Source organism: Halichoeres trimaculatus, unplaced genomic scaffold, assembly GCF_033239565.1.
Source record: "Halichoeres trimaculatus isolate MK-OKI-2021-1 unplaced genomic scaffold, fHalTri1.1 fHalTri1_scaffold_1, whole genome shotgun sequence".
Taxonomy (NCBI): Eukaryota; Metazoa; Chordata; class Actinopteri; order Labriformes; family Labridae; genus Halichoeres; species Halichoeres trimaculatus.
The window spans coordinates 22,783,336-22,841,278 of NW_027437179.1; the positions used below are offsets into that span (position 1 = coordinate 22,783,336).

A 57,943-nucleotide genomic window follows, 5' to 3' on the forward strand; every position below is an offset into this window, starting at 1 on the left:
TGCTAAAAATAAGAACAAAAGCAATTATCACTGATGAGTGAAAAAGACACCAAGTTTAAATTACAAATACATAAAATGATTTCAATTGAAAACCACAATAAATAAACAGTCAAAGGAAAGTTCAAAGTGGCACTCTTGCTGAATTGGGAATTTTCAACTATCAAAATAAAAGTGTATGAGATGAATCAAGGAGCCCATGCATATAAGGCTATTGATAAAATTTAAAGAAATTTCATATTTTTCTTTCATTTATATTCTTCAGACCAATTAGGTCAGCAGGTTTTTTAATCTCCCCTCTCTAACCATCCAAACAGTAGTCTACATTAACACCTTGAAAGCTCTGATTTCCCCAGCATGCCACTTCACTAGCTTCAGTATGCTATAGAATATGCAGAGGGTGGTCCAGAGGAGTGGTCAGATATTGCCAGATATTGTGTTACAAGCTGTTAATGCTCTGAAAACCTCCTTCAGTGGAGGGCAACCCTCTCTCACAAGGGCTGTACCAAGGAGTGCTGCAGATTGGATTACAGGGTGGGCTAAATGCCAGCTGAAATGGGAAAGGTGGTAAAGCCTGTTTGTACGTGTGCGTTTGTAAGTGTAACACACTGAAAGGGAATGTATTCACAAGTGTTACTGTTTTTTTTTTTTTTTTCATCAAATAGTAAAATACATGATACACCAGCAAAAAAACACACTGCCTGTTAAATGTAGAACACATGAATTCAAGTGGCCAAGGATGTAAACCAAAAAGTTTTGGGAGACCACTCATAATTTAGTAGGAGCAGCAACTTATACACTACAGCAGAACTCATGTAAAGTCTTTTGGTATCACTAAAGGTGCTGATTGAATTTTGTGTTTTTGATGGATATTTATTTATTTATATATATTTTTTGCTGAGTATGGTGTTTTTGCTATATCATATTGCAACATCCGGTTTTATCAGTTGGATTTCTGTAGTTTATTTTTTCGTCTCTGAAATAGATGTGAACGTATAATATACTTGGGGGGCGTCTGCATTGCTAAATTAGAATGTATTGGTTAACGGGATCAAACATCAACCAAAATTGGCACTGGGTGTAAAGTTTGACAGCTACCCTGAAATCAAGGCTTAAGCATATGCGTCTTTATAGATTTTTGACAACAGATAAACAGATGAACAAATAAAGTGAGTTCCTTGTTATAAGTGTTGACTTACAAGGGTGAAATCACGTTTTACTTTGAGCCTTAGCAAGCACCTATGATGAACAAATCTTGTACAACATTCACGTGGTACACATTATAACACAAATCAACGTATACAAACAGTTCACAATGACTTACCTGGTTCAAGTAGTTATCCAGGGTTTAAAGCTTTTCATTTAATCCAAACGAGTAAACTGGTAACTGTCACCTCTGCCAGCTGCTGTCGACACACACACTCATTCAAACATATTCACACGAGCACAGTGGGTCAGACCAACACTGGGACCTCCATACACTCTTGTTTTATTTTGGATGCGTCGACAAAAAGGCGGGTCTTTGCCCAAATATGGTGAACAGGGCGGTGGAACGTTTCAGGTCACCAACCAATCATCGTTGAGTTTGATACAGACGTTCTTCCGTATGACGCACGCACGGGATTCCATTGACGCAAGAGCTGGGGGAGCGTGCGTTCTAAATATAAACTAACAACGACAGCGGTTCTCACGTGGGGCTATTACTAGATAAAAAATGCTAAAAATAGCCATAGTTTGGAGGTGCAGACGTTTTATGTCTGGAAATTTGGGTTTTAAGAACGCTATCATTCGACAGAACAGGAAACACCTGTGTTTTTATTTGAGAGGGGATTTTGCGTTTAAAGAGCATGTCTTGTCTCTCAACTGAATAGACACAATTGCCTTTCAGCATCCAGACTGTTATTTTTTAAGTCGTTTGGTCATGGACTCACAATTTAAGATCAACCACTATTATTCAGATACATATACATACATACATGCATCCATTTATACAAAAAACAAAAGTCTCATTTATTCAGATAGCTAACACCCATAACATCACATAGTATCATCTCACAAATATCATCACATACTGTTACTGGGGAAGGTAAGGACGGTATTAAACCAGCCACCAGCGTCACAAACAACATAGCAATGGCAACAATTTACACTTCACATTCAAGGGCTGCAGAATCCCCTCTCATGCCACATTGTAATGTCACATGCATCCTTGTTGCATTGTGGATGTCAAAGCCTCAGCTGCAGGTGTCCATCTGTCAGCATCAGTTAAAGTCAATCCTAATACCCCTTATGTCATAGCTTTTCCACAACTACCAGAAAGACTTGACATGCATCAACATCTGAACCTTCTCTGGGGAAATTAAGAAATGATCAGGTTTCTTGTTTTACAGAAAGTGAGAGGGATCATCCAGGGTGAGAGGCTGCTGAGGTTTTCTTTTTTAACAGGGGATGTAAGAGCCTGTGGCTTGTGGTACTATGTAGACCTGCCAGGAGCAGATGCAGTTCATCACAAGTATTTTTGCACTATGTTGTGATGATGTCTGTACGATCAAACAAACTAGCCTGGACATCTCCTTCCTGCTACCTTTACTCAGTCACACAAGAGCAGGCTCAAGCTGCTACACACTACCCACACATACACAGGGGAAAATAGATAAGATACTATGACAGCATTGCATATCAAATTAACATATTTGCCTGTTATGATTATGAAAAAATGTTTTGTCTTTATTTTAATGTTCAAAAACCTATTATAAATGCCTTGACATAAAACTGAGGTACACAGAGTGTAAACTACATGCCTAACCCCAGTGAACTACTTCCTGTTTATGCTGATTTTAGCACCTCATGAGGACAAACTGGTTCCTCTAATCTCTCTGCTGATCTTGTCCTAAACATGTGAGCTGTTTTTTTTCTCTAAGCATAAAAATACACATTGTGTTAGTTTAACACCTACATGATTGACTTATCTGTGTCATGGACAACAAACAAAAAGGCTTGTTTCAGTAGAATGTACCAATTGGACTAACACCAGTCCACAAACAGTATTTAGCATTACAAATAATTTCACTCAAATAACCAGCCTTGTTGCTGATGATCTTGTTCGCTTTTTTCAGCTATGAAGAGGCATCCTTATTAATTTCAGTCTTTTCCAGCTGACAAAATCTCCAGACAGGAGGCAACATTTAAAAAAAACTTTATTGTAATTATTTCTTCTAACTCATATTCAAGATAACAATTTTTGGTTATTGTTTTGAGAAATGTATTGACTCTGTACTTCCTTATAGTTTAGGTCAATCTAAAATCTTACAATGCTAGAACTCCTTTCTCGGGTGCAGTGGAAAATACAACTAAGGAATACATTTTTGTTTGTTCAATTTTAACACGTGCTCCCACTTGCAATTTATTTAAGTTAGTTTAGGTCCTGCAGGCTCATGCTATACTGAAGATGTACTTTGGGATTTACACAACTTTCTCACCTGAAACATGGACACTATGCACCATAATAAGTTTACACTAATATAATATAAAATGTGTCTTTGGTAAAGTCAATTTAATATATATTTTACTAACTCGTGATTTTACTAAATCTTAGAAAAAGAGAGATACAAAATAAGATTTCAACTACTTTGCAGACAAAAAAAGACATTCAGCAGAATTAATCTAACTTTGTCGTACTGGCGTTGTATACTCCTTTTTTCATAACTGAATCTGAAGATATTTTTAGTTTTATGTATCTAGATATGTACATTTACATTTTGATTATAACTATAATTCCAATCTTTCCTGTCCTCTCTCCAGGCCTTGTGTCACTCCTCATATCTCTTGTCTCAAGTCTTTGCCGTGGCAAGTAAAAGTATGTCACATACACACACACACACACGCACACACGCACACACACACACACACACACACACACACACACACACACACACACACACACACACACACACACACACACACACACACACACACACACACACAGTGTCTGGATTAGTCCTGCTGTTTTCTCCTCCCACACACATGCAGAGCCTTAATGTGTGCTCTCATGCTTTGAGAGATTTAAACAACTTAGATTTCAAATTTCACTCAGTGGGCTGCAAGCAGACTGATACTGTACACACACAATACTCCAGCTGAACATACAATTCAGTGCTTGGAGAATCAAGCCTACGTGAATAAGTGCGGTTGCTATTCTCTATGACAGACATAAAGAGGAGTACAATATTAACTGTGTCATAAGGTTTAAATCTTTCCTGTTTGTTTCCTGTTACTGATATAAATTCACAATGATATAAAACCAGTTGAGATTTTGTTTAAGTGGTGGAGTTACAGACTAAGGCATTTAATCCACACAAAAAAGATTAAACTGTTGGAGCTGTTGAAGATGTAGAGTAACATGTACAGGCATGTTAAAAGTTGATGGGGGGCAGGATCATGTCCTGAGGTTCAAACAGATCCTGCTCTCATCATACTTCTTCCATTGTATTATTATTTATGGCAGTGAAATAGATCTTGTTCTAAATTATATGTAAATTTACATTTTCTGTCAATGACACAAACAAACTAAAATATATATAGAAATATTTGGGGCTAAAAAAATGTTGTTTGCAGGTCAAAATTGTCTTAAAATATCATGAAAATCAGTCATGATGAAATCAAGATTCTGATCCAGCCATAAAAAAATCAGATATATTTCACTTACACTGCAGAAAACTGACAACTTATCATCCCAAGAGAGAATTAAAGGACAGCTTAAGTTTTATGTCATTAGTCTGTAAGGATGGTACAAGTATGTTTGAAGCCAGTTAGTGACTGCAAAGATGAAACAGTTGTGTTTATCTGATGAGTTAGTAGACTGGGGATTATGTTCAGTAACTGTTTAGGTGTGATGGATAACTATGAACCATGTAGGTCTATGGTTTACAGTCAAGACATGCAGAGGGCAACTTATGAATGAGCATACAACACATTCAATGTATTTCCAGTAATTACAAAGGAGATGTGTGATGCACACTTCAGGTAAAATAACTTAAGAAGTTGTTCCCTAAATTTTCTCCAGTCTAAAAAGATGTATTTAATATTTAAAAGACTGAAAATAATTAATTAAATTAGATTAATGAGGTTTTTGTGTATTTACCGATCAGTTTAAGAAGCCTGACAAATAGAGGAATGATGCTATAAAGGTGATCCAAAGAAAAACAAAAAGTGATGGAACTCACATGTTATTTTTTCCAATGAATTCATTTGTTCTTAGGTTTTTATTTTGGGTTGTTTTATACTAAACTTGTCCAATACAGAGAGCAAGACTTAAGCAGTCTTTGTGGACGACAGTACATGTTCTTGTTACTGTATTCAGTCACCAATTTGGCGTTTATCATACTATTTCTTTGATGCTGAGTTTTAAATAACACTGGTATGAATATATGACCTCTTTCTTTAAGATAAGACAAAATAAGTTACCTTTTTGAATCCCACAATGGGGGAATTGAAAGAGTTACAGTAGCAAACAAGAAAGTATAAAGTGAAAAACATTACAACAAGAATATATTATAAAGAATGATAAAGTAAGCGCAACCTAGAAAAAATACGTACATATCAAGCATAACATAAAGGTAAAAAGTCCTCTGAAAGGGGTTATGTACTAAAAAGTCTGACCACTACTGGAGTAAAAGACTTGCTATAACCCTTGGTAAGACATGGTCGGTAAAGAAGCCTGTCAGTGAATAAGCTTTCCAATGATGTTAGAGTCCATCAATGATGACAGATTGGCCATTATTCTCTTATCAGGAGAGCAGGCAACCCAGGACAGATCTGGCCTCGTTCACCAAGTCTCTTCCTGTCAGCAGCAGAGATGTTTCCCCCTTTAGCCTATTTCAAAGAAGATGGCAGATGCCACCACAGAGTCAACGATGGACTTTAGAAGTGCCCCCTTCACAGTGAAAGGCCTGACTCTCCTAAGCAGAAACAGTCTGCTTTGTCCGGTCTTGTAAAGAGCTGTGTGAAAGCTGCTGTGGATTAATCAAAGCCAGGTCACCGTTCACTACATTAGGAAGTACACACTAAACTTAACAAAACACTTTTGCAAATTAGACATAACAAAAAATTATAAACTAGACACAGATGAAGTGATGGTTCTTCTTATCCTTGTTGAATAGTTTAAACATGCTTTTCTCTTTTATTTACAATTCCAAACATCATGGATTCATCACATTTACACAATAGCAGCAATCAAATTGAAAGGTAAAACTTGGACTTTTGGTTCGTTCTGTCGGTAAGGTCTCTGCCTTAGTGCAAGCTATCTGAACTTTGACATAATCTCACAGTATATTAAAGGGTTAAAATCAAGAGACGTGCACAGTAATACTTTGTAAAAGCAACACATAAAATTGGCAGTAAACTTAACTCTTACTGCTGAATCTTCACACAATACAGATCTCTCAGGAGAGAAGCCAACAAAAGGAGACATAAATATAAACCTGTTACAGGTGGAAGAAGCCAGATGGTTTTGCTGGTGGAGCCATCAGCATGTTAGCTTGATTCTTGTGAGTTATGTGGATCTAGGATTAATAACAACACAAGTTATGTAAGTCATGATTACATTTTGGTGTGTTTGAATTCTTTTAATTCAAAGCATATTTATGTGTACTTGGTAGTTCATAAGATACTCAAAAACCTTGATTATAAAAGCTTTTTTTTTGCTGTCTCCGGTGAACAGAAGGAGAAGACCACTTTTGTTCAATCTGTAACGTGGCCTTAAAATTACATCTCACTTCCACGCTAGGGTTTACGAACAAATGAATGCAGTGTGTGATGTCTTAACCTTAGTTCTTTTCTCTGAACTTGTTGTTTGCTCATACTTACAGTGCATGGAGGCTGCATCCAGGGCTCTCCATCAATTTGCATTGGCAGGGCTTTGATTGTCCTACAAAAAGTGAAACATTGTTGTAACACACTGCTGAGAGGTTGACATTAAATTTATTTTAGTACGATCCTGATTTTCAAGACTTGTGACTTGGCTTGGACTTAAATACTTGTGACATTGACTCAAACTGGAGTACAGACCCATTCTGCCTTAGAAGATGGAAAGACAGACTCTGGCTTATTTATTTTTCAAGCTCTTTGTTTCTAGCATTTTAACAATGCTGATGTGCAGCAATAGTTCCCGTCAGGATGCCTAAAAAGGAGCTAAGAACCTTGTGTTTAGAGATTTTACAGGACTACAATCAGAAGTAGTGTTCAATATGGAGAAGAATCGCTGAGAAGAAGATGGGAAAACCTAAAAGATGAGTAAAAAATCTGTCCAGTATGTGAACAGTATAGAAAGTGAGATGCTTAGGTTGCTTACTTGAACTGTTGGTTCTGTTACAGCAAACTAACAGTGATATAAACAACTTAAGTGACTCAACCACTGGGTCTGAGATGTTAAGTCAAAATTCTGTTGGATAGTTGGTGGCTTACAATAAATCTAGAGTTTATCTGCCAACTGCAGCCATCCCTCTGCAGCATTAGTCTCCAAATCCAAATCCCAATTTGGATTTTTTAAAGTGCTGTCACATCACTAATGATATAAATCTCCAGAAATGCTGACAGAATCAGACATAATCTAACGTTAATAAATAAAACGTGTTGTTTTTTTCTCTCCTTCATAAGGTCCCATACGATGTCAGTGTGTTCATAAGATGAGAAGTTTGGAGTGAAACAGCGGCTTTCCTCATAACAAATAATATTACACAGAAGACTTGACAAGGACCTAATCCAGATTTTTCTTGACTCAGACTCGAACACTGAGGACTCTAGGTTTGATGACACTCCCTGTTGCACACACCTGATGGTAATTTGTGGCGTTTGTGCCAGTCTGTGTCCGGCACTCTTCAGTCCAGTGTAGATCTGTCCCATCTCTATGACTCCTTCCAGCCCCACGACTTCCAGACGCTTATCGCTCATATCTGCAGGGTGACAACATGCTCTCTTTAAAGAGTTGTTTATACACTAAATGAGTATGACAAACACCCGGGAGTGACGGCAGCCAGACAAGATAATTGGTAACCAAATATAAGTGATGTAAGAGAGTAGAGCAATGTGAATTTATCTGTCCAAAATAGCCTCACCTTGTGGGATAGTTTTAAGAAGTTCAGGGTCAGTGATCACTTCGCTGTGCTCCACCTCTGGCATGTGATCATGTTTCTTGGACTCGCCCCACAGGTTGGAACCGCCATGCATGCTGGGTATATTGAGGACTGCTATCCCCTCAAGAGACACGCTGCCCAGATCCAGAGGTTTCCCACAGCACTGAAGGGAGCAAAACCACAAAATCCTTTGAGTGTAAAGGACTGTTTTAGTGAATATCTTTGTTAATGAGACGTCAGATAAAAATAAGGACCAGTTTTAATAAATCAGCGACACAACTGTTTAATGTTCTCACCTCAATTGTGAGACACTCTTTCAGCCTCTTGCAGGAGGAAGAGAGGGTCTCAGAAGTGGCAAATTCAAAGTACCAAAGTTTGTTTTTCATTCTGAAAATTAAGACTTCCTTGGTTAGAATTTTTTTTTTTGCTAAACTCTTTACTCGTCATTCATACAGCCAGGTTGAATCCTCACCTGCTGTTGAATCTTTGAGGATGTTTCTCTCTCATGGAGTGGAAACGATGAGCAATGGAAGCGTCCTGTTCACATTGACACAAAATCATAGTTACTCACCTTTAAAAAAAACTACAAATGTTGCTGAATTTGAAATGATATTTATGTGATTTCCACACACCACTCCAACTGAGAAGTAGTTGTTGATGATCTCGTAAGGTACAGGGTCTCCTGCCTCCTGGGGATCGTCCGGGATCACCTGGATGCTCCAACGATCCACTGCAATTAACTCACTGTTTTCAATATCCTTCAAAATCTCTCTCAAGTCTGTGCCTTCATAACCTGTCAACAAGTAGATCAATAAAGAGCTTTAAGAAGTGTAAAACACAGTTTCTCTAATCATCTGTGATGCTGCTGCTGGTTTCACCTCCTCCCCAGCGCAGACAGCGAGCCATATCATTGCCAGTGCCCAGAGGAAGGACAGCTACAGGAGGATGCACCTGCAGTTCTGCTTTGTCTGAAATCACAGAGAGAAGTTTTTAGCCTCAGAAGCTTTTCATTCAATTCTCCTACCTGAAAACAAACATGAGCACAGCACCTATAGCATCCAGAAGCCAGCCAACAGTGCCATCTCCTCCGCACGCCAGGATCCTATACTCATGCAGGTTGCGAAAAAATTGGAGTCTGATGAGAAAACAACAACATTAATGTGAGGAAACTTGAACCAAGTGTAAGGTTAAACTCTTTGTCTTCTGCTGTTTAAGTGTATTTTACCCTGGGGTAGGACCTCCATTGGACAGATTGTAGACCTGACGGGGGTTCAGAAGGTACTGAAACTTTCTCAGAACTCTGTGGAAAACAGAAAACGTGACGCCATGATCCAAACAGGGAGTGAGAATTAGAAAAGACCAAATCTATGTTCTAATAGAGTGTATCATCAACGGTAGTTATATTTCTATCATATCTAGTCTTCATGTTTCATACCGTTCCCCCTGTTTTCCTCCACTTTTTGGATTTACAAACACCAACAGAGGGTGAGTGTCTGGAATAGGAAGAATCTAAAGAAATGAAATACATCACAGATTAAGATGTGGTAGTTTTAAATATATGGATGTAACAACACAAGCTGTGAGGCAGGCACAGCCTTTGAGTAGGCATCACTCAAACATCTGCTGCTGTTATATAAAGACCAAAGAGATCACCTAAAAAACAAACATCCTCTTTCTTCCTGTAAAAATGGAGTTGGTTTCAGTAAAACATATCATTGCAAGCTTTGAACCTGAAATCAAGAGTAGTGTAAATTTCAGATTAACAACATTTTTTGCCTTATAAAAAAAGAGGGTTGTGCTGACTATTGCTTATCAAAGTCACCAGTGAATGGTTGTCTGGGCTGTTTAGTTAAGATGCATGAACTCAAATAGACACCTTCTTAAATCTGCACTTTTCATTTAGAAAAATCCTTAAAATTAATAGTATTATACATATATGTTTTAAAAAAAAAACCATAGTACAATAACAAAGACATTGGACACAGTCAAAGAACTGTGTGCTTATTCAGTCAAAAGTCGCAAAACACACCCTCTCGCTTTGTGAGCACACATATCCCTTTCCCAAACTCCATCCTTGTATCAATACAACACAAATATAATGTGTGTATAAAAAATGGCTGCAACAAGGGTACAATTTTAAAGCTACCTTCAGGTATTTAGAAAATGAGTTTTTAATAATTCATTATCCAGTACTTTCCCTGAAACAAACTGAAAAAAGAGACACTGAGGAGAAAGAATGAAAGAGTGATTTAATGGCAACAAACCTGCAGGATGTGGCCATCAGGAGTTACGTTTAACAAGCTGGTGTCCTCCTCCTGCAGAATGATTCATAAAAACACAATGAAGGTTACCTTGAAACGATTCCAATCAAAAGTGAAATTCATTTCTAAATATTTTAACAATAAGCTGTTATTCTTTACCTTTGAGACAGCGTGTATCGCCCATGGAGGCAATATATGGTCTCTTAGAGGTCCACAGTCACAGGAAGGTGAGCCAGAGGGGAGACAGTCATCGTGACGCTTTAAAAGAAACAAAAATTAGTGAGAAGCTGTTGTCCTCAGCCGAGAGTTGAAAACACAAACATTCCTCACCATTTCCTGGCACCACACACACCGTTTCCCTGCTAAAGTCTTGATCTTCTTGTGGCAGACCTGACACTTGGTGGAGTTACAGTCAGCGCGGATCCAGTCATGAGATGCCACCTGAGACATAAAGTGAACAACAAGAAGGTCAGAAGATAGATGAACACACATTTGCTGAATTTATTTCTCTATTGTTATCAACAGTTTATTTAAATGTTACTGCCCTGATGATTTTTTATCAAAGATCAAATATCTCTGCCACAGCACAATAGCACCACAAACACCAAAGGCAGTTGAGGTCATTTGGCCAGTTCTCTGTTGTGATTTATTCAAATAATGTGAATCAGTAAACAGATCTGAGAGGCTGCATTGGAAGAAGACAGCAAATGGATCACTGTCCAAGCTTGTGCAAAATTAGGATATTTAACAGATGTACAGAGCAGACTGTGTCGGATGTGATCCATAGCTGAAAGAACACTGATGAGCTGTGCTTAAAACTGACAGACTCTGTCCAATTTTCCCACTTATGCATGTGTTTACTGACAATGCCAGCTAGATTTTAGTGGGAAAGGAGAAGACTAATATATCTCATTTGACAAGTATTAGGATTCAGTTCAATCATCAGTTTGAAAATATTAGTTTAACCAATTCTTGTTCAAACAAGGACCATGTTTATTTTGACCTAATCTCTAACACTGATGGAAATATTCACTGGTGTATACTGATCCTTGGTTGTAAGCAAAAAGAAAGATAGGCTGTTGCAGAAAACTACTTATGTAGAAGGGAGACAGGAGATTGAAATACATTGTGTGGACTACTGCTTTGTTTGTTTTGGATTTTTAGTGGGATTTATAGTCTACTACAAAAACCTGGATCACTTTCAGTTAAAAGATGTGATGGAAGGGATCCTTTTAAAATCTTACAAAAAATATTGACAAAACTGTGTAAGAAGCTAGATATAATGAGTGTTGTCATCCTTACACCAGTCTCCTTCTTTGATTTGACAAAGGTTCGAGCGCAGGGTTCAGGATTCTTGTTGGCACACTGACTGTGGACAGTGTATTTACAGCCTGCAAAAGAAAATTGACTGGTCAAAATAAAGCCTGTTTCCTCTGAGCTTAACTTAATTCTGTTGCACAAATAGATCTGTTGGAAACTGCAGTAACCCTGAATATAATAAACAGCAATAAAAAGACCCATCAGCCATTATTTTTTGAGCATTTGTGTGAGAGGTGTTCAGCTGCCTCCTGCTGGTTGCATTGAGCTCTTACAGGTACAGCAGAGTCCCTGCTTTCCAAGGCCGAGCAGCATGCCCTGACACACGCTGCAGTACGTCGGCTTATTAAAATGCTTCATCCTCCAGATGTGCTGCCCGTCCCTCTCTGTCATCTGTGGGAGAAGAGACAGCAAAGGTGAAGAACTAACGAAAAAACAAATTTAAATAAAGTGAGTCAGGAGGTCAGTGTGCATTAAGTCTATGTTTGTTCATAAAATGTGTATTACAGAGGGTGTTGTAAGTAAATTCAAGTAATTCTCAGAGAAAATATTAAATGTTTCTTTCACCTTCAGTCCAAGCAGAACAAGTAAAGGCACATTGTTCATGCCTCCCTTCACCCACTCCTCCAGAGTGACAGTGCCATTGCCATCCACATCGATGGCCGTCATCATCTGGTTCAGCACCTGTCCACATCATCAGCCATAGTTCAATATCTTCATACATCACTAACATCTCTCATAGAGATTTTTATAAGAACGAAAGAAGAGCAAATGATTAAATTCAACATGAATCACTAAAGAAGACATAAAAATTAGACTCGTCATACTGGTCTGAGTTCAGTCACGTCCCAGCCCAGGTAATTAGCTGCTCGAGTCATCTGGGTAATGATTCGATCCACCTCCTACCAGGAGAGAGAGAGAACACAGATTATGTTTACTTTTCTCAATACATGGCCACAATTGGGGTCCAGTGCTTCAGTCTCAGGCTGAAGTCTTACACAGCATACAGTGTACAAGACTAAAAGTAAAGCATACTGGTACTTCAAACACACATCATCCAGTCTACAATCTTAATCAACAAAACTGTTAAGCATTTCAACAAAACTACACAGCTACAGAGCCATGTAACAACGCCGCTCTGCAAACAAATAGGACACTAGTGCTTCCCTTTTGTGCATGTGTGAGCACAGGAGCGTGCTCACACACACGCTACAAGCTTTATCACAGACGATATTCTTTTGTATTCTTATGTGTGAATACTTTCTTAGTCAAAAAAAACATGACATGCTTTCAAATGGCGTTTGTAGTGACAATAGCAAGTGAGAAATGATGTCATGAATACTTCCCAAGAGACCCCACAAAATTTTGCATTTGAGGCTTTCAGGGGTTTGTTTTTGCGTTCATTAGGACAGTGGTTCTCAAATGGGGGTACGTGTACCCCTGGGGTTACGCGAGGGCACTCCAGGGGGTACGCAAGATTCAAAAATGTATACTCAAAAAAAATATCAACCAGGAAAAATCCCTTTAACACAATTTATTTAATCGATGTTTGAATCCAAATAAGTTTAAGTTCCTAAACCGAGTACTTTATCCAATAGACACTAATTGTACAGCGCTGTTTTACATTTTTTTCCAACCAAAACTAATTTGCGCTTTTTAGGGGGTACTTGGCGGAAAAAAAACATGTCATAGGGGGTACGTCACTGAAAAAAGTTTGAGAACCACTTCATTAGGAGGACTTGGACTCCACTAGACCCTACAGATTTTACTCTGCCTTTTTGAGTTAATCAGTGTACAAAATCTGGTAAGAACTGACTATTTTATAATGGCTTCAAAACAAGCCACTCAAATCACATTGGAATATCAATAAAAGTTGAAGAAAGTTGTGAGTGATTTTACTTACGCTGCTGTCGAGGAGCTTGTTGCAGTCTTTGTCATAAAGCTTGAAAGTAACTAGATTAAAGAATGTCAGACAATTATCAAAGTTTTTACTCCTTCAGATTTAAAAGTCCTAAATACTTATCAGAATCAGCATTTCATTAAATGCAGTTAAACTGTTAAACGTATATCAAAAATATTCAAAAGGTAGATAGATGAAACCAACATTCAAGTTTTTCCCGTGGCTGTCCTTCCTCCAGCACTGAGAAGTAACAGGAAACATCCCGAAGGAAGACTCCACCTGGGGGTTAAGAAACAAGAAAGTCTCATTCGAGTGAAAATTTAGAATCACATGACTTAAGGCAAAATAAGCAGAAATTTGTTATGGGTAAAACGGCAATAAAATATATGTATATATATATATATTTATTTTATCTCACATATTTTTTTCTTTCATTGTTTTCTGTTAACTGCTGATGTGCATCAGTGTCATGGGATTTTTTATCTAAACATCTTATCCATGCTGCTACCAAAAAGAAGTCTGGACTTTTAAGATAATGCACCTCCTTGAAGCTGGGGGCTCTTGGTGGACCCATCGTGCTCTATGTGTTGAAAATAGTGAAACAGTCGCTGGCAGAAATGTGCTGGTAAATCATCCACTTCCAGGTAGGTCTTTAGAAAGAGACAGAAACCCACTGCATCCACAGACTGTGGAGAGATAGTAAGCCGTTAGAAGACTGAAAATACTCAATTCATGTGTCAGTGCAACATTTACACTCCAGGTGATGTTTTGTTATTGGAACTTAAAATTATTATTAATCAGAATCAGAACCAAGAAAACTTTATTAATCCATGCTTATTAATAATTGGCAAGTTACAGTGAACAATGGACAAAGTTCCAGTGGTTTAATCAAAATAAGTTAGTTCATAAAGCAGAGCAAAGTATGCATGCGTGTACTGTCCGTAACTGACTGTGCTGCCATCTGGGCCAGGTCACTTTTGTAAAAGGGATTTTAAGCTCAATGAGGCTTTTTAACCTGGTTAAATAAATGATTACACAAAGAAACGTTGGAATTGATCAGCAGTGAACAAGTAAACCAGAGTATATAAATGGTAAAGTGATAAAAACTGTAGAGAAACCATACCTCTCCAATGGTGTGCTTGGCCAGTTTACCTCCAGGATGAAACTCCTTCATCACATCTTTCACTCGCAAACTGCTGTCTGCACAGAGGAAGATGGAGAGGTCAAAATAACGCAATTCATCAAATCAAATCAAACAGGACACAAGAATAAGATCAAATTTAACACACTTCTAAAACTGAGACCAGACTGACTTTGTAACCTGTTGAGCTTTGTCCCTCCTGTTATTCATTTTGTGCATCCTTAGAGCTAAAACAGGACACAAACGTCTCACACTATGGACATGGGCACAGAGTGTGTGTCTGACATTTAATCTGCTTCCTGCTCTCAGTGGATGTGATGTGTTCAGGTCTCTCAGGTCCAGAGAGGTGCAGGTGTAATTATCCATCTATCTAATAACTAACAGCGCAGTCTCTCCCCCTAACACTAAAAGCTTACACACCCATTTCATTCTTTTTAAAGCTTTTGAGTGCGCTGAGGAATATTTTTAGCCCCATCCCTGTACTTTATGTGTCCGGTAAACAGGTCTCTCAAAATCTGCGCTGCCGCTTCACGGTGCAAAAACATACGTTTTCAGCTGCTGATGTCCATTACTACTGACTAAAGCTGCTCACAGTTCCAGACTAGAGGTTTGGAAGTTTAATTAAAATAAGGCGATGATCCGTCGGGCATTTGTAAGCCGGCACATTTTGGCTCCTAACATTTAACCACAGTTTGCTGTCCAGAGCAGGACATACAATTTAAACTGAAAAAAAAAATCAAAAAACTTTTCTAACTGACATTAGTGACCACATTTTCTCACCCACTTTCTCCCCCTTTTTGAGCCATTGATCCCATTTTTGTGTTGATTTTCTCTTGGCTTATTCACAATACTGCAGATGAAAAAAAAATCTTTACATCCAACTTTACAACTGGACCTTACTCAAGTGCTGAGGTGTCTAGGCCATAGTAAATACCTGGATATTCTTTTATTTATCACCATTCATGGTATTTTTTGCTCTGTGAAAGAAACCATTAAAGTGCTACAGAGCTAGAAACTGATTAGAATAGAATAGAATAGAATAGAATAGAATAGAATTGAATTGAATTGAATAGAATAGAATAGAATAGAATAGAATAGAATATACTTAGTTAATAAATCCTCCAAAGGTAATTCAGAGTCACTGCAGCAATAAAAGACAGTGGATAATGCAAAATGACAAATATTTATGCCTATATTTGTGACTGTTAGACTCAGTTAGGGAAAATTCTAGAAAATTCATTAATAATATCAATTAAAAATATTAATCAAAATCAAATTTTCCTGGCTAGAACCACTTGCAGCAACTTAGGATATCAATCAGATAAATTAACATCAGTAGAAGCACCTGACCAAAGTACAAGCTCCTCAGCGCTGAGTTTGGGAATGGCACCTTAGTTGATATTTTCTCACAGCAGATTAGATACACATGCTCACCCCAAGAGGAACAGAATGAGCTCCAGAAAACAACATGTTACTACTAGTAATATCACAATAGCTGAAATATGAAACAAAAAGGAGAAACTTGCATTCCATGTATTGCTGCAGCTGGATGAAATCCACAGGAGTCAGAGATGCTTCAGTATCATCAGACGAGGCCATCGTGATCAGCTGAGAGAGCAAACTGATAACAAAGACAGGGGAGTCACAGTGTGAGTGAGGACAGGGAGGAGTACCACTTACCTCCAGAGAAGCTGCAGAAACTAGGACACAGCCTTTGGAGAATGGCTGTTTTGTCATCTACTGTTTTGGCAGTGACTCACAACTGGTTTGCCTCCATTCTTTGGATTGCACATGCTAGTAGTAAGTGAAACACTCCTCTCTTCGTGGGCAGTGAACAAACAATGTCTGGATCATGATATTTAAACTGTCTGAGATTCTTCTTCTTCACTAGAGAAACACCCCTGTCAAATTATACCTACAGTGCCACATTCAGAAAGGAAGTTTCATATTTGTTATTGCATTAAGAACTTGTAGCTGCCCATTGTGTGCATTTAGAGCTGCACGTAATAACTCAGCAGCAAATAATAGACATTCAACTGCCCCAAGCAGATAGTTATAGTGAAATACAGTACTGGATGTTTAGGATGCAGATATAGTGAAAAAAAAAGAAGTTAAAATGCTGCTAGATGCTCTCAAGAGAGCATCTAGCAGCCAGGTTAAGAATTTGATGCTAGCCTCTCTATCTCTCTCTATTACTAGGTGCCGCACAGGTGTTCATTCACCCTGTATGGGAGGAGGGCTGTACCCTCTCTTACCTATAAGAGTTCTAAGTCTTCAGGCGAAGTGAATATAAAAACCGCCCCGACCACGGAGCTCCACAACACGGAACTTTTTGATGTTGGTTGACGGCAGCTGGTGCTTCTGGGTAAATCACTGCCGCGCGGTATTAGCGGATATAAGGGATTAAGAATGGGTGGAGGAGGAGCTTTGAGCGACATAATTACAGTTAGTGGCACCACCTCGCGCGTGCACTCCCAAATAACGTGATAAGCACGCGCACCTGTGTGATGTATGACTGCCTTATAACAGGTTAGCACATGTACTCAATACAAGGGCTTTAACCATAAAATCTCATTGACTATTAAGGTTACAGTGAGTAAAATCAATGCCTTAGACAATATAAATGCCGCACCTTTTTATTTTTTTTAATTCCTAGCATCTTTTGAAACGTTTGTTTGACTTGAGGTAGCCAAATGAAGTTTTAAAATAAGGAATGTCAAAAAAATAAATAAATAAATAAAAATGAATACAACAACAGAAGCAATACTCCTAAAACTACTACTACTATTTCTGCTTTTACTACTACTACTACTACTAAAAAAAAAATAATAATAAAATAATAATGATAGTAATAATAAAATAATAATAATAATAATAATAATAATAATAATAATAATAATAATAATAATAATAATTATTATTATTATTATTATTATTATTATTATTATTATTATTATTATTATATTTTATTTTATTATTTTATTTTATTTTTTATTAATTTAAGTAGTAGTAGTAGAAGTAGTATTAAGGAAGACCTAAGGAATTAAATGTACACACTTTTTTGCAGAAAATTTGGGGATTAAACAGCTTAAGAATTTATTATCACACCTAAAATCAAAAAACTTTGTGAGGTCACTTTGGTGAGCCTTAGAAAAGCAGAGCAAAGTTCATTTTCTGAATTTTGTATGTGCTTGTGTGTGTGTGTGTGTGTGTGTGGGTGGGGGGGGGGGGGGGGGGTGTTATTTTGTTTGTTTGTTTTGTTTTGTTTTGTTTTGTTTTGTTTTGTTCTTTGAAAGCTGCATTTCCACCAAGCAGTCCGGTATAGCTATGAGCACAAATTGGTTCAAGGCGACAGCTGTAAAGCTTAAGACCATAAATTGAAATCCAGATAAGATATGCCAGGACACTGACAGCAGTGAATACACATAATATCAAATCACTCTAACTGCAATTAGAGTACAGGTTTAGGGCAAAGGTTTCACTTAGAGCCAATGACACGGCAGGTTTCTGTTTACAGGCTCAAAAGTTCAGGGCCCAGTACACCGAAAGAAATGATATTGATTGGTTTATTCAGTGTCTCTCAAAATCTTTTTAGCAATGCATAACAACTCTGGATGTAGGTCCCTGTGCATTTGCTTTATAATTGGGTGAATTTGGGTAAAGTGGGACATAGGATTAATTTGAAGTACTTATTGTCAAGATTTTTTGTGATCTATGAAAAAGTTTTAAATATAAGCTAATTCTTCAATTCCGTTAAGCTAATTACAAACTGATTTGAATGGCCTCCGTAATATTTCAGTTTGACATGACTACTTCAATGTATTGAATTAACAAGTGTAACAATAAAGTTTTTTTCTTTTTTGCAATAATACAGGATTATGGCAAAGCCCTTCATTCCTGACCTGTGTCCCAATATATCAAACCTACAGTCTAAAATTTTTAGACAAATCATGAAATAATAAGTCAAAATCGAATCAAATTGTATGAATATGAAATATCAAAATATTTTATACTCTACACTTTCACTCTTTATGTAATGAGCTTTGTCTTTTATTGGCCGAAGAGATAAATATATTTCTTTTCTTGTTTTAGTTTGTGAACTTATAAATTCCTCTATCAAAACAGCAGAGAGCGATAAGGTGCTTTAGTCGGACTTGATAGCAGCATTAGTTGTGTCGTAGAAGAAGAATCAGAAGTCTACGCAGGTGTTTACGTTTTCGTACTTCCGTAGCTTCACTAAGCGGAGTAACGTTCATCCATCTACCGCTGAATCCAGGAATTTGAGAACAGACACTCGGTCATGTTTCACATTTGTGATATAAGCATTAGAGATGCTTGACAGATAATTGTGAATCAAGTCGTTTACCGTCCTGTGCCGGCGCGGTATCTTGAGTTTCCCTCATCATTCATCGTAGGCAAAGCTAAAGCTAAAGCTGGCGGTGTGTTAGCTGCGAGTCAGCAGCGCTGGGCACAATTTAAATATCATCGCCTGATCCGCATTTATTTCAGTATTACTGTAGATCTCAAACAAGGCAGTCATGGCCACTAGGCGACTGACCGATGCCTTCTTGTTAATGCGGAACAATGCAATCCAAAACCGGCAGATATTGGCTGAGCAAGTGAGTACATACGACCCCCGTCTGAGTACACGTAGCAATGCTGCGGTGAGTGGTCTGCATCGTTTTGACATTTTAATGTGTGTGTTTTCATTTAGTCAGAGCTAGCTAGATACAAATGTACTTAAGTAGCTGTTAGTGATTGCTCAAGAGATTTTTACGCCGGTAGTGTTTTCTGTTCGGCTTTAATACACCTCAAGAATGATAAATATGAACTAATGAGGTGATGGAGGATGATGAGAAGAGGAGTGCAAGTGTATCGTTTTTCAGCTCTTAATAGACACATGCCAGAGTTAAAACAAACGCCTGAATATAGATCTGAATGTCCTTTTCCGTTTATATATTTTTTTGCAAATTTGGTTAAACTTACTGCTGTTTAACAGAGTTAAAAGCATGATATTTACTCTCTTCTTAGTCATCCCTTCTCGTTCATTATGCTGTGTCCTAACAACAGTGAACTGATCTGTTGTAGATCAAGTTTTGTTTGTAGTTTGTACTTCAGTTGTCCTATAGTCTAGAAGATGGTTTAACCACTTTAACCCAACCTGTAAGCTATTGTTTTGTTTTAATGTTAATTATCTATATTTTTTCAGACTTTGGGTTTTTGAACTCCAGGCACTGGTTGGTAGATAAGTTAACAGTAAAGGCAGTTCAAGGGTGTAATTTCTTTTAACCTGAGTGCTCATATTTTCCAAAGGAACACAAATATTTTTTGGTTAAAATTTGATAAGTAAACATCCCCATGCCACCCAATAATGTTAATCATCATTAGAGTGAAAAAAGAAATAGGGAATAATTTTCCTCAGTTTGGCTTTCCTTTTTCAGATTTCAGCTTCTCAACTCCAGATACACAACAGTAACTTCACTGTGACGAAGGATAAAATATGGCACAACAGTGACGTACTTTAATCACACCAAAAATTAAACTGTGAGGCTGCCTGATGTGACCAAATAAAATTATCTTGCCAGTCTCTGTGAAGAGGTCAGAGTGGGGAGCAGGAACAGTTGAAGCAGATTGTATCAGTACAAAATATCACTCATAAACAAAAATTTTCAATTTCAGATATTTCCAGAGTCTTGATTCCATCCTGTCATTATTACTAATCTTGTTTAAAATCTATTTTAGTTTAAGACACTTGAAAAAAACAGAGTAGACATCACACAGATTCATTTTACTCTGAAGTCTCTCAAAAGCTTGAGCATGGGCACTGCTACTGTGTTTGTGTTAGTTTTCACTTTATGTCTCTAGCTGAGAAAGCCAGGTGTAGGTTACAGAGCACAGTGAGCAGATGGAGGGTGCGTGTGACCGTTCACACCCAGATAGGAACATGTTACAATTCAATGCAGTGATGTTCGATGTTAATCTTTCCCAGCACACTCATACATTTGCTGTGTTTGGCAAATTATCTGCTCAAACATTGTCTGCTATTTGACCTACGGAGAGCAAACATGAGACTCATATATCACTCACCTGCAGTTTAACTGAAGTGTTTTTCAGTTTCAGCTCTACATTATCTTCATCATCTGGAAAAAAAATTTAGTTTTAGTGGATTTGCCCAACAGGCCTCAGTTGTGCTACTGAGTTAAGTCCTGAGCTATGGTCTTCAATTAGTTGTTTATTCTTGTACTGAATTGTTTATTCTACCATAAAATGGTCATCTCTCAGTAAACCTGCATAGTGTGTCTTCTGTTACTAAGAATAATTCTCTCAAAAGTTAGACACTTTTATATGATGTTTAAAAAATACACAATGTACATGTATCATGGAGCTTAAACAGAGACATGAAATGTTGCATGCAAAAATGTTTATGTCTCAATGTGTTGCTTGCCTTGCACTATGTCTTCAGTGTATTTTTGTTGTTCTTATCCCAGTATCAAGCTTCTTCCATAAATGCTTGAACACCCTGCATATTTTAACAACAAACCAGTTTCATAGGGGAGAATTTGGTTCCGATTTTGTTACAAAATTATATATGACTTGGAAATTATTGAGTAATTTTATAGCTGTGTAGAGCTTTATTTTATTTTACAGCAGAGCAGTTATGATGCACCCACGGATCTGAAGTCTTGAATATTCTTTGACACAAATCAAATGGCTATGTTTGCCATTCATGTTACTGAATCAGCCACACTTAGGTTTATGATAACTGACCTGAGCTTTCACAGAAAGTCTCACATTTATCTGCAGACACAAGGAATTCACATGAAGAATAAAGTTATATAAAATTATTCTAATTAACAATTGATGCTGTTGAGAAATGAATGAAAATAAACAATAGTTTCCTTTTGAATATCTTATCAATTCAAGATCTTTTGAATCTTCTGACAACAGACCTACCACTTTGTGATTGTGTGTCTGAACTATTTCTGCTCTCTCTTCACTCACTTCAGTTGTAAGTGAATAAAAAAATCTTAATTGAGGGTTAACTGTAAATTAACTTTTTTTTTTTTCTAATTCTTTTTTTTTTTTTTTTTTTTTTTTAAACTCTGCTTCCACTTCTATACATCATCACTTTACTTCATCATGGGGCTGAATCACAGACATATTTTATTTTGGCAGTAAGTGCTGATTTTCTGGGGCTTACTCTTTGTTGCTTCTGTTTTCTGTCCTTTTCTATGTTCTCTGTCGGATGGGGCCACTCCGCTATCTGCCAATCACATTAGGAGCTTGATGAGGTACTCCTCTTTCTCTTCATTGGAGTATTCATTAAAATTCATGAAGTACTTCACCATCAGATTAGATTGTCATTTAAATATGAATGTGTTCATGGTATATTTTTTTCCAAAGCTGGCCGATGACAGAATGGCCCTGGTGTCTGGGATAAGCCTGGATCCTGAAGCTGCCATAGGAGTTACCAAGAAACTGCCTCCTAAATGGATAGAGGGAGTCGACGAGGTAAAAAATGCTTTCAGCACAGCGACCGCAAATAAAATCTACAATTATCACTCCTACATATGGGCCTGCAGACCTTGTTTAGGTTTTTTCTGTGTGCTACATTTATACACAATGTGACCTCTTACCCTCATGTATTTCCCCTTAGATCCAGTATGAAATCACACGAGTTCGACAGAAAATGAAGGAACTGGCGGTACTTCATGACAAGCACATGAATCGTCCAACGCTTGATGACAGTAGTGAAGAGGAGCATGCAATAGAAATCACTACTCAAGAGATAACACAGGTACACTTGTTTACCAGACTAGTATTCAAGATGCATAAGATGATTTACACATAGATGCATGCCAGTATTGGCAAACAAAGTACGGAGGAGTTGTTTGTCAAGCTACAAAAGGAGATAATCAATCATGTAAAATGCCACTTCAGCTACTGCTGCTACTGCTACTACTCTTTTTAACATGATCATGGTCACTCTTTAAATCAGACACTGGTTACTCCGATCTGGATTGAATTCTATAGATATTAAGTCAATAGTAAGAATAAGAATCATCCTGAAAACCAACCACCGAACAATCAGACACGTTGATGGCAACAGTTTAATTCAATGGTTAAAGTTCACTTACTTTGGTGAGTAAATGGAGCAAAGACCTGCTTCCATTGCCAGTTAGCAAGTGTCTTAATTTAATCTCTGGCTTAAGCTGTAAACGTGCTAAATAATCACCGGATGTCTAAGATGGTGGATTAGGACACATCCGACGATATTCCAAGTTGAAGAGTTTGAAATGAAACCAGAGGCTTGTTCCTGCTTGTTAGTGTCATTGTTTTTCATTCTTTCAGATGTTTCATCGATGCCAACGAGCAGTTACAGGTCTGCAGTCTCGTTGTGGCCATTGCACAGAGCAAGAGGAAAGGCTTTTAAGAAATGTGGTGTCATCGCTGGCACAGAGTCTGCAGGAGCTGTCCACCAATTTCAGACACACACAGTCCAGCTACCTAAAACGTAAGAGCTGCCAGTCCCTTTCTTGTCTCATGTCAAAGTTTTAGTTTAGACTGTGCGTCTTGTGTACTTTTTTTCTTTCCGTGATACCTGAACATCACATCATTGTTTACATTCCAGGTATGAAAAACCGTGAAGAGAGATCAAAGCACTTTTTTGACTCTGGGCCCCTTATGGAAGAGGATGAAGATTTAGCCGTATATGACAAGGTGAAAGACATAAAATTGTGATGTTATATTTTCTCTTGTATTTTTACATTTTCATTAAAAACAAAACATTTAAATGCTGATAAAACATAAAAAACCCTTTTTTTAGTTTTCCGACAGACTTAGAAAATAGTTAATTTAGAAATAAGTCCTAACCATGGTGCTTTGATGGTCTGACATTATGGAGAAACAGACTATTACACAATTATATCAGTGGAACAGAATGTAATGAGGCTTTGTCCATTCAGACTAACCATCTCAGCATGAAGCCAACAGCCTTGAATTTTCCTTTCCTTCTTTTCAGGGTTTCACAGATGACCAGCTGATGCTTGTGGAGGAGAACACAGTTATGGTTGAGGAAAGAGAGAGGGAGATCCGTCAAATAGTTCAGTCCATCTCAGATCTGAATGAGATATTCAGAGACTTGGCTGGAATGGTGGTCGAACAGGTAAATCAATATATCCTCTTCTGCTGGCACAAAGAAATAAATAACAGAGGATGTAATGATCTGTGTCATTGAGGCATCTTTATTTTTATCTTCAAATAACACCTTTTAAAACTGCATCAATCACTCCAATGCCATTAGGATGTAGAGCATCATTGCTTCTCAGTTTTATCATTTGAATCACTTCAATTCTCAGAATCCAAAACTGTTGCAGAAAACAGAATGATACCTTTGTTTAAAATCCAAAGACACATGTCTGTCCCATAGCTAACTTTATTGTCTTCTTTCAGGGCACAGTTCTCGACAGAATTGACTTCAATGTGGAGCAGGCTTGTGTTAAAACAGAAGATGGACTTAAACAGTTACAGAAGGTAAATGCATATCTCTCTTGTCTTCATGTAGAGTTTGACTTCCTGGACCAGTTTATTTTTGTCTTTTGTTTTTGATTTCTTTTAAGATACATGGTAATGTGGTCATTCCTCTTTTTTTTTACGCCAATCAAAATTAATTCAACATTTATATTGAATGTGTTTTCTTAAATTAAAATCATGTGAAATGCACTGGATGAAAATTTTTTCTCTTTTTTTTCCACAGGCTGAACAGTATCAGAAGAAAAACAGAAAGATGCTGGTCATTTTGATCTTAACTGTCATAGTCATTGTTCTAATAATTATTCTTTTTGGAACAAAGTTTTAATAATGCATTCCTCCAGCTTTTGTTGGTCTGTTTGAGTGTTTGTTGTGCAACTGTGTGGACTTGGACTTGGCCTTGGTTCTACCGAAAACAAAGCTGACTGCCTGTCATACCCACCAGGAAAGAAAGAGGAAGACACCACCCCTTTGCAGGTGCACTTTGGTCTGTGTGGAAGTCTTAAGTTTTGTTATGAAGTAATTAACAATCAGTTTGAACTGTATGCGATTTTATCAAGCGAAAAACACTCAATTTGCAAAGACCGTGGCAAATATTTGTCAAAGAAGACTATGTTGAAGTATGTGTCTTAACTAAAGAAAACTGTGTGTGGAAAAATGGATTTGCAATGTGTAAATGCAGAAGCAGAGATCTGTCTGCTTAAACTCAAAGCACGAATTGTTACAATTGTTCATTATTTCTGTCCAATGTCATCACAAATGTTTTGTTTTTGTGAGTAAGCTTTGACAAAGGCTAATGCTTGTGAAAATGACAAATATGCATCTCAACATAACGTTTGTGTCCTCGGTCAGTATTTTATCCTGAGAGACTAACATTTTACATCGGGATAGTACCAGTCATGAATAGAATAGTCATGAATTACCAAATATATTCCTTCCAATTAAGGACCACTCTTTGTTTTACTTTACTCCACAGTTTATGATTGTTGCAACTCCAATGTTCACTTGAGGAGGATGAAATCAATCATCCATCGAGTCATGACAAAATGTCACCTGCTGCACTCCCCATAAGTGCTCCTTTTTAAAACTTGATTTTGTTTTACATGGTCCTTGCATTAAGTGCTACCTTTTTGAATTCTTGCAGTTTGCACATTGAGGCCTGAGGGGAAAGGTGGTTGTGTTATAGATGTAATACTACTGTCATCTGTATGATGAAAAAATGTATTTATTTTTCAGTAAAGTCAAATAATCACAAGGCAGAATTACTGTATGATGAGCGAAGAGTGTCTTTAGTCCAAACTTAATGGCTTTTGTCCCTTCCACTGAGAAAACTGTGATGTAGTCCAACACAAGCAGACGTATGAAGACAGCATTATGATTCATTATCATCTTGGACACATTACACTTAAGTTGGCTGTGCTGGAAATTCTTTTTATGTTGTTGTGTTCTATCAAGACTGATAAGCTGAAATTATGAAGAGCTTTCTTAAACATATCCATATTCAAATCTACACTTTATACACTTGTTAAATCATATTTGTCATTGATGTGAAGTTGTGAGTGAAAATGGTTTATGTCCTAGTGGTACACTTCATAGTTTTGTTTAAAAACTAAACTGATGAGGAGACAGCTTTTTTTTTTAAATAAACCTGAAACATGAGGGTGTGTTGTGTTTTGAATTGGGCACTGGTGCATGATTATAGCTGAAATGAGACTGGCAATGATACATGAAGTATTTTGTCAATATCATCTAATTATTTCTGCTCCCCAAAGGTAAGGTAAGGCACCATTCTACAGTTCTACGGTTTCATTTAGCAGACACTTTTGCCCAAAGCGACGTACAACACAAACAAAAATTTAGACGGAAGGAAAAACCTAGTTTGTGCTACAAGTTATTTGGCTGCAGGTGCAAGGGAGGTTTTTTGTCTTTATTTTTTTGTAGAATAATCTAGCCAACTAACCACAATTAACTGCTCCAACAATATACTTCAACATTTAGTAGTAAGTGCTGAAAATTCACTAGGAGCTGGGTTTAAGACCTTCTGACTCATTCTGCCAATTAGGACAAAGAGAAGGGTCAGCTCAAGTGTTCCCTGAACAGATGGGTCCTTAGACATATGTCAAAAGTAGAAAGGGACTCTGTGGATCGTGTAGAGTTTGGTAATTCATCCCACCATTTGGGCTCAACAGCGGAGAAGAGTCTGGCTAGAGATTTAGAGCCTCGCTCGGCTGGGAGCACCAGGCATCTTTCACAAGCAGAGCGTAGTGGGCAAGAAGGAGTGTAGACCTGGAAGGGGGAGCCCATGTAGGCAGGAGCCATTCTTGTCAATGTTTTGTTTGCCAGAGGGAGAGCTTTGAATTTGATTCATGCTGCCACTGGAAGCCAGTGAAGAGGGATTAACAGCGGGGTGATGTGCTTTTTTGAGCTGATTAAAGACGACATGTGCGGCTGCATCTTGGATCATCTGCAGAGGTTAAAGCGTATACGCAGGGAGGTCTGCAAGAAGACAGTTGCAGTAGTTAATGTATAAAATCACAGGGGCCTGTACCTGAAGCTGCTTGGCCTGTTGTGTCAGGTAGGGTCTGATTCCCCTGACATTATAGAGGGCATATCCACAAGATCGAGCAATCAAGGCCACATGAACCTTAAAGGTCAGCTGGTCATCAATCATGACACACAGATTTCTGGCAGAGTTTGTGGGCACAAGTTGATTGGAATCGGGCTGGAAACTGAAATGCAGTTGAGCTGTTGCTTTTCAACCAAAGGTAATAAATGAGTAACACTCAGGTTACCTTTTGGACTTTGTCTTTTTACTAATGTTGCTTGTTTTGTTTCCTGAATTAACTGAATTTGTTAAAAGTTGGGGAGTTGCAACAAGGTTCCTGGTTTGATTCCCTAGCGGGACAAGTACTTTTCATTGGGAGGTCTGCATGTCCTCCTCATACAAGCATGGGTTGTCTCCTGGTTTTCCAGCTCCCTTTCACAGCTACAAAAAACGTGCTCTTCAGGTTGATTGCTCACTCTAGATAGCAGTAAAGGGGATGGTTGTTAGAAATTAGTTCACTGTAGCTAATCCTAAAATGCAGATCTAACAAGCTTAACCAGACGCGTTTTTAGAAGACACTTGTTTAAAGGACATGTGATTTCAATCAGCTTTGTGTGGTCATTGTAAGGCCCTGAGTTTAACATTACACTACTCTGTTTACATGTGGCAGTGGACCCGGAAGTTGTTTTTCCCGAAATAATAATCCAAAAGTTTGGTCCTGAATTTACACCTCTGTGGTATGGTTTCCTCTTACATTATCTATACTTGCAATTTCAGTCTCCAACTAATTAATTATTTTTCATAAAAATAAAATTGACTGTCTAGAAAACATGGTTAGGGAGTACGTAGGTAGAAAATATCACGTTTTATTCCATTTATCACTTTTTGTACTACGCAACCAAAGCTTTCTTTTCTATTCTTTATGCAGCGTGTTTTACTTAGTCATTACGGTAAAGCTAACGGCCGACGATGACCCGGATGGTGTCCAGGCGTACACTTACTATTTGCGTGCGTGCTTTTAGCCTTCATACTCGTTGCATGCTTGATTAAATTTTTTTCGGTATGATTTCTGATAAAGATGAAAACGACCCGTTTCCCGTGGAGGACTGTCTTTTTGCCGAAACGTTTTGTCAAGATACCGTTTACAGCTTATGCGGGCAGGACCTGAAAATAAGACAGGTGTTTGGGGGAAACCTCGGCGTGGCAGCCCCGGTGTGGGAAGCCGTAAGGAAAACCCCTGTTTACCTTTATGCAATGAAATTGTCCTTACTGTGCCATTATGATGCTTGTCTTGAACTGTTTCTATGCATAGGCGATACAGCTGTGTCGTTACTTTGAAGAGCAAGCAGTGGAGTTGAGAGGAAAGCGTGTCATCGAGCTGGGAGCAGGGACCGGTGTGGTCGGTATTTTAGCGGCACGCATCGGTAGGTTATTCTGCCCTATAGTTTAATCAGCATAGTATTCACGCCAAATAAAAATGCTAATGACAATAACAGCAGCTGTCGAAGCAGGTGATGCTCTTCTGGTGTCACTGTTGTTAATTTATCAGAATGACTCAATCAGTGATGTCAAAAATAAAAAGTACTTTGAGTTTCCTGTATGATGCATCTATCAGATATGAATGAGTTAAAACCATGGTTGAAGAGCGTTATCACCAACAGACTAAAACGAGACTTTTCTCTTTTCAGGTGCAGTGGTGACACTCACAGACCTTCCTTTGGTTCTCCCTCAACTTCAGACAAACATCTCTGCGAACATGCCACCCAGTGGTTGGCCTAACACTCATCCAGTTGCTCTCCCTCTATCCTGGGGTGAGGACCAAATGAACTTTCCCTCCGATTGGGACCTGGTCCTTGGCGCAGACATTGTTTACCTCCCAGAGACTTACCAGCCGCTGGTAGAAACACTAGCTCATCTATGCAAAAGTGGAGGTCTGGTTTATCTGTCATCTAAAATGCGGAAAGAGCACGGGACTCAAAATTTCTATGAGGACTATTTGCCAAATAGATTTAATGTAGAGCGTGTGCACCACGATGAAAAACAAAACATCAGTATATACAGAGCTTCTCCTAAGTTAGACTCTCAACATGAGAAATGACCTGCAACCCTGAGACCTGATTGATCTATGTAATGAGACCAGTTATTACAGATTGGGTGCCTTTTTAAGTGTATTTCAAAACAACAGTGACACCAACCTGAGAATTTTCCAAGTTAAAGTGTCAGTCACTCAGTCATCTGTCAGTAAGTAAGGTTGGAACTACATGGTTTGAGATGCACCAAAAAGTATGTGTTATTTATTTATCTTACAACTGTAAGTAACCCGTAATATATAATATGTCTTATTTATATTTCGCATGAAAGAACTGCAGAGTTTGGAACTTCATGAAGAAATTTATTTGTACCCTGTGAGATTTGATTAAAAAAAGTATCTTACCGAAAAATAGATTTCTCCTCTCCTTTTAATCTAACACCATGTGAATTCTTACCTTGTAAAACTGATAAATGCTCATCTTAATTGTTTTGTCCCTAAGGCACCTTTTTGATTCTTTTTTTTTTTCTTTTTTCCACAAATATCCAACCACTCGTTTTTATCCCACTTAAAATCCCCCTGTACAGCACTTGCACGTTCTCATGTAACTGTTCACAATACATGTTTGGTGTACAAGTTTGAAAGTCAGCAGTCAGAGGGACTGGTTTAAGGCATCTCAGGGAACAGCTGCTGCTGTGAAGATCTATTTTTAATCATATGGCTGAGATTTAACACTCTTTCTTTGTACATCAATTTCTTTTCTTACATTTAATGTAATTTAGTTCCAAAATTAGCCCTGTGATTCATCCATTGTGTCTAAGTTTAAGTTTTTAATTTCATTTATGAATCTATTTGAAAACACTGAAAAGTCACCAATTTCTTTTTATCAGTGGAGGTGGCAGATTAACTCAACTCCAATTTGTCAACACTTGTGATTTTTGTAAGAACATTGAGCATGTTGCCTTGAGGTTGCCTCCAGATCACATTTATAACAAGTCACAGTATTACACTTTATATGCCATTGTTAACAATATTTCACACTGGGGGTGTGCATATAAATACCACAGTCCTTTCTGGGCCTTAGCCGGATGAAGAAACTAATCAGTTTACAATAGCACAGCCTGGATGGACAAAAATAAAAATTTGATCTTTATAGCAATTAACAAAACAATAAAAATAGAACTTAGGTCTTGGACTATTTAAGTTCTTTTTTTCCCCGTATTTGTCGCATTGATTCATAATCTGCATCAAACGGATGATATTCAACACAAGGTTTTTTTAATTGAGACAAACAAAACCTACAACAATGTCCAACCCATCCCCAACTATTCTGTCAACATCGACAGATTGCCCTCCCCACAGCCCGCTGTCTGTGCGTACTTCATCCCCTCTCTCCTGCTCTCTGCTGATGTACAGACTTTCTGTTCAGAGAAAGAAAGCCTGTTTGTTACGCTGGAGAGTTTCAGAGAAAGGGACTCAAACGCATCCGCTGCCCATCTCTCCCTCTGCTACAATTCAGCAGACAAAACAACAGATCGTATCTCCATGCACAGTCTGCTCCACATCAGGCGAGTGCCTCCCACGCGACTGCCACGCAAAGTGTGGATCATGTGTTTAGAGTTTAGACTTGATCAACTGGGCATAGTTATGGCATTCATATGAAGGGGAAGGAAAAACGTAGATATATATTTGTGCCAATTTTAAGGAACAATCAATGAAAATGAAAAAATGAAATCAAAAACCTTTTAAAGTTGAATTTTACTGAAAAGTAAAGAATGAAATCTAGGTATTTAGTGTCTTACTTTTAATTTTTGTTTTATTTTCTTTTAATCAGATTAATATTATTCCAAGTTCAGCAATGTTGAAAACCTTTCTCAACTGCTGTGAAAACTTTCTAGTTGCATGCACATTAGGAATGTGTATATTTATTTGATTGTGTTTCCATGTCTGACATGTTTCTCTTGTCTCATTTTCAATGCTTATCAAGGGTTCAAGACACCAAAAAATGTAATTCTAAAAACTAATCCTGCAGTGGTATCTGAACTGAGCACATTGACTGTGTCTGAGGTGGGATTACAGTGAGTGCACGCAGGCGTGTGTGTGTGTTTTGTGTGTAAAGTGGGAGGGGGAATGAAAAACCAGCACTCCTTTAAAACGAGTTGTCCTGTTTGGGCTTCATTAGACCTCCTATCATCTAGTGAGCAGCAAGGACATCTGAAAACTGTGAGTAAAGGCAGAGTGCTCTGTCACATTACATGCACCAATATCAAACCGCAGCTCAGGCCTAACGACTCCTAATTTGATGTTCTAGGTCTGTGTATTGGACCTAATAATGGACTTCTGGCATGAGAATCAGGGACAGTCACCTCTTTACTCCAGATTTGGTACTGTCCCTGGGAGAAACTATGCAAATAAGTGAGTTAAGTGTTATTTTCACATTTGCTCTTTTGTTTTGTTTTGTTTTGCTCTTTTATCTGAGCTTCTTTGAGAAACTTAAAACTGATGCGTGCTTTTGTGTTGATGTTAAACAATTTGGGTATCAGACCCTAAAAGCTGCATCCATGCAGACATAGTGCAACCTTAACTAGCTTCAATGGCAAGTGTTCACTTGATGCCCCTTGTTACTGTAAGACTTTCCTAACATAAAATATTCTGCATACCTAAATCTCATGTTTATGAGTCCTTTGTAGAAACATAATTTCAATTTGCTCAGCCATTTTTCAACCATTTGACCCGCAGCTACAGTGACAGACATCAGGCAACATACCATCCATTGTACTACAGTGTGCAGCCAGATCAAGGCAGAGATTCCAGTCGCTGGACTATACCAGGATCAAGAACAGGAGGGGGTCCAAATGACTACACCAACTGGACAGACCAAGATTTGACTAGTCTCACGTCTTCTCAGTTCCCTTTTGTTCTTGACCATCATCCTCAGCAGCACCAGGAGCTGGGAGAATACCACGAAGCAAGAGGCAGAGAGTGGGCAGCAACCCAGCGAGCAGCAAGGGAATATGACAGAACATATCCAAGGGAGGGATGGCAGAGAAAGTGGGAGCTCTGTAGTCCAATCTGCCACAGCCGGGAAGTTTCAACTAAGAGGAGCGACAACAGCTACCGAGAGCTGGAGGCTTGGGCTGCTCGATACAGCCATTCACTCCCGAGGAGGAAACGTATAGAGGCAGAGTTGAGGGGTGCTTCTCAGGGGTTCTTAGAGAGCAGAGACAGCAGCAGGAGTGCGACAGATCCTCGAGTAGCTGCACTGCAGCAAGTCATACAATCTGCAAACATCAGAGAATCATGGGATAGAGGGGGGAGACCAAAAGGTCTGACCCATCACTTACCACCAACTCCTTCCAGGGAAACAAGCCACATGTTGGATATGAAAGAAAAGATAAGCTTCCAAAGAAGGATGTTCAGCCAACCACCTGGCTATATTGCTCCTCCTCCTTACAACAGCCCACATAAAAGCTCATCTGTGTTGCACCAATGTGAAACCAGTTTCGAGAAGGATGGAAAGAGGCAATCTTTTCGGTCACAGCCCACACTCCAAAAGCAGGATGTCTCTGCAGATCTGCTTAGTCGAAGAAAAGCAGAAAAAGAGAACCTTAAACTAACAGGTGGGACTCTGAAAACCTACCTAGAGCTTGAAGGCCTAAAACAGAGACAACAGGAAACAGATGCTTTACAGGTGAGCAGTCCTGCTAAAGGTACAACAAACACGCAGTTTGAGGTTACAGCGTCTCAACTACAGCCACAGGTGTTACAAGCAGTTCAGGATAAAAGGATAACTGAAGACTCGTTGTTGAAAGTCATAGAGGGAAGAAAGTTCAGACTGAATAAAAACACAGGTGGGATGACCATATTTTGCTTGGTGTCTCGAATAGCAGGTTCCTCAGAGACACCATCTCTTCCCCTGTGTACCTTACAAAGAGACACCCCAAACACAGACTCAGGAGAGGTTACAAAGGAGGGCAGAGATGATAAACTATTTGATGAGGTTGACTTCAGAGCACCACCTCTCAGAGAGCCGTCAAATACTTCTGAATCAAGGAGTCTCCATGACAGTCTGAAGGAAACACCAATCTGTGTAGAACAAAAGATGCTCGAGGAAAACCCATCTAAAAAATCACAGACAATTATTGACACAAACCATGGGGAGTCTTCATCTGGGAGACAGTCACTGCAACCTGCGACAGTCAAGTACCCTTTGTGGAGAGAGCCTAGTTTAACAAGCAGAGCTGACAATGAGAGGCCATCTTCATGCTCCAAGGATGCAACGTCAGACATCTCACTAAACAAGGAGGACTCTGGTAAAGTTCACCCAATCGACATTGAAGTAAGGAGACTGGACATCACAAAGGCCACAGAATCTGAAGACAGCAATGATTTACTGGTTATAGATACAACATGTGTCCTTGTAAAAATGGAGCTGATTCCATCACCAAAGAAAGAGCATGTTCATTATTTACACTCCACGCCAAACACTGAGGACTGTCCACCTAACATTCCCTCAACAGTTCCTCCTGAAGTTGTCCAATCAAACAGCCCAGTGAATCAAGAAGCAACAACTGACAACAGTGCACAGACTAACCCCTGGCAACTTAGCGAGGGTCTTGAGACTCAACTGGACAAAGACCATCAGGAGAAATTGAAACCTGAGGTAGAAACTGAAATCTCTTTCCCCTGCGAGTCATCTCTGGTCCCTGAGAGAGAAACTTTAGCAGAGCGTGCTGAAAGGATCCTTGGAATCCCTTTACAGGACTGCATCCCTGACCACCAACCAGAAGCTGCATTGCTATGCTTTGACTTATCTTCAAAGAACCAGGTAGATGACCCTTCTCCAGCTCAGGATAACAAAAGTTGTGAGGCAGATCAACAAAACAAAGACAACACTCAAGATAGTGAAAAGTTACAAAATCAGAAAGAGGAAAGCCAAGTGGACGATGCTGACTTTTTGCAAGAGGACAAGGACAATTCCAAAGATCAGGAAGATATTAGAGGTGATCAAGACGTTGCAATGTCACAGGATCAAGTGTCTCACACATTTGAAGAGAATGATGTTGTCTCCCCAATCAAAACAGATTTTAAAAGTTCATTTGAAAATGCAAGAGTTGAAGATCTTGTGCTTCGGTCTACTAATGAAGAAGGTACAACTGAGCAGAATCATGATAATAACCAGCCTGTTGAAAAAGATGCCCCTTCTCAACAACTTGGATTAATCACTTTTGATGCTGCAAAAAACCAAGCTTCCTCTTCTGGGGTCTCATCTCTTACTGACCCACCATCCCAACAACGACCACCTTCTCTGCTACCAAACGCTTTTACCCTGAGTTCAAACTCCCACACAGATGGATTCCTCAGACCTCAAGCTTTTGATTCTTTTAAACAAACTGCAAAGGTGTTGTCCAGTGTTGCTGAGGATCAGGATGAAACGGTGGCAACATTACAGCAAATACATGATGAACTGTGTGACAACCAGGATAGAGATATGACGGATGGGTTAAAAGGTTGTTGTGAACCAGATGATGTTTCTTCTCTGAAAGAGATTGATGCCACTGATGAACAACCAACAGAACAAAGTGTTACAGATCCAGAGTCAAATATTAAGGTTGATGCCAGAGAGTTTAACTTTGGTCAGCAACTACATAAAGATGTCCAAGCAGAGGACGTCACTTATACAAAGGAGGGATATTTGACTGAAGGGCAGCTTCCCAAAAAAGTAAATGAAGATCTTAGAGGTCTCATTAAAGAAGAGTCATTCGAAGAAACCAAAGACTCTTTGCAGCGTCGAGCTGAATGTGTCCAGACAGACCATGTTGCTTGGGCTAAAGATTCATACATGGCTGAAGAGCAAGGAATACAAGAAGTCACTGAAGATCTCACAGCTGTCTTACAAGAGACAATATCAAGAGACATCACAGCAGACCCCCAAACTCACTCAGAGACTATAACTGTAGAGGACATTAAACCAATGAGTGAAGCCCAAAACTCCTCTCCTCCCTCACCGCAGTTTGACGTATGTCCATCACATTTGAATGTGCTGTCACCTCCTGAGCTTCTTTCTCTACCAGATGTTTCAAACAAACCCAATGACGAGTTGGCTCCTCTTCTGGAAATGGACTCAGTCTGTTCCCTTGCTCTGAGTCCAAGTGTGGATGTTGCTCCTGCTGAAGGTACCCCTGGACTGTTCCCTAGTCCTCTTCAACTTGACTCTTGTGAGGACTATCCTCAGCTCCCATCCTCTCCTAATTCACCCCCTGTAGTGCCTGCCAGCTCTCCACCCTCTTTGCCACCTGAGGGGGATGAAAGTGGTTCCCCTGACTTTAACCTCAAAGAAGAACCCCTGTACCCCTGGTCACTGTGGGATGCCGTGAATCGCATCAGGAAACATACAGCTCCAGACTCTGAGAATGAGGAGGAGGAAGTGGTTGAGCTGTGGGACCCAGAGAGCATAGGGGAGGACAAGGCAGAGATCATGAAAGCTGAGAAAATAGTCTTTGACGAAGCAGGGCAACAGGTTTCTGCAGAAGGAAGTGTTGATGGATTTGAGGGACAACAAATCAGGCAGTGTCCAGAAACATGTGGACAGGCAGAGGAGGACACACTGTCATGCAGCAGCGCTAGCAGCCACAGCTCTGGGGCCACTGTTACTGAAGCTGATGAGGAGGAAAAGGAGGAGATGGAAGAACTGCAACATGATGCTGGGACAGAAATTCACCAACAGAATTATAAAACATTTGAGGAGGCTGAGGAATGACGCTGTTTCTATAAAGAAAACAACGAGAGTGCAGCCAAGACACAAACAATTGAGATGAGGGCACCAAAAATGAATCTGGACTGCCCATTGGAGGTGTCAGGTTTTAAAACCAAGATCGCAGCAATTACAGAATCACAGTTCAGAGAATATGTGGTTTTTATTTGCAAATAATGCCCAAATATTTACAGAACTTGATAAAAGTGCAACTTCTAAATTTATGCTGTTCTAAATCTATTTTTTCAATAACGCTTTAACCAGATAGTCTTAAAATAGTAAATGTATTTATTAGTTTTAGGGAAACCTTAACATATATTTTGATAGATGGGTGGAGGCACATTTACTTTATTTTGAAATGTAGGACTTGAGGGCAATCAAACATCAAACTACTCTTGTTTATTTGATGCTGGTTCTTGTTAAACAGAAGCAAATAAACTTTAACTCAAAATGATCAACTTCTTACTAGCTGCTTTTTTCTACAAAGTATTACAAGTTATATTACAGGTGTGAAACTTTAATGTTGGTGGTATAATTGGGGAAAAAGGTCCATAAGTTGAGTATAATGACTAACTGTTGCATTTTCCATCATTGTATATGTGTGTTTTTTGTTAGGTGCTGGTTTGCAGGTAAAAATACTCCTGAATCTTACTCATTTGGTACAAACAATTTTTATGATTAAAATGATATTTATTTAGCAACTGAAACACTGTGAATATTGCAGGGTAAACTTCCCTGTTGATGATGATGAGAGCAAACTTCCTTGGATCAAAAACAAGACAGGTCCAGAAAAATTTGCAAAATTTATTTATCAAAAAGTGGAAATAACAAGAGAGCGTTCCTGTGAGGCAGTAACATTGTTCTTCCAGGCATAGAAAAATAAATGATACCAAAACTACTGCTTGGTTATTGTACTTCATTACACACAATTGCACTTCAGTGTACTTCACAGCGTGCATTGTGTATTTTGTGGACTACAGCACACTCTAGTGGGCTAACATGGGAACTCTAAAAGTCACTGAAGAAAAACAGTAAAATGGGACTTCAAGCTGATCAAGACAGAATAATCTTAAAATATCTCAATTTTGTGGGTCTGCAGTGAGGTCGTGTACTGCAATAAAAGTCAATTGTTTTTTAGTGCTCAATAAAAGATTGCCTTTGTTTTTTTCCTGTAAAATAAAGCAAATGATCTCTCTAAGCATTACTGTTTTGTATGAGTATGGTTCATCCTCTGAATAAAGGAGTGCTTCATACTGTGTCAACACTGACCAACAACTTTCAGCCAGTTTCAGGTTGGTACCAATTATGACAAATTAATTAATTATGAGTATGGACCATTGGGGGCATTAAAATTTGTTGTATTTGAAGTTTCACATGACACAGTGGTTGAGGTTCAAGACCTCCCAAAATTTTTATTTTTGCCCTCCAGAAAACTTGTGAAAATCTGAATTTTTTTCTAGTTGAAAGATTCTGATCATATTTTTCTTTTCATGTAGTACTCACACACCTCCTCAGCAGCTACTTTAAAACTGATATTAAGTGGGAAACATTTGCCCAGGCACATCTGTAATCACAAAACTGGTGTGACTGATTCACTACAAAACAGAATCCTATTTAGCACTGATTTTTAAGATACCTATTATTAGACACTTTTGATTTCTTTACCATTTAGAGATACTGAAACAAAAAGAAAAAAAAAGAAACAAAAGATACTCCTACATTTAAAAAAAGAATTCAAGTGACCAGCCATGACTCTTTAATGTACACAATGAGCATTTAAGGACCATACGACCAAATATCCCCCTGATCTCTGTGTTCTTGTCTTAAATTAATTAAATTACCATATATACACAATGCATTGTTTAAGATAACTGTAAATGTAGCTGTTTGATTTCACAGTTTCACTCTTACAGCTCTGCTCTGGTGGAGATCATTGCTAAATGAGAGCCTTTATAAGAAACGGCACACTGAAAAGTAGAATAAGTTAAAGTTTGTAAACATGTGACAAAAGAGGTGTAGGTAACAAATGGCAAACTGGTCCTTAAATTCTCACAGATAACAGGAATGACACTATCTCCAGGATGACTTTCTGATATTTTTCATATAAATTTGTGTTAAAAAAAAAAAAAAGAAGAAGTAGTAACTGAAAACATTACAGCACCTAACATCTCCCCATCACTTGAGGAGAGATAGCAGCAATGGTGAGATGGTATCAAAGTTCATCATGGGGTATTTTCAGAGCGTGGTCACAGAGGTCTGTAGAGCACACAGGGCAGAAATACAGTAAGTACAGATTTACAAAGTGTTTAGAGTGACATAAAAAGCATTAAAAAATTACCTGTCCTCTTGCTGCAGAGTTTGTCTTTAACATTTTCCATCTCATGAGAGAAGAATTCAATGATTTCATCCTCATTCTGCTCAACTATTGTTTCACACTTTGGAAATAAAAGAAAAAACAAAGTTAGAAGCAGCAAAATTTTCATCAGAAGTCTGTGGGTGCCACAAACGAGTATCATTAGGATTATCATTTCAGAAGAGAGCTGTAGTTCTGAAAGAGTCTTCATTCATTTTCTCTGTAATAGCAGAACCAGAGCAATGCATGCAGAGTACAATGAAGGGGCTTTAGTTTATCTTTATATGGTGCAAGAAGCCACTCACTGCGAATTTTAAACTGGATGTAACTCTTGTGTCCAGAGCAGCCTCTGACAGGTCCATAGCCTCACCACTCCGTGATTTTATCCTGGCATAGGATTTCCTGTTTGTGGAAGGATCAGTGCGTTCCCCATAGTCCTCCATCCTCTCGCACACATTCTCCATCAGCTCCAGCAGGTTTCCTTCTGATCGGGCTAGAGGAACCTGGCAACAGGAACATTTGAACTTGAACATTCACTATTTTCTCTGCTATGTCTGCTAAATGGTTTAAAATGCACTAGTTACATGTTTGTATATACACAACTATCTTTTTCTACTAGTCCCCATTAATAAAATATCTCTTAACTTCAAAGTGATGCGTAATTCTTTTAAAAGCCCACTCAAACATGATACTATTTAATGTTATGCTCAATAAAAACTATATGTTTTTGTTCCCCTGAGTTCTATCACACATATGCGCAAATCACTTCTTAAATGTTTGTTTTGTAGGTTCCAAATACACTGATAATGAATTAAGTTTTAAATGACTACATGCTAAATATCTGTTCAGATGACATTAAGATTCATTTTTGTCTCTAGACCAAAATAATTGTATGCAGCAATTAATGTTGTTTAATCATCATCATAACAGCATTTGGAGCTAAAATGTCAGTAAGACACTTAAGAGATGTTAACTACATAATATAAAGTTTTAAAAACGTTGACAACAACAGAAAAAAACACATCTCCAACGACTACAAACAGAAAAGCTCGGGCCCTGATCAACATGAACCTTTCTTAGTGGTACTTCAGAGTGGAATAGAAAAATTACTACGTGGCTGTACAACTGTTGTATTACCTCTCTGATGGACTGGCTGCCGTCAGGGTTGATCCTAAAGGATCCAGTCTGGATCATTTTCTTTGGATCTATCTGAGAGATGGCCCACTCCATCTCATCCACCAAAGCCCTGCAGGCTGTAGAGAGCAAAGTGACAACATCAAGGCTTTTTTTCTGTGTAGCTGAGCGTTGGGCTGAGAGTGAGACCAAGATGAGAACAAGTACCTCCACATCTGATGTCCTGTCTTTGTCTGGCAGCCTGACTGCTGCTCAGGAGAAGACACAGAAATACACACGGTGCGAGCACAAGAACCACTTCCCTCATCTTCTACCTAAAACACAGATTGTATCCAAATGTAAGCTGGAACATCAACTGGCGCAAAGACACGTACGAGTAAGCAAGTACAGCTGTATGCGATACCTCTCTGCAGACCTGCAGTTTAAAACGGATCCTTCTAATTCAACATTCTGCAGCAGAGAACGATACAGACACAAAAGCTCATTTTATTCAAACCTTTTAGTCAACTTACAAGTTTCTCGTGTTGTTTTTTAAGACCACCTTCACTCTTCTTCACGCTCTTCCATCACACTCCGTAAAAATGTGGTGACGTAGGCAATGGAGCAACCGGAGCAACCGGCTGCGATGGAGCCGAGTCCACCACAGCGCCCCCTCGTGACCAGGAAGACGTTCTAGCCATGGCCCGTAAAAAATAATGGGTCAAAGGTCATCACCTTAACTATACAGCCTGTAGTCATCACCACCGCCATGGCATCTTAAGCACTGTAGTTTTGTTCAGGATGCAAAATAAAGCGCTGTTAAATAATGAGAGGCTGATTCATTTGCAGGCAGGGCTTGACATTAACACCGGCCAAATGCGGGTGGATTTCAGCAGTGGTTGGTAACACCACCGCTCCCACTGGCCACTTTGGCGGGTTGAATTTTATCTCAAACATGGAGCAGGGAGACAAGCAAAAAGATGACTCTGATGATGAAAGCTCTGAGGAAATTTAATTTACCTCTCCTTCATTGTCATTCTCATAAAAAAAGATTTTTTTTTCTGATTACAATCGTTAATAAATATTTACTATTTTATTATAAGCAATAACAAACTACTATTTTAATTACTATGTCTTAATAGACTGCATATCTTCATATGAAAGGAGCAAAATGTTACACACAACTTTGTTTTGTGTAACATTTTGGAGGTTGAGAGGTTGTAAATCTTTTTAAAGTAAACTTTAGCATGTCATCGGCTTTAATCATATTGAACATAATTATCCAACAACAAATTGTGGCCAGTGAAAATACTGAGTGGCTAGTAACTCAGGGATACCACTAGCCACAGTGGCTGGTGAGCAAAAAAGTTAATGTCAAGCGCTGTTTGCAGGTGGAGCAAATAAAGAAGGTGTCACTCATAAAATAATTAATGGCTCTATTCTGTGCGAATAGGACCTGACATATCAGAGCAACACTGAAAGCATGAACAATGCAAATAAAGTAGAGTGAAACAGCTCAGCTTTTGCTTCTGGAACAATTAAAATGAATGAATAAATGTTACTAACTTACCCTCTTACCCTTAAAAAAGGTTGTTTTTTTTTTGTTTTTTTTTTTACACATATTGTGGATCCCTTTTGCCCTTAGGGTGCCTTAAGTCTTTGTGGCATATATTTGACAAGGTGCTGCAAACATTCCTCAGACATTTTGGTCCATATTGACATGATAGCATCACACTGTTGCTGCAGATTTGTTGGCTTCACATCCATCATGAGAATCTCCACTTCCACCACATCCCAAAGGTGCTCTATTGGATTGAGATCTGGTGACTGTGGAGGTCATTGGAGTACAGTGAACTCATCATTCAAGCTTTGTGATATGTAGTGTTATCTTGCTTGAAGTACCAATCAGAGGATGGTTACACTTTGGTCGTAAAGGACACGGTCAGCAACAATCCTCAGGCAGGCTGTGGCCTTTAAACCATGCTCAGTTGGTACAAGAGGTCCAAAAGGGTGCAAGGAAATGATCCCCTACAGTATTACATCAGCAGCCTGAATGGTTAGTACAAGGCAGGATGGATCAATGCTTTCATCTTATCTATGTCAAAGTCACCTACCATCTGAATGTGGCAGCAGAAATTGAGACTCATCAGACCAGGCAACGTTTTTCCAATCCTCTATTGTCCAGTTTTGGTGAGCCTGTGTGAATTCGCCTCAGTTTTCTGTTCCTAACTGTGTCCCCCAGTGTGGTCTTCTGCTGCTGCAGCCCATCTGCCTCAAGGCTGGATGTGTTGTGTGTTCAGAGATGGTCTTTTGCACACCTTGATTGTAACAAGTCTTACTTTGAGTTACTGCTGATGTTCCATCATCTCAAGCCAGTCCGTCCATTCTCCTCTGACCTCTTGTAATAACAGGGCGTTTTGGCCCAGAGAACTGCTGCTCACTGGATAGTTTCTCTTTTTGTGACCATTCTCTGTAAACCCTGGAGATGGTTGTGTATGAAAAAATCAGTAGATGAGCAGTTTGTTAAATACTCAGACCAAAAGTTATTGAAGAAAATTATTTTGGGGCACTTTTTTATTACAGAAAAGTTTTAAATGTAACAGAGACAGCATATAGATAAAACATCTCTACAATGTTAGTCAAGTCTTAACACTGAATCATATGGTACAATTGAACCCACAGAAATAACAGATTTGATCAGACTCTCATTACAGCCAGATACCAGGTTCCTGTCTGGTCATGGGAATAACAGTACCAACAAGTGTTCCCTATAACACAGCATGTGGTTCATTTCCTATTTTACAGTCCTAAACAGAGTGCTTTTGTTTCACCTTGTAAAGGGAAGTTTCAGATGATAAAACTGCTGCAATCCCTTTATCAGCCTCTCATAATGGAACCAATAAGCCCTTAATATCAAGTTTTAAGCTTTCAGTGACAAGTTGGCTGCTTCCTTTTGTAGCCACGATCTTAGATTTAAAGGTGTTCTTTTTTTTGTATAAAAAAACTTTTCTAATCACATGAAAAGATAATCACTCTATTCAAAACAAATATACAAAGATTTTTAGCAGTTGTTTGTTGCAAATTTGAAAATATCAGACTTTGAAAAATGCTGCTCTGAGCCTGTTTCCAAAACCTATAAAGCTATTCACCTTCACATACTTCAGATGCTTCAGAAAGCTAGTTCTCATTTCAAGCTGAAAAATGAAAAGGCAAACTCGTGAGCACAGGAGGCACTTTGGTGATCTTCTTTTTAAATGTGAAAGTGCAGTTTAATGTTAAGTCAAAGAAAATCTTGTTTTTCTCCAAAAGCCAATCTCAACTTTCAAGTGCTTTTCATGTAATTTTACTGATTTTTTACTGGCTTGTTTTTCACATAGAGACACTTAATTTTTATTGAAGTACTTGTTTTTCATTTTAGCTACAGACAGCACATTGCTCACCACACTGCAAGCTGACCGTTCAACCCTCCATCCTTTATGTGAAATTTAACTCATTTTTCTCAGTAACTGTCTACTTTAAACAAATCACTTTTGGCTAATTCAGCATTATCAAGTTGTTCAGGTAAAGGTTGATGTCCACTAAAACTTCTTACTCTCCAAAAGTATCATTTACACTTAATATAAACTACATATAAAGATTACAAAATAAGAAATCATTTAAAGCAAACTTAACTAAGCTTAACTCAAAAGTAGCAAAAAATACTTTGAGACCTAATGATTATACTCTCATGTGAGAGAACAGATAAGAGAGGACACTGAGCCGATCTTACGCTTGCTTTTTGTTTAACTGTAACTTACAATTTATAACCTGGGATTAATTGTTTTATAAAATGCAAGTTTTATCTAAAGAAGTTCAGATATCAATGGTATCCAGTTTTTCTGATCTGCCAATTTATTTATTTTTATTTTTTTATGCTTTGAACGAGGTTTAATGAAGTATGTATTTCAATTCTCTAATTTTAACTTCATTACTTTCAAATATACATACACACACACACACACACACACACACACACACACACACACACACATATATATATATATATATATATATATATATATATATATATATATATATATATATATATATATATATATATATATAAACAGCCTCCAAATGTGCTTAAAACTACATTAAATTTCTTTTTTCTTCTAGAAATTATTACTAATGCATAAGTACATAGTTAATTATTATTGTTCAGGACGTTAAATATATCAAACCTAAGTCTCATATACATATGAAGAATGTTTTCATCAATATTAATTTAGTCTTTATGATAAACAAAATAATAAACTTTGGTCACCACCAATCATGCCACAGTTTTGCATATTTGAAATGTCATAAATAAATCACATACATCTCACACCAGGCAATTCATGTGTTCTCATATTTGCTGATGTGACACCTGGATGACACTCGTTTCTAAGAGCAGTTATAAAAAACGGGTGCCAGTTTTTGACCTCAGGGATCAGATCAGATCAGAAATCGTGCTTGTGAGAAAGCAGCCTCTGAATGTGTCTCTGACTCTAAGAGTTTGGAAAAAAGTTTCATCATACATTTTCTAAAAGCAGAATAAAAGTCTGGTTGGCACCCATTTACAAAAGATAGGCTGTCTTATCAGACAAAAACACGATGCTGAAGATAACTGTCACAGGAACCAAACTAAGTGAGACATTTCCCACGTATAATTTAAATAAATATTATTTACTGTCAACTGTTGAAGAGGCCTTAATGGTAGAAAAAACATCAGTTTTTCAGCCAGCTTAACATGAATCAGTGTGTGCACTATTCTGCATGCTGTAAGTACACTTTAAAGGTATCTAAGGCACAGAGAGGTGAAGACAAACTCATACTGGCCAAGCTTCAATGGTCCCACGGTGCAGGCAGCTCATCTCTGCCAGTGTCCTCTTATCGCTCAACCATTGTGTCAGCGTCCATGTCGTTCAGTAAGTAAATGTCTGTGTGCCGCGATAACCCCAACTGTATGTGAAGCAGAGACAAGAGATAGAAGTGTGATTGGTGAGAGATGTGTTTGGACTCTGTAATAGAATAAGCATCAATTGATTAATTATAGGAAAAATGTCAATAAATTAAAAAAAGCAAATAATTTCACAGATTTTTGCAGAATTTTAACTGAACACAATTCATACATGATTTTTTTAAAAGTGAGACTGGGTAATCGTTAAATCATGAAGAATATTCTCTGACCCTATATTCCTTCAAAGAAAAAGCGGCTCACAATGTTAAAGCATCTGTTGTTTTTTTCTTTTTTCATGGGATATTTACAGAGATTACAGGGGATCAAGAGTTAGTTGTTTGCTGTTTTGGCACAAATGTTAGGAGGGAACATTATCAATCACCAATTCAATTATGTGATTTGATCAGAAGCAAACAGGGTCCAATCAGCTCATAGTTTAATGTTACAGATTCATGAAAGGTGCTCACCTTGGGTCAGTGATAACTCAACTCTCCTCATTTAAATCCAGGAAAGTCCTGCAAAAGAGAGTATCTACTGCCCAGCATGTAGCTCTACTGACTCTGGTAGTATTCATTCAACTGATGTGTGGTTTAATTAGGGCCCTTTGAAAAGAGAAATGTATGATTTCATGGCTTACAGACTTTTTATTATCACTATTTCTTTAACACTCAGTGTCCATGCTGTTTTTATCAAGACTTCCTTTTCCACTAGATACACACATCTGATAAATCCCTCTTAAAACCCTCAGACAAAAGACACCAACAAGTGTTATATGTAATATTTCCCATTTATTTCGAACACATGGTGTGCTTTATCCAGTAGCATCAGCAGACATTATTCATTTAATCCCAAAAAGTAGAACTTTGTGATAACTTCATTGCACACTCTTTTAACCCTCACTCTATGACAGTACAAATGTGCACGTGTTTTTCTTGCCAAAGAGGTATTCACTAGACACTTCATGAACTCACAGTTAGCTAAACAACGTCAGCTTACATTTTCATCACTTCTATGAAAAAGCTGAGGAAACTAATAAATGTTTCTGAGAACTCTGACCCTGAAACAGCTGGTTTCTTATCCACCACAATAAAGTGAACATTTACTTCAACAATAACGTGTAGAAGAACCTGAGATCTTTGCAGTGATCACTGTACAAACCAACATGTGTATTGATAAATAAGAACATCTTGATCGGATATTGCTACAGTAGCTGCTGCCGTGCAGTAAACACAGTCTGCTGTCAAAGGTTTTGAGCTTCTTACCTGATCTTTTACTTTATAAGCTGAAGAAATTAAGACTGTATCTCAGATTCATAAAATTAATCATTATCTCTGAGAGCTTATTTAACATTTTGAGATATCTTTACTCTTTTAATGCTGCTCACATTATTCAGGTAAGACCAGGCTGTGTGAGAGCAGACAGTGCTGACTGAAGTCTCTGTCTACTGTGAGGAGAAATGGCGGCACTTGGCTTCCATTAAAATACAAGTATGAAAATAACTATATTCCCTTAACATACTGTACATTTATAATGTTTGAGTTAAACAGGCTGTGTATCTACAGTAAATACATATAGTTTCATGTTTAGGGGAAATAAGAAGCAGATCAAACTTACACTAAGTTTTGAAAGGTGACAGCACAAGTTTTCATGAAGAGGTCTTCAAAAGAGCTGTTTGATGAACAGACTGACTGTGCAAAATACAGCAAAAATATTTTCTACCTTTGAATCTGACCTGATTATTTCACTCTAGTACTTCTAAACTATATATTAGGGAACCTCTGCCTTCAGTGATGTAAAAGTATATCACATGATCCGCATTAACAATTAAGTCCTACGCAAGGCATGTGATTCTGGGTTACATGAACACTTCTACACTTCTCTTTACATTCATCACAAAAATGACCAATTGGAAGTTCCTTTCCCTCTCAGCACAGTGAAGTTTTTTTATGACTGTAATATTACACTAAATTCCTGTCATCCCTTCCTCCTTTAGCTTAAAAGTGTTTTTCTTTCACTACAGAAAAGCAAGCAAACAAACAAATCAACATTTATACAGATAATTATTTTATCCAACATCTGGAACAACTTTAAAATATGACTGCTCTTCTTTTTCCTTTAACACTGATAAGCTCACTTTAACTTGGTGATCAGACTAACTTACCTGCTATCTCATCATCCTGATTAAGGATTAATATTTGCCTAATAAAAGAAAGAACTTAAGTTAAATAAACTATGCAGGCATTTTAATGTAACATATTTTCCTTTTGCCACTTGAAATTGTGTTTTGAACATATGTTTTGTTTAGCCCTTGAAGCTTTAAGTTAAAAAGTTTTTCATCTTGCCACTCTGTTGTTATTTAAGTAAAAACAGATAATTGGTTAAAAGTATCAAAGGTGTGTTGAAAATGTTATTCATTATTAGGATGTCGGTATCAACTAGTGGACTATGTCACGCACCTCATGAGGCAAGCCCTTGAGCAGGCAGCTCAGGTTTGAATAAAGCCTATGGCATCTTTTCCGCATGTCACTCCACATGCTCTCCTTTTTCATGCTCTATTCACGGCCCTATCTTCTCTGATTAAAGGTATAAAAAGTCCAAAAAATAACTTTGAAAAAATCACTAGTGTGCAAAACATGCCCAGTTTGGCTACCCCTGTCAAGACAAAAAACCACCTGCCCTTACTATTTTTTACTAAGGTACAACTAAAAGCTCAGGGGACAAGTCTTTCAACTCATATTTCTGGGATAAATTTCATTTACACTAGTGTTTTAAATGTTTAACTACACAAAAAAATCAAAACAGTGTAATATTAATGTCAATTTTTAGATAACTATAACTGAACACTCTAAGGCTCCTTCTTCTCCTGGTGTCTGCTGTGGACTGCAGCTGTGACTCCACACAGAAAGTCAGTGTGTGCATCATACTGAAATGTGCCACTTCAAGCTTCTTTCAAACACCAGTCAGGAATCGGGCAGTAAGACCAAACCCCTGACCCAAAGAACTAGGGCTGGATGTCATTTGGTGTTTTTTGGTCAAGAAAGTTGCGTTAAATAAGCGTCATGAGCATTATGCAACAGTCTCCTCTATAATAATAAATCCCCGGTGTCATCCATAGAATCAAACTGCTTTATGGATGAGATAGTATGAGGATGTTGAGGTAGACTGCAGTTGGTGTGGTGCAGCGAGCATTTAGTCAGATCAGTTCAACAACAAAAAGGATTTCTGTACTTTGTAGCAAGTAAAGTTAGCTGTCACTGAACAGCAATGTAGCAAAATAGCTGTTTTATGTTTAAATAAAATAAAGAACAATAACTACATTACAGATAACCCTCAACAGCTTATCCAGAAGAAAAATACACGTCTTTTCTTTTTTTACACTGACCCCTAGACCTCTGAAACAATCTATATGTTTTCATACAAGAAATGTTTTACTCTAAAGTGGCAAATTGAAAATTTTGGGGTCATACAATCCAAACTGAAAATAAAAATAGCGTGGTTTTATTTCATATTTTGTGTTCTGCAGCGCTTGTCTAATCTTTTTGCCATACAAACACTGTGGCTACATCTTTATTTAATGTCAATGTTCAAATTATTTCTTATATTAAAAGTCTTCAGTCATTAAAATGTCTGCATAAGAGCTCAACCTCCAATCGATCATGAATTTTTTTTTAATGTCACACTATGTCAGACAAAGTGTGACATTTTGGGGACAGTCAAGGAAATGGGTGTATGCTTTTATCGGATTTTAGAGTAGAAAAAATGTTTCCTCAAATAGTATTCACCATCCGTCTTAACAGTTATCTAAGTGTTCACTTGTGTATTGTTTCTCTTAGTTCATCTCAAGATTTTAACATTTAATGCTGGTCATTTTGTTCTGTAAAGCACCAAATTGTGACATCCAGACCTACACAAAGTACTCGTGACAGTAGCAGGAAGTGTGCTTTCGAGATCCTACGTGTTCTAGCAGAGTCCTTGTTCAGTACACGGCTCAGAGTCTCCGAGAGGAAAGAGGAATGCTGGTGGTTAGTGTCCTGTTCAGCTCTACGAGTCCGACTCAAACTGCTCCTCTATTAACACAGCAGGTCGCTTGCTTACCCTGCTGCCAAAGTCCAGGCAGGAAACCCCCAAGGCAACCAAGCAGTACCAGGCCTGCAGACAGGAACAGAGAGGAAAGAGGTAGACATGCTTCAAGATCTGCTTACACACTATCAAGAAATATTTAGCAATGATGAGACGGCACAACTGAACACAAACACTAAACTGCGTTCTATGCAGAGTGCTCAAACACTGAAATCACGCAAACAAACATTTGTTCGATATTTTAAAGACAGTGTATTAACTTTTTTCTGTGATTTAACTCACCAGGTAGGCGACAAAACACAGGTAGGCTACGGAGAGCAGGGCGGCGACAACGTAGAGCACCGTGCTGCCCAGTGTTGTGACGTAAACCACTACGAAGTACATGTTGATTGCACAAACCACCATGACTACGACGCCTCCAGAGATTTTCCACACCCTGAAGACACACAAACAGTTTATCAGACCAATGACAAATCATGTTTTGTTGTGTTTTTTTTTTTTTTTACTTCCAACTTACTTACAAGTAAATTCTCTGTTTGCATAATTCATTCTTGGTCAATCGAAGGACCTTGAGCAATCTGGGACCTGTCCTTTATTTCTTTATCTGTCACACTTAAACTTCCTCTATTTAAGGTTGATTTGACTTTAAACCTAAAAAACAGTCACAAATCTGTCTATTAACTTTCTTCCTTAAAGACTTTCAGATAAGGGAATTGAGTCCCCAATTTTTAATGCACTGGTCCCAGAAGTCCATTGACATCTTTATCATAGTTAACCCTATCAAAACAGAGGATATCTTTCCTTTTTTATACATACAGGTTTGTAGATAGATGTTATATTTGTTAAACTATACCAAACCAAAATTATTTTAAATGTAAAAAAAACAAATGTAACTTGATTTTTTTTTTCAAAAAAGAGCAAGTTATCCTGTGAGAGACAATCAATTACCAATGGCTTTAAAAACAAAGCTAAGCATTTATTATTCAGTCGAGCACGAAAATTTACCACAAAGGGAAGTTATGACCGGGAAAATAAATTAGATTTTAAACATAGTATGTAAATCACTCACAATCCATTTGCAAAGTCGTTCATTATGGAGGTCAGACTGGTGAATGTCAGGATCGGGATCAAAGCAAATGGAAGCTGTTGACCATGAATTGAATAAAAAAAAGATTATTTTACAGGATACAATACAATGCAAGAAGTAAAAATAAGGCGTGTAGGAAGATTTTATGTTTAAAGTTTATAGACAGAATTATATTCACTTCTCTGCGAAGTGTTGCATCCTGACCTGCATGCTTTGCAGCACGTTGAGGAAGTCGTTCATCCCTGTTAGATGCTGAACATCTTGGAAAATTGCCACCAGCAGAGTAGGAGTGATGGCAATGGAGCGCGTCAGCAACACCCGTGCAAACCGGGACCATCTGAGATTCAGGAAACCCTGGGGAAACATTAAGGTAAAAACGTTAGTACCAAGTCAAACCATGTGTTTCAAAACCTGCCCCAGGTTTATAACCAAGAGTTATTCTTACCTCCATGACAAACTGCCCAGAGTAAGTGCCTGTCATGGTGGAACTCTGTCCAGCTGCCAAGATCCCGATTGCCCAGATATAGAGAGCTGCCGGGCCGAAGAAACATCCGAGGACGACTCCCTGAAAAAGGTAATGATGTAACTGATTCCAAATCACTTTCTCTTAATCCATCACCCGCTTCACAGTGAAGTATGAGGCAAAAAACATACACAATTTTTACAGAGCTGTGGAGTCCAACAGGATAGATGTTGGGACGGGATAGATACTAAGGTGTGTTAGCATGCCACTGATTCAACAGCAAGGATTAGGAGATATTACAATGCTCAACATACCCCTTTGTAGATGTCCACCTCCAGTGTGTCGTTGTTTAAGGGGAAAAGATCAGTGTGAGGGCTGCCAGTTGCATTACACTCTTGATTCTGCAACAGGGGACACAATCAAAGATGAGCCTCAAGCCAAGTCTCTGCATATTGTCTGTTTTCTAAAGCACTCATCAGAAACTAACACCAGTTTAAAATATTTTCTCACAAGCTTTGGCAGTGCACTGCAATGAAAACCAAAATGAAACACTGAATACTCACCACTTCCATGTTGGTTTTATTGTAGAAGGCCTCGGCAAAAACCGCAACAACGAAGACGTTGATGAGGAAGGACACAAAGAGAGCGATAGCAGACTCAATGAAGTAATACTTGTTCGCTTCCTGTACTTCCTTCTTATCTTTGCGATCAATAGCTCGAGACTGGTTGATGGAGGAAATAAAGAGAAGAACACCTTAATTTCATCAACAGTTTGGAGTTTTTTTTAAAATACAAGTTAAAAAAGCATCATCCTGCTAGGCCTGTTATTTCATTCCAAACCTGGTAGACATGCTATAGTTGTATAATAGCGTATCACATTTTGGCTTATTCAGTATTTGAGAACTTCACTGAGGCTTCTTCTTCATTTGATCAAACAAACCACTAATGAAAAAACAGGAGTACTGACATCCATATTTAGTGGGATAAGTGCATGCTGGTAAATTAGAATTAAAGAAATATTTTTTTTATTTTCAGCAATAGAGAAATTGTCTCTTAGGGAGAAAAGGATTGCAAAGCTCAAACCATCAAACATGTTTTTGTCAGTTTTTCACATTACATATGAAAACAAAGATGTTACTCACTTTGACCAGGGCAGAATGCAAGTAGATGTTGTGTGGCATGATGACAGCACCCACAATCCCCACAGCCTGTGTCAGCTGGACATGCCCACAGCCAGCGCAGTACGGCACAAACATCCCCTTCAGCACCTCACCTTGGTCTGGCTTCACCAGAACGTACTGCACAAAAAACAAAGAGTCCACATGTCGTCGCCTTATGTATGTTTTTGGCCTGTCTTCAGGAACAGTTGCCTTATATCATTATATTCGCCATTTTTGAGAGGCATTACCTCATAACCGAAGCTCAGAGCCATTATGGTGATGAGAAAGCCAAAGAAAGCCTCAAGTTTCCTCAGACCTACAATAAAATACAAAGTTTATTAACACTGAGCCACAGTTTTACAGGAACCTTCTGACAGTTAAGGTTTAGGCTATCTTTACCGTATTTGTCCAGAAAGAGGAACACAAAGGTATCTGTGATAGTGATGAGGACTCCTGCCCACAGAGGAATCCTATGAAACAAGCGCGAAAAATCACAGTAAATCTAAGTCTCTGTGTATATTTATTTCCTGAGTCAGTAAATGAGCTGCCTGCATTCACACTTCATACACAAGAAGTAAAGACAGTACCTGCCCACAGACAGGAGGTTGAGGGCAATGGCACAGCCAATGACCTCCTGCATGTCTGAGCCAATGATTGCCAGTTCCACCATTAACCAAAGAATGATTCGAGGAACCTGAAAAAAACCCATCAAAATTACAAAATTAAATCAGAGGTAAGGGAATCACAACATCCCTTGTCAGAAATAATACCGGTAACTCCCTAAAGTAAAACACTGGTTTATGGTTTACATTATGAAAAACAGATAAGTTTTGGAACTACAGCCCTGTCTCCCATATTAAAACTTAACATGAAAATGATAGTCAGGTGAAGTAACAGAAGCAGGTAACACTCACTGTGGGATATTGGCGGTTGCAGACCTCAGCCAGGTGCATCCCTGTGACAACCCCCAGGCGTGCAGCTAACCTCTGCAACAGCATCCCGATAATGGTGGCACCGAGGAGCACCCATAGGAGCTGAGAAAGGAGGGTGAAATTGAGGCAAAAGACAACATAGATGTGACTGCTTGAGTTAAAAATGAACTTTTCTTAATACAAACACAACAGTTTTTCAGGAAGGTATTGTCTTATGGGCAAACTAAATCACCTTAAAACCAGCTTTAGCTCCAGACTGCAGGTCGGATTCGATGTTACCTGGATCCAAGTAAGCAATGCTCATCAAAAACCCAGGTCCAGTGAAGGCCCAGAGCTTACGGAAACTGAATGCCTAAAAAGATGAGCAGCACTTCATTAATATTCCTGCTTTTGTGATTTCTTGATATAAAATTGTCAAAGTTATGATTTAAATGTTTTATATTTGATTATCAATCAATCAAACCAGAAATTAATGCTTGAATTTTAAGTTAGTTTCCTATTTTTCTTATGAAAGGGTGCCAAAGGGAGTACCTGGTTGATGTTCCCAGGAACTGGCACCTTTTCTTCAAAGTATGTGGTGGTGTAGGTGTCGTCCTGGGCCTCAGGGGAGGCCGGGGGTAAAATGGAGCTGTAATGGTTTGGTGAGGCATTTTCCTGAGGAGAGTCCTCTGACAAAACCACAGAGATTAAAACAGGAAGTGTTAATAGTGACAGGAGGAGAGTGAGAAAGAAATTTAGATTAAGACAAAGAAAAAATTTTTGCTTTTAGGTTAAAATAACCTATCAGCTGATGAACCTATGATGGGATATAGTTCTGCTGTGATCACTTCAACAGAGCGCTGTAACCCATTCAAAGTGACTTGATTGATTTGTTTTTCTGTGATCTCTCCCCAAGGAAAAAGTTTTTTAGAGAATAAATCCTTAACCAAGCTCTCAACTTCTGAGCTAAAGCTGGTCAGTGACAAACCGAAATTACCCTGACAACACTGATGATGGGATTGTTCTGATTAATTAAAGACCTCCACAGTATCTTTGACAGGGTATTCTAAAACTAGGAATATTTTCCGGTTTTCTGTAATTACTTGAAACAGCTAAAAACACACTTTCATTTCTTCATTGATAAGAAATTAGTTAAGGTCAGATTATCTCACTCTTGTTTTGGCTGCAGGAGCTTTATTAATGAAACAGCACAAACTTCAAGATTAAGCCAATTTTCCATTAGAAGAAACAGGAATAATCAAACCTTACCACTGATGTGCTACATGCTATTCCACTCTGATTTAGAAACTTCTCAAGCAGTGACTGAGTTCAAGAATTTTAATTACATCTCTAAAATCACTATTTTATAACCTGTTATTGAGACTCCTTTGCCCAAATCTTCACATTTTAGTTAGAATGAATTAACACTAAACAGACATCAAACAAAAGACCAGTCAATAAAAACACACAGAAACAGCTGAAACAGTTCTTAAAACTACATTTTTCTCACAAACGTGTGCCGTTAAACAATGAGCACTACTCACTCAGGTAGGACTTCTCGTTCTTTCCTCCCTTCATCTCAGACTCACAGCCGGTCCTAAAGTCCAGAGCTCTCTAACAATAACTCTGCTTTTGATATGACTCAGCGCTTTATAATCTCCTTTTTTCCGAGGCCACATGTCACAACAACATTCTGGCATCATGTCTATAAAAGTGATCCCAGGAGGGGAAGTAAAGAATGCGCACCACGGCACACTTTCGCAATTTATGCTTGGAGATGACAGGAAAGCTCTGCGACAGAGTGCTTAAATCTTAACCCTCTGATGAAGTGCACACGATAACAAGCAGCAGTTAAGTTTATAAAGGAAGCAATAAGCATCTACAATCTCAAGCCAGTGTTTGAATCAGCCTTCTTTGAGATATGATTACGGATGTGTCCAGAGTTAAACCATGGTGCTGAGCTTGCATGCATGAAGACAACGGGGGCTTCTGTGTGATGTTATTTTAAACACAGACACAGAACATGAAGCTCAGCCTTTTCTGAGTATCTGCTGGAAAGCACTGTGAGGGATGTTTTTATTATTTTTAAGAGGTTACCTTCAATGAGGTCTCCATCTTGCTCAGCTTTCATCAGGGCACACTGAGGGATCCCTGGGAAAAGGAGAGATAAATATCAGCTTCTCAAGAATAAGAAAACAAAAGTCACATAAAAGAAGAAGTATTCAGAAATTTCTGTGTCAGGAAAAGCAAGTTGTGAAACAAGCAAGTAAGTTAAAAACACGCATATGACTGTGCAGTTTTTTCTCAACTCCCCCCTTAAATAAAATCAGCAACTTTTTAAATTTACAAGTCATACTAATGACTAAGAAAATACACAGCATGTGAGAGGTCAGTACACTCATTTATGAGCTACGTCAGGAAATATTGAGTTAACTAAGACGCAGGAGTTTCATTTCAACTATTTACATCCTTCCTCTAACACTTTGCCTGATGCACACAAAACCAAATATTTCCTCCTTGACTTTTAACCCAAAAGGTTATAAATACAACACATCACAGTTTCAGAACACACTGTGCTCTGACAGAGAGTGGGAAAGAGAAGGGCCCCTGAAGAAACGCGCTCTGTCTGCGGCCTCATATGATCCCCCGGTCATGTGCTTCCAAACGTTCAAGGTCTCCATCAGAGCGCAACTTCCCCTGGCTCAGAGTAATAAGCATTATCAAAGTGATAAGGTTCAAGGTACATTTCCCAGCAACAATTGGTTTAAACTCTTCTAAACCAAGTGCATATTACATAAATATAACCCAGTACATTTTACTGTCAAACTGTGACTTGTCCCTCATACAGCAATCATATATAACTTTAAATATTTAAAAGGTGATAGGACTGTATTTATGTAGCACTTCAACATGTGAACAACCAGTCCTTGCTGGTACCACAAACACTAAAATAAAGATGACACACCTCACCGTGTTGAAATTAGTCACACACTGCACGACTGGACAAAGTTTTACTCTTTCAGCAATAGTTTGTGTTTTTGGCCAGGACAGGGCTCAAGACCATTAGTAGTTCATGAAACCATAGCTCATTATTTTACACTGATGGATATTAACAAATGATAAGAATTTTTTTCTGCCAAAATTTACAATGTGGACTAGTTAAACAATAAAAGAATAGTTACAAGTTACAACATGGCTAAGTACAAAAGCAGCACAGGTGTGTTTTTGTCTCTGCATTAAACAGCCATAGAAGTGCTCAGATATTCACTAAAGTGAAAGTAGTAGTGGTTATTGGTGAGACATAAGGGAAGAGAGAGCAATAAGTGAAAATAAATCGAGAGGGAAAGACACACAAGCAGCAGGACCAAAGTATTACACTCTTTAACTCTTAAGCTATTGGTGACTGGTAAAATAAAACTCAGATACAGACACATGACCAAATGCATTCCAGCCCTCAATAATCAACCAAGCTGATGACAGTGGAACCCTAATGAGGATAAAACAGGTTTCAGTTTGTGGAACAGACCACCTGTCAAGTCTGATCTGCTTCATTTAAACTTCAAAAGCTTTACTCAGTAGATCTGTAGAAATTAGCCGCAATATGCTAAATGACCCTGTCTTTCTGTTAAGCATCTGACACCTTTAAAGATGGTATCTTAAAGTTTTTAAGTTTTATATTCTCTATCTATTAGTCAGAACTAGTGCTTGTCAAAGTTTGAGAGCAACCAATAAGATTTGCATTTAAAACAATATTTCAGCTTACATATAGGTTCCTATCAGCTCAGAATTTTGTCAAATTGAATACACAAAATGTTCAAATATTTTGGTAACAATGCCAGGATGATATTTACCGAAACTATAAACACATAACATGAATCATGGTGACTTTACTACATGTTGTAAGTTGGTGATTTTCTGGGCTAGCTGATCTAAAAGGTGTGGTAATGCTATTAAAAGGAACCATATAATTTAGTTATCCACACACCAACTCCCCTTAAAGCCTTGGCCTCAACAAAAAAACAACAACCCAGAGGCCTAATCTGCACTAGACAGCTTTTACAATCACTTGATCTATGACAACTCCCTAACTGACTTGAAGAATCTCAACACCAGTGGGTCAAAGAAAAATGCAAGAAATGTTCCCACATGACAACAAAAGGAAGTTTTCCCGAGCAGATGACAACACCTCAGGTGATGATGTTTCATCGGCAACAATTTTTGACATATAATGGAAAACACACACACACACACACACACACACACACACACACACACACACACACACACACACACACACACACACAAAGAAACAAGCAGTTCAAGTCTTCACAAGAGATCTCAGAAGCAGCAGCACTGAAGTATCAGACCTGCAGCTACCAGCACAGCTAGGCTGTCCAACAAGGAAACACACAACCAAAAACTTCACTTATGAAAAACTGGTCTCATATAAACTGGTCCATCAAGTAGATGCACTTGGATAACAAACTATGTGAATAACTAGCCTAAATTCCAAACTTTATTCACAGATAATCACAAGTTGTCCAGTGATAAAATGTGTTATCAAAGCTCAAAAGCAACTATTGTAAGCCTTTCTAAGGTTCAAAAGTGTAAACAGATGGACTCAGTGATAGTTATTTTGTGTTGCGTCATTTACTCTTGTCAAAAAGAGACTCTTCGAGAAAATAACAAGAATGGCATTATTGTCATTTCCAAATGATGGATGCACACAGCAGAACTCAAAAGTTTTCCTCTTGTGAAAAAAAAAACAAAAATGAAACGTATCTTATTTATTTAAAACTCTGAACCTTCATTCACGTATAGAATATAGCATGCCAGTTGATCTCACAGTAGTCTTACATTTCATCATTATAATTATTGACCGTCTATCAGAAACTAACAAAGAACCATCATAATATACTCAGTCCAGACAGATATCGGCAAACATGTTAACCAGATTGTTAAGGAAACGTCTCCTTTAATCAACTGAGATGTTAATGTACGTTGATGGTTGATTACATGGACTGTAGGTTGATTACATTTCAGCCGACGTGTTTTTACCACGTGGGTTTAACATCGGCATGATGACAGAAATCAAACCACAACCATTTTTTTTCTCTAATATTGTCGATTAATACAAAAAGCTTCAGCAGATAGTCGGAATTTTTTACAGAATCCGTCACAACCTGTAAACTCTGGCCTCCCGTCATCATAACTCAGATGCTGGTGACAGATGCATTTACCGCTGAACCACTTACATCAGACTTAAATTCACCTGGTTTGTCCGTCAACAAAAGCAGCCATTAACGCATAGTGAAAACCCAAACAAATCCAACCTTTGGGCCTTGAGACAAAAGTTGCCACTCTGGGTGACATTTAACATTATTGCTAATGTCAGACAAGGCTAACAGTTTCCATGATGTCTTATGTGTCCGGTTGTGCTAACATTAGCTTACCAAAGTATGAAAACGCACTTACCTGTGTGTATCTGATAGGAAGGCACAAACAGAAACCTCAGGTCTTAACAGTTAAATTTCCCTAAAAAAGGACACGTGTTTTATTATGAAAGTCACTTTTTGCGCATTATGTGTCTAATTGTTAGCAAAGTCGAGTCTTTCCATGTCAAATCTAAGTACGAGACACTAGTGCGCCTGTGCAGTAATACTGGAGTGATATGATTGGTCAGCACAGCACACACTTAAGATGATCTTTGCGGAAGTTTTTCCCTGCGTTTTGTCTATCAGGTGAAGGGGTCCCCCTTTCATGTTATCAAATGAAAAAATCAAACACAATCAACTCAATCTTGAAGAAAGAGCTCAGTGGATACCAAAGTCCTTTTAACCACTGATTGATTCTGACCATGTCAGTAGTATACACACAGGACTTTGCTAATGTGGGGTTAACTATAAGTTCTTTTAAGACTAAATTACTGTCATTCAAACGACATCAAAGCAGAATATTTAGTTGATTATCATATTTTTTTTGAATAACATTATTTGTTTAGGGAGTTAAGTAAGTATAAAAAGGAGAGTTCCTGTTAAAACTACTCATAACTTTTCAACAGCAGAGAATTTCCATATTTTCTAAAACTGTCCCATCCCTGTTTGACATAAATATTTGTAATGGTGCGCATGTAAAGTAGTTTTAACATTAAGCAAGAGTCCTTCACAATATATCTAGGCAATATTCCACCCACT

General features: G+C 38.2%; 6 protein-coding genes across 9 annotated transcripts in view; 2 read left to right on the plus strand and 4 right to left on the minus strand.

The window, feature by feature from the left end:
- The window catches only part of LOC141797123 (putative nuclear hormone receptor HR38), a 6,490-nt gene extending 5,006 nt beyond the window's left edge, over positions 1-1,484 (minus strand). Inside the window, exons 1-2 of the mRNA XM_074678554.1 lie at positions 1,322-1,484; positions 1-2 (exon numbers count right to left, since the gene is read on the minus strand). The exon at positions 1-2 is cut by the window's left edge and continues 831 nt beyond it. The gene's annotated coding sequence lies outside the window, so the exon portion shown is untranslated. The remainder of the gene's footprint in view (positions 3-1,321) is intronic.
- A 2,638-nt stretch (positions 1,485-4,122) lies between these two features.
- On the minus strand, positions 4,123-17,116 carry dgkab (diacylglycerol kinase, alpha b). 2 transcript variants are annotated; one of them, XM_074676668.1, is made up of 24 exons: positions 16,506-16,596; positions 16,272-16,366; positions 14,728-14,804; positions 14,146-14,290; positions 13,809-13,883; positions 13,608-13,657; positions 12,532-12,606; positions 12,272-12,388; positions 11,980-12,097; positions 11,690-11,778; positions 10,718-10,828; positions 10,547-10,645; positions 10,391-10,441; positions 9,562-9,635; positions 9,352-9,426; positions 9,176-9,261; positions 9,005-9,094; positions 8,759-8,919; positions 8,599-8,663; positions 8,423-8,513; positions 8,109-8,289; positions 7,826-7,946; positions 6,862-6,922; positions 4,123-6,557 (listed from the first exon to the last, which is right to left on the minus strand). In XM_074676668.1, exons 1-24 carry the CDS (start codon positions 16,520-16,522, stop codon positions 6,480-6,482), a joined length of 2,202 nt encoding a protein of 733 aa, XP_074532769.1. In that variant the 5' UTR covers positions 16,523-16,596; the 3' UTR covers positions 4,123-6,479. The 2 variants fall into 2 exon arrangements, with proteins under 2 accessions (XP_074532769.1, XP_074532770.1); XM_074676669.1 differs by lacking the exon at positions 16,506-16,596 and adding an exon at positions 17,001-17,116 and having other exon boundaries at positions 4,124-6,557.
- Positions 17,117-18,914: 1,798 nt separating this feature from the next.
- stx16 (syntaxin 16) lies at positions 18,915-25,933 on the plus strand. 2 transcript variants are annotated; one of them, XM_074680163.1, is made up of 9 exons: positions 18,915-19,409; positions 22,026-22,037; positions 22,150-22,257; positions 22,403-22,543; positions 23,098-23,260; positions 23,378-23,466; positions 23,768-23,911; positions 24,199-24,279; positions 24,503-25,933. In XM_074680163.1, the coding sequence occupies exons 1-9, from the start codon at positions 19,284-19,286 to the stop codon at positions 24,602-24,604; spliced, it is 966 nt and encodes a 321-aa protein (XP_074536264.1). In that variant the 5' UTR covers positions 18,915-19,283; the 3' UTR covers positions 24,605-25,933. The 2 variants fall into 2 exon arrangements, with proteins under 2 accessions (XP_074536264.1, XP_074536273.1); XM_074680172.1 differs by lacking the exon at positions 22,026-22,037.
- A 1,841-nt stretch (positions 25,934-27,774) lies between these two features.
- Positions 27,775-29,225, plus strand: LOC141795763 (EEF1A lysine methyltransferase 3-like). Its single transcript, XM_074676670.1, has 3 exons — positions 27,775-28,045; positions 28,134-28,245; positions 28,510-29,225. The coding sequence occupies exons 1-3, from the start codon at positions 27,884-27,886 to the stop codon at positions 28,917-28,919; spliced, it is 684 nt and encodes a 227-aa protein (XP_074532771.1). The 5' UTR covers positions 27,775-27,883; the 3' UTR covers positions 28,920-29,225.
- Positions 29,226-35,932: 6,707 nt separating this feature from the next.
- On the minus strand, positions 35,933-39,721 carry cnpy2 (canopy FGF signaling regulator 2). Of its 2 annotated transcripts, none has more exons than XM_074672776.1 (6): positions 39,495-39,588; positions 39,299-39,405; positions 39,095-39,210; positions 38,263-38,460; positions 37,943-38,039; positions 35,933-37,860 (listed from the first exon to the last, which is right to left on the minus strand). In XM_074672776.1, the coding sequence occupies exons 2-6, from the start codon at positions 39,396-39,398 to the stop codon at positions 37,817-37,819; spliced, it is 555 nt and encodes a 184-aa protein (XP_074528877.1). In that variant the 5' UTR covers positions 39,399-39,405; positions 39,495-39,588; the 3' UTR covers positions 35,933-37,816. The 2 variants fall into 2 exon arrangements, with proteins under 2 accessions (XP_074528877.1, XP_074528869.1); XM_074672768.1 differs by lacking the exon at positions 39,495-39,588 and adding an exon at positions 39,604-39,721 and having other exon boundaries at positions 35,934-37,860.
- Positions 39,722-43,249: 3,528 nt separating this feature from the next.
- On the minus strand, positions 43,250-57,398 carry slc11a2 (solute carrier family 11 member 2). The gene is made up of 17 exons (XM_074669338.1): positions 57,225-57,398; positions 53,847-53,900; positions 52,302-52,438; positions 52,003-52,122; positions 51,753-51,872; positions 51,426-51,532; positions 51,238-51,308; positions 51,087-51,154; positions 50,821-50,976; positions 50,242-50,400; positions 49,993-50,079; positions 49,661-49,780; positions 49,420-49,569; positions 49,198-49,271; positions 48,411-48,564; positions 48,144-48,197; positions 43,250-44,050 (listed from the first exon to the last, which is right to left on the minus strand). Exons 2-17 carry the CDS (start codon positions 53,878-53,880, stop codon positions 43,979-43,981), a joined length of 1,683 nt encoding a protein of 560 aa, XP_074525439.1. The 5' UTR covers positions 53,881-53,900; positions 57,225-57,398; the 3' UTR covers positions 43,250-43,978.
- Positions 57,399-57,943: the final 545 nt, after the last annotated feature.

What these genes read in the sequence shown, in the direction of transcription:
- dgkab (XM_074676668.1), bottom strand. An exon ending in ACAAGCTCCTCGACAGCAGC is followed by an intron (nt 12,607 to 13,607) that starts GTAAGTAAAATC and finishes CTCTCCTGGTAG; the next exon opens with GAGGTGGATCGAATCATTAC. An exon ending in TTGTTCTGCTTGGACTGAAG is followed by an intron (nt 12,098 to 12,271) that starts GTGAAAGAAACA and finishes CTTCTCCCACAG; the next exon opens with ATGACAGAGAGGGACGGGCA.
- stx16 (XM_074680163.1), top strand. Translation starts at nt 19,284, where the DNA reads ATGGCCACTAGGCGACTGACCGATGCCTTCTTGTTAATGCGGAACAAT. An exon ending in GGATAGAGGGAGTCGACGAG is followed by an intron (nt 22,258 to 22,402) that starts GTAAAAAATGCT and finishes ATTTCCCCTTAG; the next exon opens with ATCCAGTATGAAATCACACG. An exon ending in CTGGAATGGTGGTCGAACAG is followed by an intron (nt 23,912 to 24,198) that starts GTAAATCAATAT and finishes GTCTTCTTTCAG; the next exon opens with GGCACAGTTCTCGACAGAAT.
- LOC141795763 (XM_074676670.1), top strand. Translation starts at nt 27,884, where the DNA reads ATGATTTCTGATAAAGATGAAAACGACCCGTTTCCCGTGGAGGACTGT. An exon ending in CAGCCCCGGTGTGGGAAGCC is followed by an intron (nt 28,046 to 28,133) that starts GTAAGGAAAACC and finishes TTCTATGCATAG; the next exon opens with GCGATACAGCTGTGTCGTTA. An exon ending in TATTTTAGCGGCACGCATCG is followed by an intron (nt 28,246 to 28,509) that starts GTAGGTTATTCT and finishes TTCTCTTTTCAG; the next exon opens with GTGCAGTGGTGACACTCACA.
- cnpy2 (XM_074672776.1), bottom strand. Translation starts at nt 39,398, where the DNA reads ATGAGGGAAGTGGTTCTTGTGCTCGCACCGTGTGTATTTCTGTGTCTT. An exon ending in GCAGCCAGTCCATCAGAGAG is followed by an intron (nt 38,461 to 39,094) that starts GTAATACAACAG and finishes TCCTGTTGCCAG; the next exon opens with GTTCCTCTAGCCCGATCAGA. An exon ending in ACTCTGCAGCAAGAGGACAG is followed by an intron (nt 37,861 to 37,942) that starts GTAATTTTTTAA and finishes TGTGCTCTACAG; the next exon opens with ACCTCTGTGACCACGCTCTG.
- slc11a2 (XM_074669338.1), bottom strand. Translation starts at nt 53,880, where the DNA reads ATGAAAGCTGAGCAAGATGGAGACCTCATTGAAG. An exon ending in ACGTGCTGCAAAGCATGCAG is followed by an intron (nt 49,272 to 49,419) that starts GTCAGGATGCAA and finishes CATGGTCAACAG; the next exon opens with CTTCCATTTGCTTTGATCCC. An exon ending in GCCTGGACTTTGGCAGCAGG is followed by an intron (nt 44,051 to 48,143) that starts GTAAGCAAGCGA and finishes CTTCACATACAG; the next exon opens with TTGGGGTTATCGCGGCACAC.